This window comes from Salmo salar, chromosome ssa16 (assembly GCF_905237065.1).
Source record: "Salmo salar chromosome ssa16, Ssal_v3.1, whole genome shotgun sequence".
Lineage (NCBI taxonomy): Eukaryota > Metazoa > Chordata > Actinopteri > Salmoniformes > Salmonidae > Salmo > Salmo salar.
Window position 1 is genome coordinate 3,803,422 of NC_059457.1, and position 72,089 is coordinate 3,875,510.

Consider the following 72,089-nt stretch of genomic DNA (forward strand, 5'->3'; position numbering starts at 1 on the left):
GACTGGTACTAATATATATATATATATTTTTTTTAATTGTATTTATTTATACTCCAGACATTTCTCTACCTAATATTTCTTGATTCCATTAATTTACTTTTTAGATGTGTATTGTTAAATATTACTGCACTGTTGGAGCTAGGAACACAAGCATTATGCTACACTCGCAATAACATCTGCGCCGAATACATTTGTATATTTTTTCAAGCAATCTGGTACCAATCACGCTCACTTTTTGTTCTGGCACCTCCCGATTTACAAATGAAGCACTGCCCTGGGCACATGTAGGCTACATTCAACACCAAGGCACATAGGCCGATTTCTCAGAAATGCACACATTCAGGTTACAGACTAGGCCTAAGATCGCTAGACTTAGCAAGTGCAACAATATTAGCAGGCTAGTTATTGGTTTCATAACAATGGCCTAAACGGATCTGGAACTAGGCTACAACTGAAGTAGTCATCAAAAAAGGTCACCCCATCATTGAAAAATTTGATTGATTATATAATACATTTCATTGACCATTGAAATGTCATTTTATTTTGAAATGACTTGACAATTGTTTTAGCAACTACATTTACATGTCAAAAAGCTGAAATTCTTGTAATAAGCAGCTTTTGTCCATGATAGCTTTTTCTTCACATATTTCTATATACATATTTACACATACATACATACATACATACATACATACATACATACATGATACTTTGAGTTCCAAGTTAGACAAGAGTTGACTCATGATACAAGCCTTTTCCTTCGGATTAGCAAACAAATAGCATAAAGGTTATAACCTTAACTGATCACATCATGGCAAACCAACTCACATTGACAAAAAGTTTCTCCAAAAAAACATTTGAAAATAATACAAGTGCATGTTGAAACCAGATGAGGCGGGCTCTCGAAAAAAAGCTCCTCTGTCCGTTCATCAAAATACAAATAAGATCAGAAGCACAAAATTAAGGGATATAAAGAACAGATGTAGGATCTTAATTTGAGCCAGTTTGCAACAGCAGGAAAATAATCCAACAGAAACAGGAAATGTGAATAATGTAGACTCAAATTTTTGTGTAGGGGTTGATAGAAAATGCTGTTAAGGCAAATCAAGTCTGACATTTTAAAGTGGAAAGTACAAACTTCAGAAGCCTTTTTAAACCCTGAATACACAAGTTTGCATTTCCTGTTGTGCAGGAAAATTCTCAGCAACAGAATGTATCAAATTAACATCCTACATATGTAATGTACTGTACATTACTAAAGAGCACAATTTACAAAGCTTGATTGACTCAAAGTTCATTTGTTGAAGCTGAGGATAACAGTAGGCGTGGTGGCTGTATGTGTGTGTGGACTACACAGTCTTCCTTCTTGAGCTATAATCAGGTTGTCAAAGAAGAGGATTGTTTCAGCATTGAAGGTCATCTGATTCCATTGAGAAAACCTTCAGTTTCTGTTGAGGGAGGTGGACACACAGCAATGCAGCCAACCTGGGTCGTGTTCAGTAGGTACGAAACGGAAAGAAAAATCGTCCAAAATGGAGTGAAAAAAATAAATAAAAAATACATGGAGGCACTATCTGAACTTCCCACAGATGTTTTTTTATTTCTTGCTAATGGTGTGCCCTAATGAACACGACCCTGCATTTTTACCTTGGAAGTTCCCCTACAGCCCTACAGGTGATGTTGCCATGGTGACCAGGCGATGCGTCTGGCTGCTGTGGCAACCAGGTCGGAGTGGGTCAGGTCAAAAGGTCAGACTCCAGTGGCCACCTGGCTGTTGTAGTCGGTGGACTCCATCTTGAGGATGTAAGGGATGATGCTGTCTATCTGCACATTGCCGATGAGGCCAGCGAAGAACAGCTCCTCTGTCACCGCTGCACTCATCAGCCGCAGGGCTGGGAGACGCAGCAGCAGCTTGGATATCCTGACGGGGAGAGACATTTTAGAATGTTATGGATCTTTGCTTTGGCAATAATATTAATGCTCAGCTTTCCCCATTGAGACCGTGTCTGTGCCTCGATCTAGGTTGGGCAAAATTAAAAATGGCGGTGTTCGCTTTAGCGATCTCACTAGTATAAAGACCTCCTCCATTCCTGCCATTATTGAAAGAGATTGTGATACCTCACATCTCAAAATTGGGTTACTTAATGTTAGATCCCTCACTTCCAAGGCAGTTATAGTCAATGAACTAATCACTGATAATAATCTTGATGTGATTGGCCTGACTGAAACATGGCTTAAGCCTGATGAATTTACTGTGTTAAATGAGGCCTCACCCCCTGGTTACACTAGTGACCATACCCCCGTGCATCCGGCAAAGGCGGAGGTGTTGCTAACATTTACGATAGCAAATTTCAATTTACAAAAAAAAAACAATGACGTTTTCGTCTTTTGAGCTTCTAGTCATGAAATCTATGCAGCCTACTCACTCACTTTTTATAGCTACTGTTTACAGGCCTCCTGGGCCATATGCAGTGTTCCTCACCGAGTTCCCTGAATTCCTATCGGATCTTGTAGTCATAGCAGATAATATTCTAATTTTTGGTGACTTTAACATTCACATGGAAAAGTCCACAGACCCACTCCAAAAGGCTTTCGGAGACATCATCGACTCAGTGGGTTTTGTCCAACATGTCTCTGGACCTACTCACTGCCACAGTCATACTCTGGACCTAGTTTTGTCCCATGGAATAAATGTTGTGGATCTAAATGTTTTTCCTCATAATCCTGGACTATCGGACCACCATTTTATTACGTTTGCAATTGCAACAAATAATCTGCTCAGACCCCAACCAAGGAGCATTAAAAGTCGTGCTATAAATTCTCAGACAACCCAAAGATTCCTTGATGCCCTTCCAGTCTGCCTCTGCCTACCCAAGGACGTCAGAGGACAAAAATCAGTTAACCACCTAACCGAGGAACTCAATTTAACCTTGCGCAATACCCTAGATGCAGTTGCACCCCTAAAAACTAAAAACATCTGTCATAAGAAACTAGCTCCCTGGTATACAGAAAATACACGAGCTCTGAAGCAAGCTTCCAGAAAATTGGAACGGAAATGGCGCCACACCAAACTGGAAGTCTTCCGACTAGCTTGGAAAGACAGTACCATGCAGTATCGAAGAGCCCTCACTGCTGCTCGATCATCCTATTTTTCCAACTTAATTGAGGAAAATAAGAACAATCCGAAATTTATTTTTGATACTGTCGCAAAGCTAACTAAAAAGCAGCCTTCGCAAATGGAGGATGGCTTTCACTTCAGCAGTAATACATTTATGAACTTCTTTGAGGAAAAGATCATGATCATTAGAAAGCAAATGACAGACTCCTCTTTAAATCTGGGTATTCCTCCAAAGCTCCATTGTCCTGAGTCTACACAACTCTGCCAGGACCTAGGATCAAGGGAGATACTAAAGTGTTTTAGTACTATATCTCTTGACGCAATGATGAAAATAATCATGGCCTCCAAACCCTCAAGCTGCATACTGGACCCTATTCCAACTAAACTACTGAAAGAGCTGCTTCCTGTGCTTGGCCCTCCTATGTTGAACGTAATAAACGGCTCTCTATCCACCGGATGTGTACCAAGCTCACTAAAAGTGGCAGTAATAAAGCCTCTCTTGAAAAAGCCGAATCTTGATCCAGAAATTATAAAAAACTATCGGCCTATATCGAATCTTCCATTCCTCTCAAAAAATTTCGAAAAAGCTGTTGCACAGCAACTCACTGCCTTCCTGAAGACAAACAATGTATACGAAACGCTTCAGTCTGGTTTTAGACCCCATCATAGCACTGAGACTGCACTTGTGAAGGTGGTAAATGACCTTTTAATGACGTCAGACCGAGGCTCTGCATCTGTCCTCGTGCTCCTAGATCTTAGTGCCGCTTTTGATACCATCGATCACCACATTCTTTTGGAGAGATTGGAAACCCAAATTGGTCTACATGGACAAGTTCTGGCCTGGTTTAGATCTTATCTGTCGGAAAGATATCAGTTTGTCTCTGTGAATGGTTTGTCCTCTGACAAATCAATTGTAAATTTCGGTGTTCCTCAAGGTTCCGTTTTAGGACCACTATTGTTTTCACTATATATTTTACCTCTTGGGGATGTCATTCGAAAACATAATGTTAAATTTCACTGCTATGCGGACGACACACAGCTGTACATTTCAATGAAACATGGTGAAGCCCCAAAATTGCCCTCGCTAGAAGCCTGTGTTTCAGACATAAAGAAGTGGATGGCTGCAAACTTTCTACTTTTAAACTCGGACAAAACAGAGATGCTTGTTCTAGGTCCCAAGAAACAAAGAGATCTTCTGTTGAATCTGACAATTAATCTGGATGGTTGTACAGTCGTCTCAAATAAAACTGTGAAGGACCTCGGCGTTACTCTGGACCCTGATCTCTCTTTTGAAGAACATATCAAGACTGTTTCAAGGACAGCTTTTTTCCATCTACGTAACATTGCAAAAATCAGAAATTTCTGTCCAAAAATGACGCAGAAAAATTAATCCATGCTTTTGTTACTTCTAGGCTGGACTACTGCAATGCTCTACTTTCCGGCTACCCGGATAAAGCACTAAATAAACTTCAGTTAGTGCTAAATACGGCTGCTAGAATCCTGACTTGATCATATTACTCCAGTGCTAGCCTCCCTACACTGGCTTCCTGTTAAGGCAAGGGCTGATTTCAAGGTTTTACTGCTAACCTACAAAGCATTACATGGGCTTGCTCCTACCTATCTTTCCGATTTGGTCCTGCCGTACATACCTACACGTACAAGACGCAGGCCTCCTAATTGTCCCTAGAATTTCTAAGCAAACGGCTGGAGGTAGGGCTTTCTCATATAGAGCTCCATTTTTATGGAATGGTCTGCCTACCAATGTGAGAGACGCAGACTCAGTCTCAACCTTTAAGTCTTTACTGAAGACTTATCTCTTCAGTAGGTCCTATGATTAAGTATAGTCTGGCCCAGGAGTGTGAAGGTGAACGGAAAGGCTGGAGCAACGAACCGCCCTTGCTGTCTCTGCCTTGCCGGTTCCCCTCTTTCCACTGGGATTCTCTGCCTCTAACCCTTTTACAGGGGCTGAGTCACTGGCCTACTGGTGTTCTTCCATGCCGTCCATGGGAGGGGTGCGTCACTTGAGTGGGTTTAGTCACTGACGTGGTCTTCCTGTCTGGGTTGGCGCCCCCCCCTTGGGTTGTGCCATGGCGGAGGTCGTTGTGGGCTATACTCGGCCTTGTCTTAGGACGGTAAGTTGGTGGTTGGAGACATCCCTCTAGTGGTGTGGGGGCTGTGCTTTGGCAAAGTGGGTGGGGTTATATCCTGCCTGTTTGGCCCTGTCCGGGGTATCATCGGATGGGGCCACAGTGTCTTCTGATCCCTCCTGTCTCAGCCTCCAGTATTTATGCTGCAGTAGTTTATCTGTCGGGGGCTAGGGTCAGTCTGTTACATCTGGAGTATTTCTCTTGTCTTATCCGGTGTCCTGTGTGAATTTAAATATGCTCTCTCTAATTCTCTCTTTCTCTCTTTCTGTCTTTCTCTCGGAGGACCTGAGCCCTAGGACCATGCCTCAGGACTACCTGGTATGATGACTCCTTGCTGTCCCCAGTCCACCTGGCCGTGCTGCTGCTCCAGTTTCAACTGTTCTGCCTGCGGCTATGGAACCCTGACCTGTTCACCGGACGTGCTTGTTGCACCCTCGACAACTACTATGATTATTATTATTTGACCATGCTGGTCATTTATGAACATTTTAACATCTTGACCATGTTCTGTTATAATATCCACCCTGCACAGCCAGAAGAGGACTGGCCACCCCTCATAGCCTGGTTCCTCTCTAGGTTTCTTCCTAGGTTTTTGGCCTTTCTAGGGAGTTTTTCCTAGGGAGTTTTTCCTAGCCACCGTGCTTCTTTCACATGCTTTGCTTGCTGTTTGGGGTTTTAGGCTGGGTTTCTGTACAGCACTTTGAGAATATCAGCTGATGTACGAAGGGCTATATAAAAATAAATTTGATTTGATTTGATTAATGTGAATGTCAATAAATCATTTATAATTGAAGACAGGAAAGCATTAGAATGTGACAATTTAATTGAGGGAGGCAAAGACAGTGGGAGAGAAACAGAATTGGAAGATGAATGAGAGAGGAAAATATGTTATAGTTGGATTTAGTGGTAGAATGTAGCGAGTTACTGACCGATAGGAGTCTTCTGGGTAGGTCCTGGTAACATAGTCCTGTAGCTCCATGTAAGCCTTCTCCTGGAACCGCTCGATCTGTAAGGTGTTGTCAATGCCTGGGTGGTCTGTAGCATGCACACACACACAGAGAACAAGCTCATTAAACTAAAGGAAAGGTACCGCATCAGAGACAATCGGGTAAATCACCATGGTACCAAACAACCGTCACTGACTGTCTACATGTTTCTATTTCCCTGCTGTCTTTTATACACTGAACAAAAATATAAAAACGCATGTAAAGTGTTGGTCCTATGTTTCCTGAACTGAAATAAATGCTCCCAGAAATTCTTTATACTCACAAAAAAACATTTCTCTCAAATGGTGTGCACAAATTTGTTTACATCCCTTTTTTGCCAAGATAATCCATCCACCTGACAGCTGTGGCATATCGGGAAGCTGATTAAACAGTATGATCATTACACAGGTGCACCTTGTGCTGGGAAAATAAAAGGCCAATCTAAAATGTGCAGCTGTGTCACAACACAATTCCACAGATGTCTCAAGCGTTGAGGGAGCATGCAATTGGCATGCTGACTGCAAGAACGTCCACCAGAGCTGTTGCCATAGAATTGAATGTTCATTTCTCTACCATAAGCCGCCTCCAACGTTGTTTTAGAGAATTTGGCAGTACGGCCAACCAGCCTCACAACTGCAGACCACGTGTATGGTGTCATGTGGGAGAGCGGTTTGCTGATGACAACATAGTGGCATTGGGGTTATGGTATAAACAGGCATAAACTACAGACAATGAACACAATTGCATTTTAAATCGATGGCAATTTGAATGCACAGAAATACCGTGATGAGATCCTGAAGCCAAATGTAAGGCACATTTCTTTCAAGGTATAGGTAACGGGATGCAAATGTTTATTCCCAGTCATGTGAAATCCATAGATAACGGCCTAATTATTTAAATTGACTGATTTAAATTGAGCATATGAACTCCATAAAATCATTGAAATTGTTGCGTTCATATTTTTGTTCAGTATAGTTCTTGGCAAAGACACAGAACAAGTAGATTATGCAAAAGGAAAGGGTGCAACTCCGCATTTATAATAACTCTCCCTTTTATGTACACAGCAAATCCATGGGAGTCATGTTCCAGTGTACTTCCTTTTGTTTAAATAGTTTGCTGAGGATCTGGGAACTGCTGTCTGAAGGGCAGCACCTAACTACACTAAGAAGGGCCGAGCAACAATTCGCCATCTTACTGCATGGGACAGATTCTCCAATGAACAAGCTTTATAGTAAAAAAATACATTTTTAAAATTCAAAATAAATAATTATATATATTAGGCATAATCTGTGCCCAGGAGGTTGGCCCAATGAGTGTAATCATGTGACAACATTTTTCACGGAAGTGAGTTGCGTCATGCAACAGTTTCTCATGTACGCTACATTGCTAAAAGTATGTAGACTCCTGCTCGTCGAACATCTCATTCCAAAATCCTGGGCATTAATTTGGGGTTGGTCCCCCCTTTGCTGCTATAATAGCCTCCACTCTTCTGGGAATGCTATACAATAGATGTTGGAACATTGCTGAGAGACTTCCTTCCATTCAGCCACAAGAGCATCAGTGAGGTTGGGCACTTAGGTTGGGCGATTAGGCCTGGCTTGCATTCCAATTCATCCCAAAGGTGTTAGATGAGGTTGAGGTCAGGGCTCTGTGCAGGCAGGTCAAGTTTTTCCACACCGATCTCAACAAACCATTTCTGAATGGACCTCGCTTTGCGCACAGGGGCATTGTCATGTCGATACAGGAAGCACAGAATCGTCTAGAATGTCATTGTATGCTGTAGCGTTAAGATACCTCTTCACTGGAACAAAGGGGCCTAGATCTAACTATTAAAAACAGCCCCAGGCCATTATTCCTCCTCCACCAAACCTTACAGTTGGCACTATGCAGTAGGACAGGTAGCGTTCTCCTGGCATCTGCCAGACCCAGATTTGTTCGTCGGACTGCCAAATGGTGAAGCAAGATTCATCACTCCTGAGAATGCGTCTCCACTGCTCTAGAGTCCAATGGCAGCAAGCTTTACGCCACTCCAGCAGGCGCTTGGTATTGCGCATGGTGATCTTGGGTTTACATGGCCAAGCAGCCGCACAAGCCCATTTCATGAAGCTCCTGACTAACAGTTCTTGTGCTGACGTTGCATCCAGAGGCAGTTTGGAACTCGGCAGTGAGTGATTTTTATGCACTATGCGCTTCAGCACTCAGTGTTCCCATTCTTCTCGGCTGTGCCGTTGTTGCTCCTAGACATTTCCACTTCACAATAACAGCACTTACAGTTGACCGGGGCAGCTCTAGCAGGCCAGAAATGTAACGAACTGACTTGTTGGAAAGGTTGCATCCTATGACGGTGCCATGTTGAAAGACACTGAGCTCTTCAGTACGGGCCATTCTACTGCCAATGTTTGTCTACGGAAATTGCATGGCTGTGTGCTCGATTTTATACACCTGTCAGCAACGCGTGTGGCTGAAATGGCCAAATCCACTAATTTGAAAGGGGTATCCATATACTTTTGGCCATATAGTGTATCAGCACTTCACAATCTAATTTCAAAACTAACACATATGGACTTTAGAGTTTTATCTTTTCCCCCTCTCTCCATGGATGCTTTGCACTGTCTGGAATGTGACCAATTACTCTTTGCAACACTGAGTTACATTATGCATCATTCCATGATATATACTGCTAAAAAAAATAAAGGGAACACTAAAATAACACATCCTAGATCTGAATGAATGAAATAATCTTATTAAATACTTTTTTCTTTACATAGTTGAATGTGCTGACAACAAAATCACACAAAAATAATCAATGGAAATCCAATTTATCAACCCATGGAGGTCTGGATTTGGAGTCACACTCAAAATTAAAGTGGAAAACCACACTAAAGGCTGATCCAACTTTGATGTAATGTCCTTAAAACAAGTCAAAATGAGGCTCAGTAGTGTGTGTGGCCTCCACATGCCTGTATGACCTCCCTACAACGCCTGGGCATGCTCCTGATGAGGTGACGGATGGTCTCCTGAGGGATCTCCTCCCAGACCTGGACTAAAGCATCCGCCAACTCCTGGACAGTCTGTGGTGCAACGTGGCGTTGGTGGATGGAGCGAGACATGATGTCCCAGATGTGCTCAAATGGATTCAGGTCTGGGGGGCGGGCCAGTCCATAGCATCAATGCCTTCATCTTGCAGGAACTGCTGACACACTCCAGCCACATGAGGTCTAGCATTGTCTTGCATTAGGAGGAACCCAGGGCCAACCGCACCAGTATATGGTCTCACAAGGGGTCTGAGGATCTCATCTCGGTACCTAATGGCAGTCAGGCTACCTCTGGCGAGCACATGGAGGGCTGTGCGGCCCCCCAAAGAAATGCCACCCCACACCATGACTGACCCACCGCCAAACCGGTCATGCTGGAGGATGTTGCAGGCAGCAGAACATTCTCCACGGCGTCTCCAGACTCTGTCACGTCTGTCACATGTGCTCAGTGTGAACCTGCTTTCATCTGTGAAGAGCACAGGGCGCCAGTGGCGAATTTGCCAATCTTGGTGTTCTCTGGCAAATGCCAAACGTCCTGCACGGTGTTGGGCTGTAAGCACAACCCCCACCACCCTCATGGAGTCTGTTTCTGACCGTTTGAGCAGACACATGCACATTTGTGGCCTGCTGGAGGTCATTTTGCAGGGCTCTGGCAGTGCTCCTCCTTGCACAAAGGCGGAGGTAGCGGTCCTGCTGCTGGGTTGTTGCCCTCCTACGGCCTCCTCCACGTCTCCTGATGTACTGGCCTGTCTCCTGGTACCACCTCCATGCTCTGGACACTACGCTGACAGACACAGCAAACCTTCTTGCCACAGCTCGCATTGATGTGCCATCCTGGATGAGCTGCACTACCTGAGCCACTTGTTTGGGTTGTAGACTCCGTCTCATGCTACCACTAGAGTGAAAGCACCGCCAGCATTCAAAAGTGACCAAAACATCAGCCAGGAAGCATAGGAACTGAGAAGTGGTCTGTGGTCCACCTGCAGAAATCCTCCTTTATTGGGGGTGTCTTGCTAATTGCCTATAATTTCCACCTGTTGTCTATTCCATTTGCACAACAGCATGTGAAATTTATTGTCAATCAGTGTTGCTTCCTAAGTGGACAGTTTGATTTCACAGAAGTGTGATTGACTTGGAGTTACATTGTGTTGTTTAAGTGTTCCCTTTATTTTTTTGAGCAGTGTATAATGAAATTCCGTATTCTCCTTCCCCTCCCTCTTTATCCCTCTCTCCAGCCACCACTCACCAGGGCTAAAGAGGACGATGGCTTTGAGGTAGGCGTATTCATACGAGTCAGGGGACAGTTTGGCCATGCTGTTACAGAACTCCTGCATCCTCCAGATGTGTTCCATCACCAGCTTCACTCGCTCTGGGGACAGCTTCTCTATAGGGGGAACGTAAATAATTTATAATACTATAAACGCCCCCATGTATTCCCACAACAAAAACCCTACTGTGGCTCTGACTCAGCAGATGCTTCTCTGCAGGGGGGAACGAACACAAGAGGAAGACTGGACAAGGACACTGGGGCTCTTTGTCTAAAATCCTTCATCTCCTTCATATGCACTGAGTTTTCAAAAACAATGACCAGGTGAAAGCTAGCCTAATGATGAGCTTCCCTTCCACCATATTGTTTTTCCCAGTCATGTCTTTTCGAATCAGTCCAGATTATGAAAAAGAGGAGACAACGAGGAGGACAGATTTTTATCAATTGAGATAGATCCTGGAAATATGTTTGCTGCATAAATCACACTCCCCATACTGGAAGGCGCTTTGGATAAAAATCTGCTGGCAATTATTGTAAATATTGTGATAAATATGTATTCATTTGTACAATCACCTCCTGTACCTTCTTGTAGGCTGGTTTGCAGGTGGTTGATGATGGCAGCCAGGATGGTGGCGACATTCATAACGTTGGCGCACTGAGCCAGGCCCAGAGCAAACAGCTCGTTCCAACAAGCCTTCATCAGGTTAATGTCATTATCGAGACCACTATGGTGAAAAGACAACATTCAAAACGTTGGAGCATCGAGCCAGGCACAGGGCAAACGGTTTGTTCCAACAGGACTTCACCGGGTTAATGTCATTATCACTGGGAAATATAGGATGCATTTCATTTAATTTATTAAAATGCATGCATGGAGAATATATTAATATACACTGCATTTAAATCATAGAGGATAACACACAAATACTTCCATTTTGGTGCTCTGGCCAGCAGGCAGAAAAAGGCTGACTGATACACACGACAGTTTGCATATACAGTGCCGTCGGAAAGTATTCAGACCCCTTTACTTTTTCCACATTTTGTTACGTCACAGCCTTATTCTAAAATGGATTAACTTGTCCCCCCCCCTCAATCCACACACACACACACACACACACACACACACCCCCCATAATGACAAAGCAAAAACAAGTTTTTAGAAATTGTTGCTAATTTGAAAACTTAAATATCACTGTGGCAAAGAAGGGGGTCGAGTGATAAATGGCAGATATGTGAGGGCAGAACTAATAAACGGGCTCTGCCCGATCACTAAAATGGCCACCCCGATCAGAACTACAGATCACAATTCCCAGAAGCAAGGGGAGCCCTCAGAAGGTGGAGCCGACCCACAGATAAAAGGTCAAGAAAAACCAGAAAGAGAGAGAGAGGGCGGGAAGGATCTATGAACCATAGAGAAAGAGACAATCTACATTGGCTGGATTTACCGTGTACGAGCTGGACTGTTTTGGACTTTCCTGTTGGCGTTTAGACCTGGACCTACCGAGAACCAGATTTGTGTACCGAACCCTGCTATCCTTGACCTTACCTGTGGCCTGGGTGGACCAGGACAGCGAAACAAACACACAGGTACTGTCATGTTCGAAAGATCTTTCATTCTGGGCTGACTTTGGTGACAGTTTCCCACTTAATTTGTGACAAACGCTCCTAACTTTGAAGAGGTTTGCCACAATCACATTTACATAACTATTCAGACCCTTTAAATCAGTACTTTGTTAAAGCATCTTTGGCAGTGATTACAGCCTCGAGTCTTCTTGGGCATGATGCTACAAGCTTGGCACACCTGTATTTGGGGAGTTTCTCCCATTCTTCTCTGCAAATCCTCTCAAGCTCTGTCAGGTTGGATGGGGAGCGTTGCTGCACAGCTATTTTCAGGTTTCTCCAGAGATGTTTGATTGAGGTGAAGTCTGGGCTCTAGCTGGGCCATTCAGAGACTTGTACCGAAGCCACTTCTGCGTTGACTTGGCCGTGTGGTTAGTGTCGTTGTCCTGTCGAGGTCCCGAGCGCTCTGGAGCAGGTTTTCAATGATTTCTCTGTACTTTGCTCTGTTCATATTTGCCTTGATCCTGACTAGTCTCCCAGTCTTTCCTGCCGAAAAACATCCTCACAGCATGACGCTGCCACCACCATGCTTCACCGTAGGGATGGTGCCAGGTTTCCTCCAGGCGTGACACTTGGCATTCAGGCCAAAGAGTTCAATCTTGGTTTCATCAGACCAGAGAATCTTGTTTCTCATGGTCTGAGAGTCCTTTAGATGCCTTTTGGCAAACTCCAAATGGGCTGTCATGTGCCTTTTACTGAGGAGTGGCTTCCATCTGGCCACTCTACCATAAAGGCCTGATTGGTGGAGTGCTGGTAGTCTTTAGGGAAGGTTCTCCCATCTCCACTGACGAACTCCAGAGCTTGACCATCATGAACACCTGACCATCAGGTTCTTGGTCAACTCCCTGACCAAGGCACTTCTCCCCCAATTGCTCAGTTCGGCCAGGCGGATAGCTCTAGGAAGAGGCTTGGTTGCTCCAAACATCTTCCATTTAAGAATGAATGATCGAGGCCACTGTGTTATTGGGGACCTTCAATGCTACAGAAATGTTTTGGTACCCTTATTCAGATCTGTGTCTCGACACAATCCTGTCTCGGAGCTCTACGGATAACTCCTTCGACCTCACGGCTTGCTTTTTGCTCTGGCATGCACTGTCAACTGTGGGACCTTATATAGACAGGTGTGTGCCTTTCCAAATCATGTCCAATCAATTGAATTTACCACAGGTGGACTCCAATCAAGTTGTAGAAACATTAAGGATGATCAATGAAAACAGGATGCACCCTGAGCTCAATTTCATAGCAAATGGTCTGAATACTTATGTAAATAAGGTATTTTGTTTTGATTTGCAAAGATATCTAAAATCCTGTTTTCGCTTTGTCATTATGGGGTATTGTGTGCAGATCCATTTTAGAATAAGGCTGTAATGTAACAAAATGTGAAAAAAGTAAAGGAGTCTGAAGAGAATTAGAGACACAGAATGAGAGCAGTAGGTAGGTAGGTAGCGACTCACCCCAAGGCTTGGAAGGCAGGTATGGAGCGCGCCCAGTGCATGGACAGGAAGAGGAGCCTTGAGGCCGACTCACAGATGTAGTTCACGTTTAGGTACTCAGGCATGGGCAAAGGCATCATCAACTAAAGAGTGAGCAAGAGAGACATCATGATTGAGAAAGAATGGGCCTAGGCATTAGATTTTCTTTTTGTTGATTGATTAATTATACTTTATTAATCCCAGCAGGGAAATGAAGTTGTCATAGCAAGTGAGTTCAGGGCCTCTTGACTCTTTAAGCACTATGACGTACTGAGAATAAATGTCCATTTTAAGATAACACCTGAATTAAAAATGGATTAAAGTTATGGTCAGCCCCTGGGCCTTTGTGTGGGGTAGCGTCCCAAGTGGCACCCCTTTTCCCCTTTATAGTGGACTACTTTTGAGCATGGCCCCTGGGCCTCACCTTGAAAGGGACATGGCTGTCTGAGAGAAGGGGCCCCTCCAGCTCCACTACAGGGCCCGACTGGTCCCCTGACATCAACTGCAACGTGGCCTCCAGAGAGTCTCCCGCTGAGCCATCACCAGGATTCAAGGCCTTAGCCAGGGTGTCAAATGCTCTGGGGAGGTGGGAGAGCGAGACAACAAAACAAGTCAATCAACAAATTAGTGCTCGATTCACACTGTAGTGCCGACTCAAACCAAACTCTTCTGGCTCTGATATTTTCTCATTGTCCTTTCCAGCACAGTTCCATCAATTATGGTGGATGCGTAAATCAGACCAGCTCAGTACATCTTTGTTTTGGCTCTGTAGTGTAGAAGCCCTTTACACACACACACACGAGAGCTCAAACTAGTACACTTAGTGCCTTCAGAAAGTACTCAAACCGCATGACTTATTCCACATTTTGTTGTGTTAGAGCCTGAATTCAAAATGGATTAAGTAGATGTTCTATATCACTCTCTACACACAATATCTCAACGACAAAGTGTAAACATGTTTAGACATTTATTAAAAATTAAATACAAACATCTAATTTACATAAAGTATTTCTACGTAAGTCTGAGAGCTTTCGACACCTGGATTATGCAACATTTCCCCATTATTCTTCAAAAAAAATGATTCAAGCTCTGTCGAATTGGTTGTTGATCATTGTTAGACAAGCATTTTCAGGTCTTGCCGTAGATTTGACTTAAACCTACCTCGGCTAATCAGGAACATTCACTGTCTTCTTGGTAAGCAACTCCAGTGTAGATTTGGCCTTGTGTTTTAGGTTATTGTCCTGCTGAAAGGTGAATTAATCTTCCAGTGTCTGGGTAAGCAGACAACCAGATTTTCCGCTAGGATAATGCATGTGCTTAGCTCCATTTTGTTTATTTTTAGTCCTGAAAAACTCCCCAGTCCTAAGTGATTACAAGCATAGCCATAACATGATGCAGACAACACTATGCTTGAAAATATGGAGAGTGGTACTCAGTAATGTCTTGTCTTGGATTTGCCCCAAACATAACACTGTATTCAGGACAAAAAGTTAATTGCTTTGCCACATTTTTTGCAGTATTACTTTAGTGCCTTATTGCAAACAGAATGCATGTTTTGGAAACAAAATTATTCTGTACAGGCTTCCTTATTTTCACTCTGTCAATTAAGTTTGTAGTTACTATGTTGATTCATCCTCAGTTTTTTCCTACCACAGCCATTAAATCCTAATTGTTTTACCATTGGCCTCATGGTGGAATCCCTGAGCAGTTTCCTGCCTCTCCGGCAACTGAGTTAGGAAGGACACCTGTATCTTTGTGGTGACTGGATTTATTGAGACACCATCCAAAGTGCAATTTACCCATCTACCAATAGATGCCCTTCTTCGCGAGGCATTGGAAAACCTCCTTTGTCTTTGTGGTTGAATCTGTTTGAAATTCACTGTTTGACTGAGGCACCCTACAGATATTGTATGAGTGGGGTATAGAGATGAGGTAGTCCTTCAAAAATCATGTTAAACACTATTATTGCACACAAAGTGAGTCCATGCAACTTACTATGCGACTTGTTAAGCACAGTTTTACTCCTGAAGTTATTTAAGCCTGCCATAAGAAAGGGGCTGAATACTTATGTCTCAAGACATTTCAGCTTTTCATTCAATTGTAAAAAAAAAAATGTTTTTAAACATAATTACACTTTGACATTATGGGGTATTGTGTGTAGGCCAGTGACCAATAAATCTCAATGTAATCAATTTTAAATTCAGTCTGTAACACAACAAAACGTGGAAAAAGTCAAGGGGTGTGAATACTTTCTGAAGGCACTGTATTCATCTCTAAAAGTACTTATACTGTCTTTACTTTCTTCGAGCTAAAAATGTCTATTAGTGTTGAGGTTCAGGAAATGATAGAGAAATAGACTGCAGAAAGGAAAACAAGCTTCAAGCTTGACAGACCTTGGGATAGGATATATCTAACCAGCACGTAACCTAATTAACCCGAGGCAGGAACACAGGAACCACATGGCCCTTGACTGGAAAAAAAATTCAATTTGAGCCCCATGATATACAGAAAACACAACCCCTAACTTCCTTCTGATACACTCAGAACATTTATCAGCTCTAAAATCAGTACTGCTGTTAGTCAATCCAAGCACATTACATTTTACCTATTAAAATTCTTTAAAGATGTTGGGGGAGGGGGGATGCTAAGCTGACATATGGAATTGTTTTAGGATGGTCATAATATGGATAATTTAGCTATTTGATTTTGAATTTTAGGTAGATTTTGGCCTTTACAACTGAAGCCCATAGAAACACATTGAATACCACATTCATAAATGGCAAAAAGGACAGTCAGAAAATAAATAAGAAACAAGGTTTTGAAGTGTCCGTCTTAAATCTAGGAGATGTAAAAACAAAATAAACAAAAAACATTTTGTATAATTTATTTTATTATACATATTGAACCCCTTTCTTGAGTAGGCACAAAACTACCTTCATACTTCCATTCGTTTTTTTAAAAACCAGTACCTTCAGACGAGTCCAGTAACACTTGTGGTGGTTCTAGAGCAAAACAGAGCACCATTGTGTTTGTGAGAATCTCCCCTTTCCACAGTGGGGTCCCATTAGTTTATAACCCAAACGGTTCAGACAGTACCAAACAGAAGTTGGCACATCAACGGTACCGACTTCGGACGAGTCTCCTCGTAGAGCAAAACGGAGAACACCATCGTGTTCGTGAGTCTCCCCCGTAGGGCAAACCATACAGACGCTGCAGACATTTACGTGAGAAGACCGATTTTAGGGATGTATCATGGTCTGACAAACACCACTCTAGCTCTGCCAACTTTCACTGCAGATGTGGAAGTGCGACACTGGTGGATACGATAGATTTGAGATGCAGCCAATTCAAAAAAACATCTTTAACGTAAACTGACTTTTTTTTGTTGTTATGTAACTTCGATTTAATCGACTCCAGGGGGTTAAAAATAGATACAATCTGGGATCTGAGAATTCGTTCAATGGTGAAATACATTTTGTCTAGCTACAAAAAGTTTTAAACTATCATGTGGGTATTATGGACTGTCAGTCTAAGTATGTAGAGAACTGTCTATGGATTTCAGAGGGGCTGTACGTCCCTAGCCCTATCCCTCAAATGTATACCAAAACAAGTGGCAGGGATGGCATTCTGCATAAAACAAATTCCAGAAAGTAGCTTTAAAATCCTGTATAAGAAATCTCCTCACCGCGTAATGTCACTGGCGGTCTGTTCGTCTCCTTGGAGATCCGTCATTGAGCCGTCTCCGTTGCTAAGGGTGTCATCCACACCCATTAGGTCATTGCCGTCTGTAATGTCGTTCATCTCCCGGGCCTTGTTCAGGTGAGCCAGTGATGTCACCACGTTGGCCAGCGTGCTCAGGTCACCCTGACATGGGTCATTCTATGGAGAGGCACAAGGGAGAATCAGCACCACTATTAATAATGGAAACCTCTACTTTTGGAGTCCCAATCGTTTCCCCATTTTAAATATTTGTGAATAGATATATTTCCTTCCTTAGATTAAAGCATTGCCTGAAACTTTAACAGGATGCTCAAATCGATTCAATCAGACCTCATCACAGACTAACATCCCAGTTTCTTTAAGCGGCAGAATATCTATTGTAAAAATGAATATATTGTGAAGGCTGAATTTCTGTAGTTCAATGCTTTGTTTCCTTTCTGGCTATCGGGAACAAATCCAGTGCGGTTTCAATAAAACTGCAGTTTCCCGGATAAAATTAACAATTAAAGAGGGAAAGATGTAGGAAGACTACCCATACCGAACTTTAAAATAGTATTTCTATGCACCAGCATTTTGTCCAATCCTAAATTGGTTTGGACATGATTCTTCCAGCCCTCGGCTGAGTATAAATACGGTGTCTGCTATTGCCCTGGAAGAGATGGTCTTCACTTATAGTGTGCCTCCAGAAAGTATTCATACCCCTTGACTTATTCCACATTTTGTTGTGTTACAGCCTGAATTCAAAATGGATTACATAGATATTTTATCTACACACAATACCCCATAATAACAAAGTGAAAATATGTTTTTAAACAGTTTAGCAAATTTATTGAAAATGAAATACAGAAATATCTCAAATCTATTTTACCCATTTAGAATTGAAGCTGTAACCCAACAAAATGTGGAATAAGTCAAGGGGTATGAATCATTTCTGAAGGCAATGGGGGGGGGGGTTACATACCACAGAGCCAAAAAGTTAAATGTAGTATGTATGCTTTGCATGTGTAATTAAAAAAATGATTTAAATTTTTTGCTTTTTTTTTAAACACTCAAAAAGATGATTTTAGCAGGTGAGCCAACTATGAAATTAAATTAATTTGTATATTGTGCCCCCCCATGTGTGCTGCAGTTACTAACCGATTCAGGGGATGTCGGGAGCAGGATGGTGTTCTCCAGCTTGGGGAACGGCTGCTGGATGTTGAGGAGCATGCTCGACTCCAGCAAACTAGTTGATCTGCAAACAACACTTCAATTCTACCTTCTAATCACAGAGAGATCTCGAAGGTTGCGTTTACACAGGCAGCCTTATTCTGATATTTTGCCCAATTAATGGCAAAAGAGCTGATCGGTCAAAAGACCAGTTAGTGGAAAAAGATCAGAATTGGGCTGCCTGTATAAACGCAGCCAAATGGCTATACAGTCATTCCGTTTACCCTAACCATCTTCTTCAATTACACTTATCTGGAAAAAAGGTTGAAAGCTAGCCTATATTGGATGCGTTTAGACAGGCACCAAGTCTTTTGACCAATCACATCAGATCTGTTCACATCAGATCTTTTTCAGAGCTCATCTGATTAGTCAAAAGACCAATTAATGAAAAAAAATATCAGAACTGGGCTGCCTGTAAACTCAGCCAATGTTGAGCTTCCACCATATTGTTTTCACCTGTGAAGTATTTTCCAATCAGTGCAGATGAATTGGCGGTCCAATTATAAACGATTGAGACTGCTGAAACAGTGGTTAGTCTTCTCAGATACTCAAGTGGCCACTCTAACAACAAAAATAAATGTCTTTAAAAAAAATGGAGGGTAGTCGGGAGGGCAGATACGCGTGAACAGGAACAACTCCGATATAAAGTGGCTTTTTCCCCCGAAGTTGCCAGGTTGTCACGTGTCCTACTTATATCAGTGCAACCTAAGCATTACAGAACTTCTATTTGATCAAATAAGCCACACGTAGCAAATAAGTAATTATATTTTTTGTTAACCAAATTCAACCCTCTTACTAACCTTCATACAAAACTCCCTGCTCGGTGAGTGGGAAAAAATTAAAAAGCCATCTGCTGGCGAAGACAGATTTTGGGACCAGTTATCCCTCTCGCTTCGCCTCTTTCTCTCTGAGTGGACTCTATGGACTGATTTCTACATGGGAACACAGGTGTGTCCACTCCAGCCAATCAGTAACATCAATTAATGAATTAGGGCTCACACACACTGGTAACGCATCCTACACAGAGCTTACGGTGGAGTATGTACCCTGTGCCTTTTGAGGCTGTGTTTGCAGGCGTTTGGTGTGACCTCATGCGCCTATATTCCACCACTCCAAACCAACTTCCCCAATGAAATACATAGAGTTGGTTTTATAATTTTATGTTGCGTTGCTCAATGTGATGGGGCCCTTAAGCCAGCTGCAGTACCTGGCTGTCTCCTTGTAGTACCTGGCGGTTTCCTTGTCGGTGACGAAGGTGGGCGTGGCAGCCAGAGGACTACACAGGTTCTTCCTGATGTAGATCTTCTCCGTAGACGCAGCACAATTGATAGACTTCTCTCTGGATACCTCCACCGGCTTCCTCTCACACTGAACGGCTGAGAGAGAAGAAGAGAACAGTTAACTTTAATCCGCCATGCTTATGTGCATTTTGTGATCGACTACATTGCAGTCGGACTACACAGAACCAGTGATTTACAAATCACCTTCCATCCCAAATAACTACTCATTATGGCTGTGTTTACACAGGCAGCTAAATTCAGATCTTTCGTCAATTCATTTGCATATTTGATATTTTCCTAATGTGTAAACAGCAAAAAACACATGGAATCTGATCTTTTGATTTACAATTCATACCACCTCCATATGGCTGCGTTTACACAGGCAGCTCAATTCTGATCTTTTGCCCAATTATTGGCAAAACATCTGATTGGTCAAAATTGGGCTGCCTGTGTAAAAATAGTCTAAAGCTTTGTTCACACTGCAGGCCATAATGCTCAAATAAGTTTTGTTTTTCAAATCAATTTTGGAATACTGACTGTCCAAACAGCAAGTTACAAGTGACCAAATAGGATGTGGGTGTGTTCAGACAGCAGTCATTTGCTGACATGTCTACGCTGGTTGTCATAGCAACAACGGATGTGTGCGCAGTGGTGTAGGCTGATTGGTGGTGGTGCTCGTGCTTCCTATCACTCAGAAGTTATGGATCAAGCTAAGGTGACAACAATGCCAGTCATGGACATTTCCCAGTTGCTTTGAATGTTAAAAATCATAGTGTAAGAACGCTTTTAAAGTTTCAAAGGATAAGATGATCCAACTTTCAAAACAAGTCCTTTTTGGCTAGCCACAGCAGTCAACTAGCTAGCTAGGTAGGCCCAGCTGTTTAGCTTTCTAGCACATTCACTAATTTGTTTGTAAACAATTAACACCCTAGTTAACTACCACATGTTTTTGTCAAAACTGTCAACAGCGTAGCTAGGAAGCAATGAGATATGCCAAATAAATCAGATTTCACTGTTCAGACAAGTCGCGTGGCCAGGAATCTGATTTGTATCCGATTTCAAACCACCTACAAATGTGGTTTGAAATGTGGCTTGAAATATCTAATTCTATGTGCTTTTTGGCTGTTCAGACCGCAGGAAAAATAACAGATTTTAATCAGATATAGAAAATAAATGTTTTGAGTCACTTCAAACTGCCAATGTGAACAAGGCTTTAGTAGATCTGAATCCTGATACAAAAGCGTTCCTCCATATGCGACCTCTGCCTGAACGCTCAGATCGAAATATAATTGCTCGGAAGTGTCTTTTTTGCACGACATGCCTTTATCATGACAACCATCCCAAAATCTAAAAGTGACAGGAATTTATCATTGCATCTGTGTGCTACTATGTTGACAGTCAAAAAGAAATATTGGAATATATAAATTAAATGATTCGGGTACTTAGAGTGGCTGTGTAAACAGCCTTTATGTGATCAATACCTCCACTTTGCTCAAACGGATCCCCTCAAACATACTGACTAGTAAGCAACACAGGGCATTGTGGAACATTGCAGATGCTGACAAACTGACACCATTTCTTAAATGACATGTTAGAGAAGCATGTTTGTTTAACATTATATACCTATGTGAACGTCAGTAAGTGATTGGGGCAGATACTCACAGTCCTGTTTCATTCCCAGGATCATGCAGCGCTGAAGTCTGCAGTACTGGCAGCGGTTCCTGTGGTGCTTGTTGATGACACACTCTCCGGACCCCCTGCATGTATAAACCAGGTTCTTCCTGATGCTGCGCTTGAAGAAACCCTTACAGCCCTCACAGCTCACTGCCCCATAGTGACGACCTGGGCAAGGAGAGGGGGGGGGGGGATGACGACGACGGGGTCAGTCACACAATGAGAAGAGAGGGTTCAAGAAGGGTCAGACCAGTTCAAGTGCATTTCATTCCTACCTGAGGCCTTGTCTCCACACACCACACAGTACTCCACCACGGGCTTGGAAAGGGCCTGGTCTGACCCTTCCGTCACAAACTGGAAATACAACGCACACAAAAAGCAAAAGAGGCATTCATAACAGATGTCAAAGATACAAAGATCTAGGGGCCTGTTTCCCTCACAGATTAAGCATAGTACTGGACTAAATGGACTGTCAATGCTTGCATATAGAGCGCTGTCTAATATGAATTTGAGAGGGGTTACATTTCCCTAACCCCATCCCTCAGCTGTATACCAAAACAAATGGCGGGCGGCTGTTTTGCTGAAAAACTCAGAGATCGTAGCTTTAATCTGTGCTAGGGGAACCAGAATTTTGTGGATAGCAATATTCTGAATAGAAGGTAGTAAGAGACTAGAATATTGGTGGTGCAGGCCGAGGCCTCTACCTGGATCTGCTGGCCAGCCAGGTCAGGGGAGGCAAACAGCAGCTGGTTGACCCCTGAACCGTCAGGGGCCGCCAGGATCACCTTGCCAGGGGACGAGGCCTCTTGTTTGGCTAGGATTACCTTGCCTGCCGTGGAGTAGTCTGCGTTAGCCAGGATAAACTGCTGCTTCCCACCAGAACCCTGCTCCAATGCAGTGACGATCTGGATCTTCTGGCCCGTGGACTGGTCTGTCACAATCTGGAAGGAAAGGAGAATAATCAAGTCAACTTAAATGAGAATAACAGAAATACTTCAGCCAAATTATGTTGGGTTAGTATACTGTCTGAAGCCAATATGCTCCATTTGGTGTAATCAAATGCTGACGAACAGTATTCTGTTAATAGTGTCCTGTCCCATACCTTTCCACTGGAATCTAACCCTGATGCTGTACGTTCTGCTATTGTCTAACCTTGAAGTCATATGAAGGTACTAGGTCATGCGGATGTTGACTAATAATAGCCTTGACCAATAGTTTAGGGGTAAGGGATAACCTGAGACGTGGAGGTCACAGCCATGTCTCAGGGCAGGAAATGGCCTGTCCGTTACATTACCTGGATACGGTGTCCCATCATGCCACCATCAGCTGACACCAGCTGAATCCTCTGAGTCTGTCCGTCCATGACGCTGATTCTGCTTCCTTCTGCTGCTGCTCACATCAAAGCCCCAGGAGGCACATCAAACTGTGTAGGAAGGAAGGAATGTTTCACAGTTACTGGGTATGCATTGAAAATCGATGATAAACATATTTGCAGCTGAACAAGTTCTCAGAGATGTGTAGCAAATGGGCTTATTAATATCATAGCAAAACATGAAAGAAAAACTTTTTTTCTCTGAAATAGACACAATATATTTAGTACTAGGCCATGAGGATTGGCCAGTAACAGGTCTATACAATGAGAGGACAAACATAGGCCTACATTCTTACATACCATAATTATGGACGTCAAATGTTCAGGCTGCTGCACAGACACTATGGAGGCTCTAGTTTAGAGCGCCCGGTAAAATATTGTTTGAGAGCATTTTTAAACTATCGAAATGGTTAAATTAGTGAGAAAAACATGTCATTGTTGCAATGGTTTGTGATTGGGCAACATATACTTTCATCTTAATTGACATGTTGAATTATTTTGCCCAAAAACGTATTTTAGATTGCGCTAATTTCCCTAATGTGGACAGTTTGTGTTACTACCTTACACAAACTTGCATTTTCACTCAATAAAATTTTGTGGAATGACATCCTATTTTACTTCAGATTGGTTAGAATAAAAGTTTAGTCATCAAGATAACGTAAGATCGATACTTAAAAAAATATCAATATCTTTGGTGTTGTACCGTTGATTTTGTCACACGCTGGGGTGCACAGGACTTACATGCTGACCAAACCGGCCACGTAGCGTACACGAATGTTGCAAAATAAATGTTATTCAATCATTTCATCCAAACTGCTCACGCGCGTAGGACTGTGACGGTCATGAAATTGTCAGCCTGTAATTGTCAAGCTAATAATAACTGCTGGTCTCACGGTGACTTACCTTTAATTAACAAACATGTTAAGCAGCTCTTGGCTTCCACACAAAAGCTACAAGCCACTGATGCAGACCTTTTGAACATCTACATTTTAAAAAGTCTAATAAATCCATGTAATATAGCCTATACCATCACAATAAATCCATTATTTATTTTAGACAGGTCTAAAGAAACATGATATGAAGAAAATGTAGTCCATTTCAGAAGAACAGAATAGCATACTGTGAGTTGCGCTTATGTTAGGCCCTGACCTGGCTATGCCATATGGCTGTGGGCTACAGTAGATACAAATCCCCTTTGTGTGGCCGTAATGCCCCCTAAAAAAAATCCATGCCTTTTGCAGTGAAAGTGGCCGTTGTGCCCTTGGGCTGAATATAATAATTATAATTCCCTTAGCCCGGCTGCCAATCACCGTGCTCCCAAGCACCTCTTAGATATCTCAATTTTGATTAGCCAATGCCCGTCACGTGATCGGGTCCTTCTCACAGGCATCTCAGTTCCAAAGTAGGCTACAAGTGAAGACAGACACATCAGGGACGCAACTGCGTGCGTCCTTCTTATCGAATTCCGAGGTGCATATTGAAGATGTTAGAACTGTCCACATTTACTTTGTCAGCCAACAAGACGAGTAGGCCTAACGAACAGCAAAAGCAGTAGCCTAGTGGTTAGAGCGTTGGACTTGTAACCGAAAGGTTGCAAGATTGAATCCCCGAAATCTGTTCTTCTGCCCCTGAACAAGGCAGTTAACCCACTGTTCCTAGGCCGTCATTGAAAATAAGAATTTGTTCTAAACTGACTTGCCACGGTTAAATAAAGGTACATTTAAAAAAAAAATCTACTGTCCCCCATAGTACAAAAGTTGACCTACTCTATTGGTCAACTTGTCTTTCTATGCAAGAAATAAATACTCCAAACATACTCTGGGACAGTTGTGGGATGCGATCGATCCCAAAATACAACCACTCGCATCAAAACAACTTTAAAAGCAATGAGGCTAACAAACAGATCAGAACGTTTAGCTTAATGTTGATAAACTATTAGGCCATTTCTTCACATTATAAGAGCAGCAATGCGCACACGGCAGTACACACTTTTCTTAAAAGTGACCGCAAATGCGATTATGCATGTAATGCTTTATTATAAAGGTGAATTTGCGGTAAAAATGATCTTCCCCAAATTGCATGCCAGTTAGGCTCTACACCAGTTGTAAAGCAAATAAAATGTGCTTAATTTTAAAGAAGTTATTTGGCCACTTTAGTTGTGACACAAACCTTATTAGCATATAGGTCTATGGGCTAGGCTACATGAGGTGTGCGACTATGATTGGGAAAAGTTGTAAAAAAAAAGGCATGCGCTGTTTCTTGCCTTTCTGCACACACTGGGCATCATTCACAACTGATAGGCTAATATTGTCACCCATCAGACTATTCTTAACTTCAAATCAAACTTTATTTGTCACATGCGCCGAATACAACAACTGTAGACTTTACCGTGAAAAATGCTTACTTACAAGCCCTTAAGCCCTTAACCAACAGTGCAGTTCAAGAAGAGTATTTATTTAATATTCAAGAAAAATACTTTCCAAGCAGACTAAAATAAAAAGTAATAACAATAACGAGGCTATATACCAGTATACCAGGGGCACCAGTACCGAGTCAATGTGCAGGGGTATTCAATGTAAATTGTCCGGTGGTGATTTCATTTATTGTTCAGCAGTCTTGTGGCTTGGGGGGTAGAAGCTGTTGAGGAGCCTTTTGGTCATAGACTTGGAGCTCCGGTACCGCTTGCTGTGCGGTAGCAGAGAAAACAGTCTATAACGTCGGTGACTGGAATCTCTGACAATTTTATGGGCCCCAGTGATGTGCTGGGCCGTTCGCACTACTCACTGTAGCGCCTTATGGGCAGATGCCGAGCAGTTGCCATACTAGGCGATGATGCAACCGGTCAGGATGCTCTCGATGGTGCAGCTGTAGAAACTTTTGAAGATCTGGGGACCCATGCCAAATCTTTTCAGTCTCTTGAGGGGGAAAAGTTTTTGTCATGCCCTCTTCATGACTGTTTTGTGATGTTTGGACCACGATAGTTCGTTGGTGGACACCAAGGAACTTTAAACTCTCGACCCGCTGCACTACAGTCCCGTCCTTATAAGTGGATTTTTGGGGCCTGTTCGGCCCGCCTTTTCCTGTAGTCTACGATCAGCTCCTTTGTCTTGATCACACTGAGGAAGAGGTTGTTGTCCTGGTACCACACTGCCAGTTCTCTGACCTCCTCCCTACAGGCCATCTCATCGTTGTCGGTGATCACTGACACTGTTGTGTCATTAGCAAACTTAATGATGGTGTTGGAGTCGAGTTTGGCCACACAGTCGTGGGTGAACAGGGAATACAGGAGGGGACTAAGTACACACCCCTGAGGGGCCCCTGTGTTAACCTGTTAGGGCTAGGGGGCAGTATTGACACGGCCGGATAAAAAAACGTACCCGATTTAATCTGGTTACTACTCCTGCCCAGTAACTAGAATATGCATATAATTATTGGCTTTGGATAGAAAACACCCTAAAGTTTCTAAAACTGTTTGAATGGTGTCTGTGAGTATAACAGAACTCAAATGGCAGGCCAAAACCTGAGAAGATTCCATGCAGGAAGTGGCCTGTCTGACAAGTTGTGTTTCATCTTGGTTCTTTTTATTGAAGACTGAGGATCTTTGCTCTAACGTGACACTTCCTACGGCTCCCATAGGCTCTCAGAGCCCGGGAAAAAGCTGAACGATATCGAGGCAGCCTCTGGCTGAAACACATTATCGCTTTTGGCAAGTGGACGATCAGAGTACTATGGGCTTAGGCGCGTGCCCGAGGCGACCCCATGCTTTATTTTCTTTCGTCTGTTTACCTAAACGCAGATTCCCGGTCGGAATATTATCGCTTTTTTGAGAAAAAATGGCATAAAAATGTATTTTAAACAGCGGTTGACATGCTTCGAAGTACGGTAATGGAATATTTAGATTTTTTTTGGTCACGAATTGCGCCATGCTCGTCACCCTTATGTACCCTTTCGGATAGTGTCTTGAACGCACGAACAAAATGCCGCTGTTTGGATATAACTATGGATTATTTTGAACCAAACCAACATTTGTTATTGAAGTAGAAGTCCTGGGAGTGCATTCTGATGAAGACAGCAAAGGTAATAACATTTTTCTTATAGTAAATCTGACTTTGGTGAGTGCTAAACTTGCTGGGTGTCTAAATAGCTAGCCCTGTGATGCCGGGCTATCTACTGAGAATATTGCAAAATGTGCTTTCACCGAAAAGCTATTTTAAAATCGGACATATCGAGTGCATAGAGGAGTTCTGTATCTATAATTCTTTAAATAATTGTTATGCTTTTTGTGAACGTTTATCGTGAGTAATTTAGTAAATTCACCGGCAGTGTTCGGTAGGAATGCTAGTCACATGCTAATGTAAAAAGCTGGTTTTTGATATAAATATGAACTTGATTGAACAAAACATGCATGTATTGTATAACATAATGTCCTAGGGTTGTCATCTGATGAAGATCATCAAAGGTTAGTGCTGCATTTAGCTGTGGTTTGGGTTTATGTGACATTATATGCTAGCTTGAAAAATGGGTGTCTGATTATTTCTGGCTGGGTACTCTGCTGACATAATCTAATGTTTTGTTTTCGTTGTAAAGCCTTTTTGAAATCGGACAGTGTGGTTAGATTAACGAGAGTCTTGTCTTTAAAATGGTGTAAAATAGTCATATGTTTGAAAAATTGAAGTTTTTGCATTTGAGGTTTTTGAATAACGCGCCACGGGATTACACTGGCTGTTACGTAGGTGGGACGATTTGGTGCCACCTACCCTTGAGAGGTTAAGGATCAGCGTGGCAGACGTGTTGTTGCCTACTCTTACCACCTGGGGCAGCCCGTCAGGAAGTCCAGGATCCAGTTGCAGAGGGAGGTGTTTAGTCCCAGAGTTCTTAGCTTAGTGATGAGCTTCATGGGCACTATGGTGTTGAACGCTGAGCTGTAATCAATGAACAGCATTCTCACATAGGTGTTCCTTTTGTCCAGGTGAGAAAGGGCAGTGTGGAGTGCGATTGAGATTGAGTCATCTGTGGATCTGTTGGGGCGGTATGCGAATTGGAGTGGGTCTAGGGTGTCCAGGAGAATGGTGTTGATCTGAGCCATGACCAGCCTTTCAAAGCACTTCATGGCTACCAACGTGAGTGCCACGGGGCTAGTAATCATTTAGACAGGTTACCTTCGCTTCCTTGGGCACAGGGACTATGGTGGTCTGCATGAAACATGTAGGTATTACAGACTCGGTCAGGGAGAGGTTGAAAATGTCAGTGAAGACACTTGCCAGTTGGTCCGCGCATGCTTTGAGTACACGTCCTGGTAATCCGTCTGGCCCAGCGGCTTTGTGAATGTTGACCTGTTTAAAGGTTTCGTTCACATCGTCTACCGAGGGCGTTATCACACAGTCATCCAGAACAGCTGGTGCTCTCGTTCATGCTTCAGTGTTGCTTGCCTCGAAGCGAGCATAAAAGGCATTTAGCTCGTCTGGTAGGCTCGCGTCACTGGGCAGCTTGCGTCTGGGCTTCCCTTTGTAGTCCGTAATAGTTTTCAAGCCCTGCCAGATGCAACAAGCATCAGAGCTTGTCTTTACATATACTAAATAATATATGTGTGAAATTAGTTAACATTTGCATTGCTTTCAGAGTGATTAGCGGGACAATAGAGTGCTGAGGACCAGGCAGTTAGCAAGTTTTGTAGGCTGCTAATGAGCATCAAAGCTTGAGCATGTGGAATTCGACTGCAGTCATGACTCTTGACCGCTAGTGTGGCGGTAATAGGGTCACTGTAACAGCCCTATACACGTGTGAACAGTCGCCTGAGTAGCCAGTCTCTATAGCCAGGTTCTATTTTAGACGCTTGATGTGCTGCAAGTCCTGCCTCTCCCATCGACTCATTGGTTTTTACAAGCATCCTAATGTCAAATTGAAAGATGGTGATTGAAAGATGAACAAGATCCACACACTACAGTTGGTGGCAGTAATGCACCTTAAAGTTGGTTGCCAACTTTGGTGCAGTGGGATAATGCCCAGTGAACTAGTGCGAAAGATGCTATTGGAGTGCGTACCAAGAGAGACCTGAAGGTTTTCCACCGTGACGGGAGTAAAACAGAGTTGAGTTTGGGGTTATTTTTCTGTATGGATATGTTCCATATGCACAAAAAGCTTATTTCTCTCAAATGTTGTGCACAAATTTGTTTCCGTCACGTTTAGTGAGCATTTCTCATTTGCCAAGATAATCAATCCACCTGAGAGGTGTAGCATTTTGAGAAGCTGATTAAACAGCATTATCATTACACAGGTGCACCTTGTGCTGGGGAAAATAAAGCCACTCTAAAATGTGTAGTTTTGTCACAACACAATGCCACAGATGTCTCAAGTTTTGAGGGACTGTGCAAGTGGCATGCTGACTGCAGGAATGTCCACCAAGAGCTGTTGCCAGAGAATTTAATATTCATTCCTTTACCATAAGCTGCCTCCAACATCGTTTTAGAGAATTTGGCAGTATGTCCAACCGGCCTCACAACCGCAGACCATGTGTATGGCATTGTGTGGGAGAGCAGTTTACTGATGCCAACATTTTGAACAGAGTGCCCCATGGTGGGGTTATGGAATGGGCAGGCATAAGCTACGGACAACAAACACAATTGCATTTTATCAATGACAATTGATATGAACAGAGATACTGTGACGAGATCCTGAGGCCTATTTTTGTGCAATTCATCCGCCTCCATCACCTCATGTTTCAGTATGATAATGTCGCAAGGATCTGTACACAATTCCTGGAAGCTGAAAATGTCCCAGTTCTTCCATGGCCTGCATACCATTGAGCCAGTTTGGTGCTCTGGATCGACGTGTACACCAGTGTGTTCCAGTTCTCGCCAATATCCAGCAACTTCGCACAGCCATTGAAGAGGAGTGGGACAACATTCTACAGGCCACAATCAACAGTCTGATGAACTCTAAGGGAAGAAAATGGGTCGCGCTGCATGAGGAAAATGGTGGTCAGATAGATACTGAGTGGTTTTCTGATCCACACCCCTACCTATTTTTTAAAGGTATCTCTGACCAACAGATGCATATCAGTCATGTGAAATCCATAGATGAGGGCCTAATGAATTTATTTCAATTGACTGATTTCCTTATATGAACTGTAACTCAGTAAAATCTTAATTGTTGCAGTAAAAATTTTGTTCAGTATAGATAAGCCTCCTAAAGGTCTCCTCTAAACAACCATGTAGATGTTATTCCAAGTTTCCGTGTGGCCTTTGAATAGTGTTAGTTTAAACTGTGCTACACCCCAAACATTTGCCCCCTGTCCTATTGATTTCAACCTCATATCAATGGATTAATATCGATGAATTAACAAAAGAAGTGTTGCGTTACACTTAGCCTACCGCGTTGGCGACCCACTTTAATAAAAAAAGCGAAATTACAAAATGTAGATGACTGTGTTCTGAAGGTTGTCCTCTAACCAGTTGATGTAAAAAAAAAAATCTCCAGTTTCCGTATGTTTTTTTAAAAGTTGTGGTAGTTTCAACAGCACATATCTGAGTGATTTATTGCCACTTGTCAAAACTGGGTTTTTGGTGTATGTGCAGTTAATAAGGTGCTCGTTTTAAATAAAACAAATACAAGTAATATTGTTACTATTGTGTCACATGTGTAGATTGATATTCTGAAAACTAATCATGAAATCTGTTTCTGTATATTGGTCATAGATTTGGACACAAACTGCGTTTTGACATTAGGATATTTATCAAAATGTCTTGTCAACTTAAATTTTAGATCTATACATTGAACTTTCAACATTCATTTCCAATGGCATTCTACTTAATCCGGTAAAACGAGTCCAAAAACCTGCTGCGATTTATTTTGATCATAACATAAATCACCAAATCGGGTTTGCCCTGCCAACAACAATAACGAACGTTACATTTGTTAGTGAATATGGGTCAGTTTTACCAGCTAGCAAGCAATATGTTTTTGAAATGCCTGCCCAGGTCCCACTGGCGGTTCTAGACCATTTCAACTGGGGGGGCCAAGCTGGGGCCAGTTGTACTATTAGAGGGGCCAGTTACATTAGACGTTATTGTTGTCATCGTTTTCTTCACTGCATTGCAGGTATTAGCAGGCAAAAGACCATGTTCATAATCATTAGTGTTCCGCGTTGCCACTCTCTAATAACGGATGAAAAAAAGAACGATAGCAAAAATGTGTTATGTAAAAATTATTTCATACTCCACATTTAGGGGGGCCACAAGGGAGTCCAAAATGTTTGTCACAGGGGAACTGCCCCCCCCCCCCCCTCCCCCTCCTGAACCGCCCCTGCCAGGTCGTTAATTGCTACTAACGTGAGAAAACAGGAGGGTTAGTCAATGTAGTACAGACTCATTTTGTTTTGACTTAACTTCGTGAGAGTAACGACGTTAGGGGTTGATCAACTCGGAATGTGCATGCTAGCTGACTAGCTAACTATGGGGCACACCGTGGTAGAATTGCACGGCCTAGCATGCTTGTTATCTGCAATTGTGGCCGTCTTCACCAAGCTGAGAAATATCACACAAAATGTAGTTAGTTAACTAGCCTTACATTAATATCGACGGTTGTAAGTACAACATAAACACGCACTGGTCTAGTAGCTAACTATTTCAAATCGATACGGAAGATAAAGGTATTTCTTTTCCTGTAGGTGAAAGGTCAACATTGAAGGGTTAAAGCACGCTAGGGTTCAAGGCCCATACAAAAACGCAGCCAGCGAGTGGCGGGACTTCGCGGTTGACAACAAGGAATAAGAACACACAAATGTAACGTTAGCTAGCAATTGAAAATCAATTTAGAACCGTTTCAAATTGTTGTTGGTCCAATACATACGAACATTTACCTAGGTGTTCATATTTAAACATCAGCTCCGGAAATCGAACCAATTTTCTTCGCGCTAGGTAATTTTAGTTAGCATTCTCGTACAGGATTCACATCTAGCCCGCTTGCTAGCATACACGTTTCATCTAATAACTGGCACACGAATATCGATTTGTTTGAGTTAGCTAACTACACTCTGTCGTTTAGTGCCAAATAACACCGAGTATCCGTATGGTTTTGATATCTCATTACTTGCCGGTTTTGGTGCACTCTTGGTCCGGAATCATTAGCAGAGTCTACGAACTAGCAACGTTAGCTAACGGCAGCTTCCCCTCGGGCTGCTGGCTTGGCAAATGTATTCTTCATTATGTGATGCATGACGTGTTTTTTCATGGCAGCTTTCGCGCACAATCCAGTTGTCTTACCTGCTCTGCTTGTTGTACGCTGTTGTATAGGTAATAATTTAATGTTATTTTTCTGTCTTTTGCTCCTGCTCCAGGCAGGGTCAGAGTTCGTGACCTTTTTCCTGAAAACACGTTGTGGTGCTTCTGCGCATTAGCTCAAACACCCGGGCATCGCGAGTCGGAAGGCGTGCAAAATGTAGCCTGTTCTCTTGAATATCACAACTGAAGGCTTTTAAAACAAAGTTGTGGCTTTTCCGTGATCCTCATGACTTTCTGTTTTGAGTCCTGGTGTATCCTCGGTTCAACCCTGTCATTCGAGTTTTGCAATTAATGACAATGTAGCTAATGCCGTAGTGTGTCCGCTGTTACACAATTACTTGTGATATTACTTCATCCCCTGCTGTTGGTCAACTGTGTTTAAAGTAACTGTCAAGTGTTTCCAGGTTTATGGCCAATAATTAACTACAATATGATTGATTTAGTTTTCCTGGAATTAAGTATATTTTAAAAAAACAAACAGCTTTTCTATGTTCGAATGGTGTGGGCGTATACCAGTCTTTAAAACGTTCACGCAAGTAGACCGCTGATTGGCCAGCTCCTCAGGAGGAAATGGCAATCATTTTTGAAACGGTTTGTTTGAGGTGGGTTTTGGAGAAGAAAAAAACGTTTCTCAAATGTGTTCTTTGGCCACAAATACGAGTATAGGATGAGACAACAATTATTTGGATATGAATATGAACTTTTAAACTTTATTTTATATATTTTATTTAACCTTTAACTAGGCAAGTCCGTTAAGAACAAATTCATATTTACAATGAGGGCCTAACCCGGACAACGCTGGGCCAATTGTGCGCCGTCTTATGGGACCCCCAATCACAGCTGGTTGTGACACAGCCTGGAATCGAACCAGGGTCTGTAGAAATGCAGTGCCTTAGACCGCTGTGCCACGTGGGAGCCCTCATAGTCTGTTTTCAAAATACCACTCTATATACCCCTCAAAAGAGGCAAAGTAAGTAATGTCAAACTGTGTAGAATTGCAGGAAATGAGTTTAAAATGTTAAATTCCAGGAGAGGACCCCCTGCCTACTCTTTTTCCCAGCCAATACCACAATTTTGCCCTTGGCTCAAAGTAATGGGCAATCAATCATAACATACATTATTCAGACCTGCAGACCTACTAATCACTTATTAGGGGTTCACAGAAAAGCTGTGAAAGCTATTTTTATTCTATGAATAATTTTTCCTTGACTTAATAAATAATTCAAGCATGGATTGGCAACTTTTCAGATTTGGCACACAGACTAGAGACCATGAGTAACTTGGTCAAAATAATGGCACAGATTGGCCTATAAGGGGTGCTGTTGTACGCGGTCTCACTTCAATCAAATCAAATTTATTTTTATATAGCCCTTTGTACATCAGCTGATATCTCAAAGTGCTGTACAGAAACCCAGCCTAAAACCCCAAACAGCAAGCAAAGCATGTGAAAGAAGCACGGTGGCTAGGAAAAACTCCCTAGGAAAAACTCCCTAGAAAGGCCAAAAACCTAGGAAGAAACCTAGAGAGGAACCAGGCTATGAGGGGTGGCCAGTCCTCTTCTGGCTGTGCAGGGTGGATATTATAACAGAACATGGTCAAGATGTTAAAATGTTCATAAATGACCAGCATGGTCAAATAATAATAATCATAGTAGTTGTCGAGGGTGCAACAAGCACGTCCGGTGAACAGGTCAGGGTTCCATAGCCGCAGGCAGAACAGTTGAAACTGGAGCAGCAGCACGGCCAGGTGGACTGGGGACAGCAAGGAGTCATCATACCAGGTAGTCCTGAGGCATGGTCCTAGGGCTCAGGTCCTCCGAGAGAAAGACAGAAAGAGAGAATTAGAGAGAGCATATTTAAATTCACACAGGACACCGGATAAGACAAGAGAAATACTCCAGATGTAACAGACTGACCCTAGCCCCCCGACACATAAACTACTGCAGCATAAATACTGGAGGCTGAGACAGGAGGGATCAGAAGACACTGTGGCCCCATCCGATGATACCCCCGGACAGGGCCAAACAGGCAGGATATAACCCCACCCACTTTGCCAAAGCACAGCCCCCACACCACTAGAGGGATGTCTCCAACCACCAACTTACCGTCCTAAGACAAGGCCGAGTATAGCCCACAACGATCTCCGCCATGGCACAACCCAAGGGGGGGCGCCAACCCTTCAATGATCATATCCGTCACCCCGTTTGACTTCGAGACTTAACTTTGTATGTACAGTGCATTCGGAAAGTATTCAGACCCCTTGACTTGTTCCACATTTTGTTACATTACAGCCTTATTCTAAAATGGATTCAATATCCCCCCCCCCCAATCTACACACAAAACAATGTAGGTCTACACACAATACAGGTTTAGACATTTTTGCACATTTATTAAAATGGAAAAATCACATTCACACAAAGCAAAAACATGTTTTTAGACATTTTTGAAAATGTATTAAAATAAAAACTGACAAATATAACATTTACATAAGTATTCAGACCCTTAACTCAGTACTTTGTTGAAGCACTTGGCAGCAGTTACAGCCTCAAGTCTTCTTGGGTATGACCTTGTGGCAACACCTGTATTTGGGGAGTGTCTCCCATTCTTCTCTGCTGATCCTCTCAAACTCCATCAGATTGGATGGGGAGTGTCTATGCACAGCTATTTTCAGGTCTCTCCAAAGATGTTCGATCGGGTTCAAGTCCGAGCTCTGGCTGGGCCACCCAAGGACATTCAAAGACTTGTCCTTAGGGTCATTGTCCTGTTGGAAGGTGAACCTTCGCCCCAGTCTAAGGCACCTAGCGCTCTGGAGCAGGTTTTCATCATGGATCTCACTTTGCTCCGTCCATCTTTCCTTCAATCCTGACGAGTCTCGCAGTCCCTGCCGCTCAAAAACATCCCCACAGCATGATGCTGCCGCCACCATGCTTCACCGTAGGGATGGTGCCAGGTTTCCTCCAGACGTGATGCTTGGCATTCAGGCCAGAGAGTTCAATCTTGGTTCCATCACACCAGAGAATCTTGTTTCTCATGGTCTGAGAGACCTTTAAGTGCCTTTTGGCAAACTCCAAGCGGGCTGTCTTGTGCCTTTTACTGAGGTGTGACTTCCGTCTGGCCACTCTACAATAAAGGCCTGATTGCTGGAGTGCTGCAGAGATAGTTGTCCTTTTGGAAGTTTCTCCCATCTCCACAGAGGAACTCTGGAGCTCTGTTAGAGTAACCAGTGGGTTCTTGGTCATCTCCCTGACCAAGGCCCTTCTCCCCTCTTTGCTCAACTCTAGGAAGAGTCTTGGTGGTTACAAACTTCTTCCATTTAAGAATGATGGAGGCCACTGTGTTCTTAGGGACTTTCAATGCTGCAGAAATGTTTTGGTACCCTTCTCCAGATCCGTACCTCGACACAATCCCGTCTCGGAGGTCTTACGGACAATTCCTTTATAGACAGGTGTGTGCCTTTCCAAATCATGTCCAATCAATTGAATTTATCACAGGTGGACTCCAATCAAGTTGTAGAAACGTCTCAAGGATGATCAATGGAAATAGGATGTACCTGAGCTCAATTTCGAGTCTCATAGCTAAAGGTCTGAATACTTACACTACTGTTCAAAAGTTTGGGGTCACTTAGAAATTTCCTTGTTTTTGAAAGAAAAGCACTTTTTTTTTTGTCCATTAAAATAACATCAAATTGATCATAAATGCAGTGTAGACATTGTTAATGTTGTAAATGACTATCGTAGCTGTAAACGGCAGATTTTTAATGGAATATCTACGTAGGCGTACAGAGGCCCATTATCAGCAACCATCACTCCTGTGTTCCAATGGCATGTTGTGTTAGCTAATAGAGTTTATCATTTTAAAAGGCTAATTGATCATTAGAAAACCCTTTTGCAATTATGTTAGCACAGCTAAAAACTGTTGTTCTGATTAAAGAAGCAATAAAACTGGCCTTCTTTAGACTAGTTGAGTATCTGGAGTATCAGCATTTGTGGGTTCAATTACAGGCTCAAAATGGCCAGAAACAAAGACTTTCTTCTGAAACTTGTCAGGCTATTCTTGTTCTGAGAAATGAAGGCTATTCCATGTGAGAAATTGCCAAGAAACTGAAGATCTCGTACAACGCTGTGTACTACTCCCTTCACAGAACAGCACAAACTGGCCCTAACCAGAATAGAAAGAGGAGTGGGAGGCTCCGGTGCACAACTGAGAAATAGGACAAGTACATTACAGTGTCTAGTTTGAGAAACAGATGCCTCACAAGTCCTCAACTGGTAGCTTCATTAAATAGTACCGGCAAAACACCAGTCTCAACGTCAACAGTGAAGAGGCGACTCCGGGATGCTGGCCTTCTGTCTCAGTATGTGTAAACATTGTAATCCTCAGCAATCTACACACAATACCCTATAATGACAAAGTGAAAACAGGTTTTTAGATTTTTTTGCAAATGTATTAAAAATAAAAAACAGATACCTTATTTTCATACAGTACCTGTCAAAAGTTTGGACACACCTAAACATTCAAGGGTTTTTCTGTATTTTTACTATTTTCTACATTGTTGAATAATAGAAAATATATAAACTATGAAATAACACATATGTAAACATGTAGGAACAATTTTTTTTTAAACAAATCAAAATAGATTTTAGATTCTTCAAAGTAGCCACCTTGACGACAGCTTTGCATATTCTTGGCATTCTCTCAACCAGCTTCACCTGGAATGCTTTTCCAACAGTCTTGAAGAAGTTCCCAGATATGCTGAGCACTTGTTGGCTGCTTTCCTTCACTCTGCGGTCCAACTCATCCCAAACCATCTCAATTGGGTTGAGGTCAGGTGATTGTGCAGGCCAGGTTATCTGATGCAGCACTCCATCACTCTCCTTCTTGGTCAAATAGCCCTTACACAGCCTAGAGGTGTGTTGGGTCATTGTCCTGTTAAAAAACAAATGATAGTCCCACTAAGCGCAAACCAGATGGGGTGGTGTATCGCTGCAGAATGCTGTGGTAGCCATGCTGGTTAAGTGTGCCTTGACTTCTAAATAAATCACTGACAGTGTTACCAGCAAAGCACTCCCACACAATTACACCTCCTCCATGCTTCACGGTGGGAACCACATATGCGGAGATCATCCGTTCAACTACTCTGTGTCTCACAAAGACATAGCGGTTGGAACCAAACATCTCAAATCTGGACTCATCAGACCAAAAGGACAGATTTCTACCGGTCTAATGTCCATCGCTCGTGTTTCTTGGCCCAAGCAAGTCTCTTCTTCTTATTGGTGTCCTTTAGTAGTGGTTCATTTGCAGCAATTCGACCATGAAGGCCTGATTCACTAGGTATCCTCTGAACAGTTGATCTTAAGATGTGTCTGTTACTTGAACTCTATGAAGAATTTATTTGGGCTGCAATTTCTGAGGCTGGTAACTCTAATGAACTTATCCTCTGCAGCAGAGGTAACTCTGGGTCTTCCTTTCCTGTGGCGGTCCTCATGAGATCCAGTTTCATTACAGCGCTTGATGGTTTTTGCGACTGCACTTGAAGCAACTTTCAAAGTTCTTGAAATGTTCCGTGTTGACTGACCTTCATGTCTTAAAGTAATGATGGACTGTCATTTCTCTTTGCTTAGTTGAGCTGTTCTTGCCATAATAGGGACTTGGTATTTTACCAAATAGGGCTATCTTCTGTATCAAATTGTATTCGTCACATGCACCGAATACAACAGGTCTAGGTAGACCTTACAGTGAAATGCTTCCTTACAAGGCCCTAACCAACAATGCAGTTTAAAAAATATGAATAAGAAATCAAATTAACAAGTAATTAAAGAGCAGCAGTAAAATAACAATAGCGAGACTATATACAGGGGGTACTGGTACAGAGTCAATGTGCTTGGGCACTGGTTAGTCAAAGTAATTAAGGTAATATGTACATGTAGGTAGAGTTATTATTAAAGTGACTATGCATAGATATTAACAGAGAGTAGCAGCGCCGTAAATGAGGGTTTGGGGGGGGCGGGGGCAATGAAAATAGTCTGGGTCTACATTTGATTAGAGGTTCAGGAGTCTTATGGCTTGGTTTAGAAGCCCCTTGGACCTAGACTCCGGTACCGCTTGCTGTGCGGTAGCAGAGAGAACAGTCTATGACTAGTGTGGCTGGAGTCTTTGACAATTTTTAGGGCCTTCCTCTTACACCACCTGGTATAGAGGTCCTGGATGGCAGGAAGCTTGTCCCCAGTGATTTACTGGGCTGTACGCACTACCCTCTGTAGTGCCTTGCGGTCGGAGGCCAAGCAGTTGCATCCAGTCAGGATGCTCTCGACAGTGCATCTGTAGAACGTTTTGAGGATCTGAGGACCCATGCCAAATCTTTTCAGTCTCCTGAGGGGGAATAGGTTTTGTCGTGCCCTCTTCACGACTGTCTTGGTGTGCTTGGACCATGTTAGTTTGTTGGTGATGTGGACACCAAGGAACTTGAAGCTCTCAACCTGCTCCACTACTGCCCCATCGATGAGAATGGGGGTGTGCTCAGTCCTCCTTTTCCTGTAGTTAATAATCATCTCCTTTGTCTTGGTTACATTGAGGGAGAGGTTGTTGTCCTGGCCCCACACGGCCATGTCTCTGACCTCCCTATATGCTGTCTCGTCATTGTCGGTGATCAGGCCCACCACTGTGGTGTCATCAGCAAGCTTAATGATGGTGTTGGAGTCATGAGGGAACAGGGAGTACAGGAGGGGACTGAGCACGCACCCCTGAGGGGCCCCTGTGTTGGGGGTCAGAGTGGCGGATGTGTTGTTACCTACCCTTACCACCTGGGGCGGCCCGTCAAGAAGTCCAGGATCCAGTTGCAGAGGGAGGTGTTTAGTCCCAGGGTCCTTAGCTTATTGATGAGCTTTGAGGGCACTATGGTGTTGAACACTGAGCTGTTGTCAATGAATAGCATTCTCAAATTTTATTTTTATTACATTTTTTTATTTAACCAGGTATGCCAGTTGAGAACAAGTTCTCATTTACAACTGCTACCTGGCCAAGGTAAAGCAAGCAGTGCGACACAAACAACACAGAGTTACACATGGGTAAACAAACATAGTCACAATAGAAAAATAGAATACATATAAAAAAAACACAATAGAAAAATCTATATACAGTGTTTGCAAATGTAGTGAGATTAGGGAGGTAAGGCAATAAATAGGCCATAGTGGTGAAATAATTACAATTTAGCAAATAAACACTGGAGTGATAGATGTGCAGAAGATGAATGTGCAAGTAGAGATACTGGGGTGCAAAGGAGTAAAAAAATAAATAACAATATGGGGATGAGGTAGTTGGGTGGGCTATTTACAGATGGGCTGTGTACAGGTGCAATGATCGGTAAGCTGCACTGACAGCTGATGTTTAAATTTAGTGAGGGAGATATAAGACTCCAGCTTCAGTCATTTTTGCAATTCGTTCCAGTCATTGACAGCAGAGAACTGTAAGGAAAGGCGGCCAAAGGAGGAGTTGGCTTTGGGGATGACCAGTGAAATATACAGTTGAAGTCGGAAGTTTACATACACCTAGGTTGGAGTCATTAAAACTAGTTTTTCAACCACTCCACAAATTTCTTGTTAACAAACTATAGTTTTGGCAAGTCGGTTAGGACATCTACTTTGTGCATGACACAAGTAATTTTAATAACAATTGTTTACAGATAGATTATTTCACTTATAATTCACTGTATCACAATTCTAGTGGGTCAGAAGTTTACATACACTAAGTTGACTGTGCCTTTAAAAAACGTGGAAATTTCCAGAAAATTGTCATGGCTTTAGAAGCTTCTGATAGGCTAATTGACATAATTTGAGTCAATTGGAGGTGTACCTGTGGATGTATTTCAAGGCCTACCTTCAAACTCAGTGCCTCTTTGCTTGACATCATGGGAAAATCAAAAGAAATCAGCCAAGACCTCAGAAAAACAATTGTAGACCTCCACAAGTCTGGTTCATCCTTGGGAGCAATTTCCAAATGCCTGAAGGTACCACGTTCATCTGTACAAATAATAGTACGCAAGTATAAACACCATAGGACCACGCAGCCGTCATACTGCTCAGGAAGGAGATGCGTTATGTCTCCTAGAGATGAACGTACTTTGGTGCGAAAAGTGCAAATCAATCCCAGAACAACAGCAAAGGACCTTGTGAAGATGCTGGAGGAAACAGGTACAAAAGTTTTTATATCCACAGTAAAAAGAGTCCTATATCGACATAACCTGAAAGGCCGCTCAGCAAGGAAGAAGCCACTGCTCCAAAACCGCCATAAAAAAAGCCAGACTACGGTTTGCAACTGCACATGGAGACAAAGATTGTACTTTTTGGAGAAATATCCTCTGGTCTGATATAACAAAAATAGAACTGTTTGGCCATAATTACCATTGTTATGTTTGGAGGAATAGGGGGGAGGCTTGCAAGCCGAAGAACACCAGCCCAACCATGAAGCACGGGGGTGGCAGCATCATGTTGTGGGGGTGCTTTGCTGCAGGAGGGACTGGTGCACTTATGGATCTTCCAAATGGACAATGACCTCAAGCATACTTCCAAAGTTGTGGCAAAATGGCTTAAGGACAGCAAAGTCAAGGTATCGGAGTGGCCATCACAAAGCCCTGACCTCAATCCTATAGAAAATTTGTGGGCAGAACTGAAAAAGCGTGTGCGAGCAAGGAGGCCTACAAACCTGACTCAGTTACACCAGCTCGGTCAGGAGGAATGGGCCAAAATTCACCCAACTTATTGTGGGAAGCTTGTGGAAGGCTACCCGAAACGTTTGACCCAAGTTAAACAATTTAAATGCAATGACACCAAATACTAATTGAGTGTATGTAAACTTCTGACCCACTGGGGATGTGATGAAAGAAATAAAAGCTGAAATAAATCATTCTACTATTATTCTGACATTTCACGTTCTTAAAATAAAGTGGTGATCCTAACTGACCTAAAATAGGGAATTTTTACCAGGATTAAATGTCAGGAATTGTGAAAAACTGAATTTAAATGTATTTGGCTAAGGTGTATGTAAACTTCAGACTTCAAATGTAAGTGTATGTAATCTTCCGACTTCAACTGTACCTAGTAAAGACTTATAGATGACCTGGAGCCAGTGGCTTTGGCAACGAATTTGAATTGAGGGCCAGCCAACAAGAGCATACAGGTCGCATTGGTGGGTAGTATATGGGGCTTTGGTGACAAAATGGATGCCACTGTGATAGACTACGTCCAATTTGCTGAGTCGAGTGTTGGAGGCTATTTTGTAAATGACATCGCCGAAGTCAAGGATCAGTAGTATAGTCAGTTTTACGAAGGTATGTTTGGCAGCATAAGTGAAGGATGCTTTGTTGTGAAATAGCCTCTTCAGCATCTGATCCCGTTAGCGGGATCAAAATCCAGCGAAAAATCATATCGCCAATTAGCATTAAAAAAATATCATAATTTAAAAAAAAATTTTTTTATAGATACACCTCTCCTGAATCGACCCACGTCGTCCGATTTCAAAAAGGTTTTACAGGAAAAGAAAATCATTAGATTATATTAGATGAGTCCATCGTAAAAAGCAGCTTCATAGCCATTTTCCGACCAACCACTTGCATCACATATAATCAATAAACAGCTAAATGCAGCACTAACCTTTTACAAACTTCATCAGATGGCACCCCTAGGACATCATGTTATACAATGCATGCATTCTTTTGTTCAATAAAGGTCATATTTATATATAAAAACAGCATTTTACATCTCTGTCTGACGTTGACTACCTAATTTCCCCTCAAAAGCGTCCCGGTAAACAATGCTACATTTCAATAAATTGCTATACTATAACGATTTTTTAAATGTATATTGTCAATCTAACATTTATAGATGAATATCTCTTGAGAACACCCGTCATACCAGATTTTAAATTAACTTTACTGGGTAATCACACTTTGCGATAAAAGGAGATGCGATACTCAGAAAATGAGCTAATATACAGAGCTCGGCGCCATCTTGGACGCAACAGCATGAACCATCTCATCTTCTATAATATTGTCAATAATCGCCTACCTTTAGTTGTCTTCATCAGAAAGCATCCCAGGTCCACAACAGATGTATTTTCGGTCAAAAAGTCCATACTTCACGTTCCATTAGCCTGATGTTGGTAGCGCGTCCTATGGCTCTCTCCAAGCGCAGCTCTGAAGTTCATAATAAAAGCAATCCTCGCGCATGTAGGTTCGTTCAAACATGTCAAACGTTGTATAAAATAAATCTTCAGGGCCTCTAACACCAAGAGAGCCAATAAGATTCGAGGGGATGATGTCATGGCCTTTAAAACCGTTTCCAAAGGTGGGGGCAGACATGGCCGCCGGCGTCATAATGGTGATGGCCCATCCCCTGTGACCAATTTCAAACTCGTGTCATTCACTGAGTTTTGACTCTATAAGGCTCAAACCACTGTGAAAGGACTGGCGACATCTAGTGGAAGCAATAGGAAGTGCTCACTGAACCATGGTTAACGGTGTGATTAATAAGGAAAGATGAGAAGTCAAGTCCACAATTCAGAATTCCACTTCTTGTTTCAATCGGTCTCGGGGTTTTGACTGCCATTTGAGTTCTGTTATACTCACAGACACCATTCAAACAGTTTTAGAAACTTTAGAGTGTTTTCTATCCATATATAATAAGTATATGCATGCCCTATCTTCTGAGTTTGATTAGTAGGCCGTTGAAAATGGGAACGATTTTTTTTCAAAATGCGCTGTGGCGCCCCCTATCCTAGGGTATCCTCAAGAGGATAGGAAGCCGATTCTAGATTTAATTTAGGATTGGAGATGCTTAATGTGAGTCTGGAAGTAGAGTTTACAGTCTAACCAGACACCTAGGTCTTTGTAGTTGTCCAGATATTCTAAGTCAGAACCATCCAGAGTAGTGATGTTAAAAAACTTCTTAAGGCTAGGCTAGCGGGACAACTTCCAGTGAATCTGGAGGGCGCGCAATTCAAATACATAATCATAAAAATTATGGATATTAAACATTTATGTACATACAAGTGTCTTATATCGGTTAACCTGTTATGGCTAGGGGGCAGTATTTTCACGGCCGGATAAAAAACGTACCCGATTTAATCTGATTATTACTCCTGCCCAGAAACTAGAATATGCATATAATTATTAGCTTTGGATAGAAAACACTCCAAAGTTTCTAAAACTGTTTGAATGGTGTCTGTGAGTATAACAGAACTCATTTGGCAGGCCAAAACCTGAGAAGATTCTGTACAGGAAGTACCCTGTCTGACCATTTCTTGGCCTTCTTGATTATCTCTATCCAATACAGGGGATCTCTGCTGTTACGTGACACTTCCTACGGCTCCCATGGGCTCTCAGAAGGCGGCAAAAAGCTGAATCGTGGCTTTGCAGGCTCTGGCTGAAAAACAGTAGCGCGTTTGGATAGTGGCCGGTCACAGTACTATGAGACTCAGGCTCGTGCACGAGTCGACTCCATGTTTTTATTCTTTCGTCTTTGAATGAAAACCACCACTCCCGGTCGGAATATTATCGCTTTTTTTACGAGAAAAATGACATAAAAATTGATTTTAAACAGCGGTTGACATGCTTCGAAGTACGGTAATGGAATATTTAGAATTTTTTTGTCACGAAATGCGTCGTGCGCATGACCCTTCGTCACCCTTGGATAGTGTCTTGAACGCACGAACAAAACGCTGCTATTTGGATATAACTATGGATTATTTTGAACCAAACCAACATTTGTTATTAAAGTAGAAGTCCTGGGAGTGCATTCTGACGAAGAACACCAAAGGTAATCAAACTTTTCTAATAGTAAATCGGAGTTTGGTCAGGGCTAAACTTGCTGGGTGTCTAAATAGCTAGCCCTGTGATGCCGGGCTATCTACTTAGAATATTGCAAAATGTGCTTTCACCGAAAAGCTATTTTAAAATCGGACATATCGAGTGCATAGAGGAGTTCTGTATCTATAATTCTTAAAATAATTGTTACGCTTTTTGTGAACGTTTATCGTGAGTAATTTAGTAAATTCACCGGAAGTTTGCGGGGGGTATGATAGTTCTGAACGTCACATGCTAATGTAAAAAGCTGGTTTTTGATATAAATATGAACTTGATTGAACAAAACATGCATGTATTGTATAACATAATGTCCTAGGTGTGTCATCTGATGAAGATCATCAAAGGTTAGTGCTGCATTTAGCTGTCTTCTGGGTTTTTGTGACATTATATGCTAGCTTGAAAAATGGGTGTCTGATTATTTCTGACTGGGTACTCTGCTGACATAATCTAATGTTTTGCTTTCGTTGTAAAGCCTTTTTGAAATCGGACAGTGTGGTTAGATTAACGAGAGTCTTGTCTTTAAAATGGTGTAAAATAGTCATATGTTTGAGAAATTGAAGTAATAGCATTTGTAAGGTATTTGAATAACGCGCCACAGGATTCCACTGGCTGTTACGTAGGTGGGACGATTTCGTCCCGCCGGCCCTAGAGAAGTTAAAATGCTGTAAAATAGTCATATGTTTGAAAAATTTAAGTTTTTGTATTTTTGAGGAATTTGTAATTCGCGCCACGCCTATCATTGGATATTGGAGCAGGTGTTCCGCTAGCGGAACGTCTAGATGTAAGAGGTTAAAAGCTTAAATTCTTGTTAATCTAACTGCACTGTCCGATTTACAGTAGGCTTTACAGCGAAAGCATGCCATTCGATTGTTTGAGGACGGCGCCCCACATCAAAATATTTTCACTCACAGGTTTCATAAATTCACAAATAGCGATTAAATATTCACTTACTTTTTGAAAATCTTCCTCTGATTTGTCATCCAAAGGGTCCCAGCTACTAGATGTAGTGTCGTTTCGTTAGATAAATTCCTGCTTTATATCCCAAAAAGTCTGTTTAGTTGGCGCCATAGATTTTAGTAATCCACTTGTTCAACATGCAGAGAAAGGAATCCAAAAAGCTACCTCTAAACTTTGTTAAAACAAGTCAAAATACGTTTCTATTTAATCCTCAGATACCCTAAAATGTAATTAAACTATAATATTTCATACAGAATGAAGTATGTTCAATAGGAAAACGATATTAGCAGGTACGTGTCCTCTTCATTGCGCGCGCATACACTGATTTCCAATTCTGTGTCCCTGTATCAAAACTCATTATTCTTTCTCGTTTGGGAAGAAACAAGCCTGAAACCTTGAACAAAGACTACTGACATCCAGTGGAAGCCAAAGAATTGCATACTGGGAGCGAGATTAAATTCTTTACCTATACGTTCCATTGGAAAACAATTCCGGTTGGTTTTTCTTTGGATTGTGTCCTACCATATCTATTGTGTTATAGTATCCTACATTATTTTAACATTTCTACAAACTTAGGAGTGTTTTCTTTCCAATGGTACCAATTATATGCATATCCTGGCTTCAGGGCCTGAGCAACAGGCAGTTTACTTTGGGCACGTCAGTCAGGCTCAAATGGAGAAAAATAGACCCTATCCTGAAGAAGTGTCCATAGAAGGGCCAGATGTATACAGAATGGTGTCGTCTGCATAGAGGTGGATCAGAGAATCACCAGCAGCAAGAGCGACATCATTGATATATACAGAGAAAAGAGTCGGCCCGAGAATTGAACCCTGTGGCACCCCCATAGAGACTGCCAGAGGTCCGGACAACAGGCCCTCCGATTTCACACACTGAACTCTATCTGAGAAGTAGTTGGTGAACCAGGCGAGGCAGTCATTTGAGAATCCAAGCCTGTTGAGTCTGCCGATAAGAATGCGGTGATTCACAGAGTTGAAAGGCTTGGCCAGGTCGATGAAGACGGCTGCACAGTATTGTCTTTTATCGATGGCAGTTATGATATCGTTTAGGACCTTGAGCGGGGCTAAGGTGCACCCATGACCAGATTGCATAGCGGAGAAGGTACGGTGGGATTCGAAAGAGTTAGTGATCTGTTTGTTAACTTGGCTTTCGAAGACTTTAGAAAGGCAGGGTAGCATAGATATAGGTCTGTAACTGTAACAGTTTGGGTCTAGAGTGTCTGACCGCGGCAACTTTCCAATCTTTAGGGATCTCAGACGATACGAGAGGTTGAACAGGCTAGTAATAGGGGTTGCAACAATTGCGTCGGATAATTTTAGAAAGATAGTGTCTAGATTGTCTAGCCCAGCTGATTTGTAGGGGTCCAGATTTTGCAGCTCTTTCAGAACATCAGCTATCTGAATTTTGGTGAAGGAGAAATGGGGAGGATTGGGCAAGTAGCTGTGGGGGGGTGCAGAGCTGTTGATCGGGGTAGGGGTAGCCAGGTGGAAAGCATGGCCAGCCGTAGAAAAATGCTTATTGAAATTCTCAATTATAGTAGATTTATTGGTGGTGACAGAGTTTCCTATCCTCAGTGCAATGGGCAGCAGGGAGGAGGTGCTCTTATTCTCCATGGACTTTACAGTGTCCCAGAAATCTTTTGAGTTTGTGTTGCAGGAAGCAAATTTCTGCTTGAAAAAGCTAGCCTTGGCTTTCCTAACTGCCTGTTAGGAATGAGGGCATAGCAGGAATGAGGAAAGTAGTGTACAGTCCAGAAACCCAATGTATGTCCCTCATGGTGGACTGTGCCCCAGTGGTTAGCATAATCAAAACATAAATGGAGAAGTCTCACTTACAGTACATACTGGAGTTCTCACTACATATTTCATGAACAGTAAAACACAAGCCACAGTTCTGTAGAGTATAAGTCTGTCAACATGTTTTTTGTATCAAATGTAGAACAAAGATGGCAAAATGCCAGAATGCTTACAATATGGAGAAGCTTCAGGACGTTGACAATACATACTCGGAGCTCATGATCTCCCTTGCAATGTGGACTACCTTGCTCTCCTTGGCACCACTGTCAGCCTAGCGCAGACACAGGTACAAACATTAAGTCAATCACTACATTTTCACCAAGATCGTGGGTTCAATTCTCACAGGGATCAGATACTAGAAATGCATGCACTCACTGTACTGTAAGTAACCTTACATAAAATCATCTGCTAAGTGGCATATTTTCTTTCTATTTTCTAGCAGCTCACCTCCCTCTCCCCATGCTGCTCAGGTTCCCCTTTGTTGGAGGAGGAAGTGTCATCGTCCTCGTCCAAGCTGTGAACCATGATGTCCTTTTCCTCAGACTGTCCATCATCCATCTGGCCAACATCCTCATCTATAGAGCTCCTGTTGGGAGGACAGTAGATTAGTCAGTAATGCACGTACACTAAAACACACACTAACCACTCACCTAGGAGAGAGAAAGGGTGGAGGAGAGTGTGATATAAAAGTAGGATGGTGAAAGAGGGAGAGAGGAAGGAGAGGTTTGTTGGTATAAAACGCCTGAGTAAGCATATCACATCAGGGAGGTGTCTTTCTTACAGAAGAAAAATCATCAGTCCACCAGTATTCCAACATTTCCTGGAGTGACCACAGAGAACACAAAGGAAATAGGTGTTTGACAGACAGAGAAAAGAAATATTGCCTTGGGTCAGAGTTGTTTGGCTGGAAATCCACACTATTGCCAACCCAAACATTACGGAGGGCTCAGCTCCAAACTGGTCACTCCTCTCTACTTCTATCTGCTTGTTGACTTGATCTTGAGGAAATTAAAGGTTTGAATAAGTGTCACAGGCCAACCCTGTGACACTTATTCAATAAGAAAGGCCTGGTTCCAAACCCGCTAACTCTACCCTAAACCTAGGCCCTTTACTCCAACCAGCTATAATATGACAAAAACACCACCTAGCCAAGCAGAAGGCTTAGCAGAACTATTGTTGTTAAGTATTGGTTTAGAACTGGACCATGGTGAGTGGCTACCTCAAGCAGTCTCCTTCTCTGTGCATTCTGAGGCCATGCCCTGTTTACAATATAGATTCTATGGTATGGCTGTATTTGTGAGAGGCTCAATGTGTGTTAGATGAATCTGATTGTTTCACTCTGAAACAAAGAGGCCTGACTAACACACTAAGCTGTTGGTTCAAGGCACAGAACACTGAACAGTTTTTTTTATTTAACCTTTATTTAACTAGGCAAGTCAGTTAAGAGCAAATTCTTATTTACAATGATGGTCTACCAAAAGGCCTCCTGCGGGGACATGGGCTGGGATTAAAAAAATTAATTAAAAGGTAAATATAGGACAAAACACACATCACAACAAGAAAGACAAAACTACATAAAGAGAGACCTAAGACAACAACATAGCAAGGCAGCAACACATGACAACACAGCATAGTAGCAACACAACATGACAACAACATGGTAGCAGCACAAAACATGGTACAAACATTATTGGGCACAGACAACAGCACAAAGGGCAAGAAGGTAGAGACGACAATACATCACGCAAAGCAGCCACAGGGATGTGTGTGCTTTGGGGACCTTTAACAGAATGTGACTGGCAGAACGGGTGTTGTATGTGGAGGATGAGGGCTGCAGTAGATATCTCAGATCAGGGGGGAGTGAGGCCTAAGAGGGTTTTATAAATAAGCATCAACCAGTGGGTCTTGAGACGGGTATACAGAGATGACCAGCTTACAGAGGAGTATAGAGTGCAGTGATGTGTCCTGTAAGGAGCATTGGTGGCAAATCTGATGGCCGAATGGTAAAGAACATCTAGCCGCTCGAGAGCACCCTTACCTGCCGATCTATAAATTATGTCTCCGTAATCTTGCACGGGTAGGATGGTCATCTGAATCAGGGTTAGTTTGGCTGCTGGGTGAAAGAGGTGCGATTACGATAGAGGAAACCAAGTCTAGATGTAACTTTAACCTGCAGCTTTGATATGTGCTGAGAGAAGGACAGTGTACCGTCTAGCCATACTCCCAAGTACTTGTATGAGGTGACTATCTCAAGCTCTAAACCCTCAGAGGTAGTAATCACACCTGTGGGGAGAGGGGCATTTTTCTTATCAAACCACGGTAGCCTAGTGGTTAGAGCATTGGGACAGTAACTGAAAGGTTGAATCCCCGAGCTGACAAGGTAAAAGTCTGTCATTCTGCCCTTGAACAAGGCAGGTAACCCACTGTTCCCAAAACAGTGAAGTGGAATATGGATTTAAAGGGAACTCCCTCTGATAGTGATTTGCTGAATGTGCAATCCTAAAGGAAGGCTGTGATTGGTTAATGACCTATAATGTCAATTTCTATGTATGAAATGGGTCATATTTTCAAAAGTACTGGAGAGCCCACTCTGGAAATGTGATGTACAATATGTTTAAAAATGAACAAAATCAAAAAGGGTAGTTTTGAGAATCATAATAATATTTTTGCCAAAATAATCTGAGATACCGGAAACATTTCCCGTCCACACTTGCGTGGAATAGCTCAAATAGAATAGTTTGAATCAGACCCACTGCCTTTGTGACACTTTCGCTCTCCATCTATCTTTCCCACTACAGTGTCTCTCCTCTCTCCAATGAAACACACAAATATCTTTAATCCTTTAAATATATATATTTTGTAAGTGTATGGGTCCCTTTACCTAGAAGAAAAAAGAAAATGACAAAAAATGACAAAAAGAGCAAGAATACCTCTCACTATGCTTCTGTTGTTGATGTTCAGTGTGTTTCTCCAGGGGATGGTACAGCTCCTGTTCCTCGTATATATTATCATAATACAGGTGGTTGTGCCAGTCCGACTGATCCGGAGGTGTACCCACCGTTCCCCCACTCCCCAGTCCCAGAGGCAGGATGACATACTCTGGTATCTCCTCGCAATACCACACATTCTCATACTCCATCTCCGGAGCCTGTGCCGCTCCGAGGTAACGGAACTCATCCATGCTCTGCTCCACCCCCACCTCAATCACCCCAAGCTGGGGGCAGGAGAACTTGCGTGCCCCCGACATGCCCAGGTGATCTTGAAAATTTATATCTTGGCCGCCACCATTCACACACTGCTCAGCCTCTGCGTCAGCTGCAGTGCAGTCTAAAGACTGGCCTCCCTTGGCTAGCAGCTTGGGCAGCGTCTTGACAGAGAGCTTCAGCTCCAGGAGCCTCCGGAAGGAATTAAGTTTCTGTCCGTCGGAGCGGGTGAAGTCGGCAGAGGAGAAGGACTTGGTTCTCCGTTTCCCCAGGGTGGAGCGAGGCGGCTTGGACAACATCAGTGTTTCACCAATGCTGTTCTTACTGGAGATAGGTGATACCAGCATCTGAAGGATGCTCCTTCCTGGTCGCTCCCCTGGGGTTGCAGCTAGCGCTCTCATAGCTTTCATATTTACAGCCCTGCCATCTTGGCTGCCCTTAGCGAGTACACGTCCATCATCATCACTATCTGAGGTCTTTCCTTTCTCCCCTTTTCCCTCTTCTGACAGTTCCTTCTTCAGTACCAATGCTGCCGGGGAGCTGTGCCCCTGTGGTTTCTTGGGGACGTCGGGCTTCTTGCTGGTTGCCACGGTGAAAGGCGAGTGGCAGTTAGAGTTGAGCTCCAGCTGGTTGGGCAGACTGGTTGAGAAAGGATGACAAGTAATCTCACCATGGATCACCTCCTTGTCTACTGAACACTCCTTTTCATAGACACAGTCATCCACCCATCCCTTATTCTCCTCTACATCCTGAGGGTGGTGTGTATGGGAGGAGGTGGCAGAGGTCTGTGCTGCTTTCTCAGGTTCAGACAGAAAGGCTTTCTTTCTGGAAGGGGATGCAGGTGGAAGGCAGGGTGTACTGGATGATGGAAGACCCTCACAGCTTTCACTGGTACTGGCAGGAATGTTGTGTGCATGAGCAGCAGGTGCGTTGACAGACAGAGACGGGCTGCTCTTCCTCTCCACTGACACCTTCACCTTTCTGACCATTGTTATCCTCCCCTCCTCTGGGTCTTCCCGTCTAACGGCAGCGTAGCCTAGTGGTTAGAGCGTCGGACTAGTAACCGCAAGGTTGCAAGATCAAATCCCCGTGCTGACAAGGTACAAATCTGTCGTTCTGCCCCTGAACAAGGCAGTTAACCCACTGTTCCTAGGCCGTCATTGAAAATAAGAATTTGTTCTTAACTGACTTGCCTAGTAAAATAATTAATAAAAAACCAGGGCAGACTTCCTGGGTTTCCATGGGAGGGGGAGAGGCTTCCTAGGGACAGCTGGGTTTTGATTGGGCTTGCAAGTGTCTCTACCAATAGAACAAGAGGAGGGGATGGTGTCACCACCACCATTGCTTCATTGCTCTGGGTGCTCTCCTGAGGAAGAGGGCACTATGTCAGGGTGTGATGATGTCACAATGTCTGATTTGACGTTCGTTTGTGTTTAAGAGGTGGTTATTAGCGGACAGCAACACAGCCTGTACACAAACATCTGGTAAAGTGTTGTTTACTTCTTGACTCTTGTTGTTGTCTCCTTTGTTCTTTCGAGATCGAGATTTGGGAACAAGCTTTATTCTGGATTCCTCCATTTTGCTATTGTTATGCAACGTTTTCAAGTCTTTTTCAATTTTGTCAACCTCTACATCCGGTGTGTTACCGTTCCCCACACACAGACTGTTCTTCTGGCTACACTTACAAATTGGAATAATATAATCACAATCTGGTTTCTTGTTCTCTAGATGCTGTATTCCATTTCTGCAGTTCAGAAGACCTATACTTCTGGACATTTCCCGATGGTCTCTGACCATCGTTCACTGTGGTCTGATTGTGACTTACAGTCTTTGATGAGAGTGGTTTGGACTCCAACGCTGTGGTGAGGCATGGTTTGGGGAAACATGGTGGTTTGGGGGCTACAGCTGGTTTAACCCTCTTTGGTGTACCGAGGGGAGCCTGGGAGAGGCCATCTCGTTAGGGAGCCGAGGATGGAGAGGGCCCTGGCTTCTGGGGCTGAGTGATCTTTGATTTGGCGGCCACCGGTGGCTTCTACATGCCTGGAGAGAGAGAACAGGCATTAAAAACATAGGAAAAGTGACACCATCACCCTCATACATGTCTAACAGTCCTAACTGAAAGTAAAAGTTAGAGTTCTAAAGATTACATTTTTATTGATCATTCTAGTGTAAGAAAATCCTGGAACTCTAGAATACAAATTACAGTTAAATGCTCTGTAAAAGCTAACAGATGCTGGGCTAACAAGGAGAAAGGGGTGTGTGTGCGTGCCTCCACTCAGAGGGTTGACATATGGGTAAATCCATTTCAATTCAATCCCTTTTTGAGAGGATCCCATTGATTTAAAACAAAACTTTTCATACATTTGGCTGTGAAAGAAGTGTTCAAAAAGTGACTTTCTGGACCTGAATGCCAAAACACTCTGGAGATAAAGGTGCTCAAAGTGAACCCATTTTGCATACCCCACCATACCATGAGACATCCATGTCTTCAACACTGGAAAATATAAACAATTGACTTTGCTTACAGTGTTTGTAAATTGTCATTTTTCATCCTTTAACATCAGTTATCTAAAAGCACACATACTCCATGTTTTTATATGTTGTAGCTTAGATGCTGTTTTACATCTTCTGAGTTTTTTGTGTTGTCCCTGCCATTGGTTGAGACACAACATGCTCTTGACTACAGGGTGGGTGTCATTTCAATCATAGAAATATAATTAATAGAATGAACCCATCCCTTCAGACCACTGCAATTTACCTGGTACACCATTGACATTTAAATTGAACATTTTTACTTATAATAACTACCACGAAGATGACCGCTGGTCCACCCACCGTCGAATGTCAACTTCAAAATGTCATGTGTATTCTATTATCTATATTTCAATAGGTTTCTATGGAGGGTTTCTGTGGGGGTACTGAGAAGCTGGCTCCCAAGTGGGTGGGCCTATGTCCTCCAAGGCCCAGTCATGTGAAATCCATAGATTAGGGCCTAATTTATTTCCTTATATGAACTGTAACTAAGTAAAAACGTTTACATTGTTGCATTTCTATTTTTGTTCAGTATAGAACTGAACTGCTGACAGGAATAGAGATAGGCATACAAAGGGAGAGAGGCAGTGGTTTGGCTTGTCCTTGAGCAAATCAGTACTGTCTGAAAACCAAACTGTTATTGTGTAATATTTAATCCCTCTCAGTTTGGCCTGATCGGTGTGCCACTTTTCTAAACAAAACAATGCAATGTTATACAGCCAACTGAAAGCAAAGAGAACAGTTTACTTTTCTTAATGCAACGCCCCAAAACAAAGAGTATGCTGTGATTGATGGACATTATATTAAGAATCTCTTGGTTGATTCATTTTTACTCATTACAGGCATTTGGGAGTTAACCCCTAAACTACCTGCTCTGTAGTTGTTTGAACTCAACTTTGTCGTTGTGCCTGGACTATTGGGACAATCAAAACTAGCCTAAACTGTAGTGTAGGCCTATGCACTAGGACCACCAAATCGCTCCAACAATGTGGCGATTCATATTTTTACCTTTAAAAAAATAAAAAATAAATATATATATATATATATATATATATATATATAATCCCAAATGTATCATTGTTTAAATCAATAGGCGACTATTATAAGGTTTGTGTGATGTCTAATCTCCACACAGGTACATTAAGCTTCCTTTTCAAATCCTCTAACCCAATCGAAATCCATTAATACTTCTCATACTACAACCTGTCAATTCACCTGCGCTCATGATGATGATTAATGTCGCACACACACATTCATCCGGCTGGCTTTTCAAATATTTTCTTCTAATGGAAACCGCCCGCTTTCTTCTTTCAGATGCATTGTCAAGACTCGAGTGTGGTTCCAAAACTTTGTAAGTCATCTTGCTATCCACCCGTTAGATTTTGTAACGTTTCTTCTTTTGATCCTGAACAGGCAACGGTTGCGCTGCACTGATCCGCTCTGATGTTATCAACTCTGCCTGTGAAGTCTGTATAAATGAGTTTATTCACAACATATCCACTAGGTGGCTCACAACTCCACAAATCAAATACACATCTGTAGGGTAGATTGAGTGCTATGATTTGGGGCAAGCTCAAGAACCTCACATACAAACATTGAATTAACATTTTACAAAACGTTACAAGCTACTATTTCATTGAAGAACTATGTATACAGGAACTTCACAGGGACTTTAAGGATGTGCTCTCCTCAGGCCGTGGACATTTATTATTGATATGGTCAGAGAGTTGCTGTGGATGCCTTGCTTATTTTTTTACATGTCTTTTTTATTTATTTTTGTTTTATTTGTATGCAATCGCTGTCAGTGTTTACATTTCCAACAGGATGTCTGTAAAGCCTATTGTATTTATCAATCCCAGTATTTATTTATATGTTTAATAAAAAATGCTTCACAAACAAATTGCCTGTGATCACTAATGGTAATAATAGGCCTACATATTTGTTTGCTGAATATTTTATGTACCATCACATATTGTGTGCTGAAGTTGAATATAATTCTCCGTCACCAGCGCTAATAACAGCAACTAAGCAACTGAGTTTTGTGGGAAAAATGAATACGCTGGAGTTCAGTATGCAAGTTAAGAGATTTGTGTCAGGAAGTATGTAAGGAACTAAAGTCTTCATTCATATCTTCGGTATCTTTATCACTGTGAACATTCCACAGAATAGGCTATTCTAAAACCATTATTGCTCTACACACTGACACTACATAGTCACTATATCAATCAGTGAATCACTCAGTGAGGAAGTAACTCTCTCCATCCCTCTCTCTCAATTCAATTTCAATTTAAGGGCTTTATTGGCATGGGAAACATATGTTAACATTGCCAAAGCAAGTGAAATAGATAATAAAGAAAAGTGAATTAAACAATACCAAATGAACAGTGAACATTACACTCACAAAAGTTCCAAAAGAATAAAGACATTTCAAGTGTCATATTATGTCTATATACAGTGTTGTAATGCTGTGCAAATATTTAAAGTACAAAAGGGAAAATAAACATAAAATATAGGATGTATTTACAATAGTGTTTGTTCTTCACTGGTTGACCTTTTCTTGTGGCAAAGGGTCACAAAGGGTCACTTGCTGCTATGATTGCACACTGGTATTTCACCCAATAGATATGGGAGTTTATCAAAATTGGATTTGTTTTTTCAAATTCTTTGTGGATCTGTGTAATCTGAGGGAAATATGTGTGTCTAATATGGCCATATATTTGGCAGGAGGTTAGGAAGTGCAGCTCAGTTTCCACCTCATTTTGTGGGCAGTGTGCACATAGCCTGGCTTCTCTTGAGAGCCAGGTCTGCCTTAGGCGGCCTTTCTCAATAGCAAGGCTAAGTTCACTGAGTCTGTACATAGTCGAAGATTTCCTTAATTTTGGGTCAGTCACAGTGGTCAGGAATTCTGCCACTGTATACTCTCTGTTTACGGCCAAATAGCATTCTAGTTTGCTCTGTTTTTTTGTAAATTCTTTCCAATGTGTCAAGTAATTATCTTTTTGTTTTCTCATGATTTGGTTGGGTCTAATTTTGTTGATGTCCTGGGGCTCTGTGGGGTCTGTTTGTGTTCGTGAACAAAGCCCCAGGACCACCTTGCTTAGGGGACTCTTCTCCAGGTTCATTTCTCTGTAGGTGATGGCTTTGTTATGGAAGGTTTGGGAATTGTTTCCTTTAAGGTGGTTGTAGAATTTAACAGCTCTTTTCTGGATTTTTATCATTAGCAGGTATCGGCCTAATTCTACTCTGCATGCATTATTTGGTGTTTTACATTGTACACAGAGGATATTTTTGCAGAGTCTCAATTAGGTGTTTGTCCCATTTTGTGAATTCTTGGTTGGTGAGCGGACCCCAGACCTCACAACCATAAAGGGCAATGGGTTCTATGACTGGATCAAGTATTTTTAGCCAGATCCTAACTGGTATGTCGAATTTTATGCTCCTTTTGATGGCATAGAAGGCCCTTCTTTCCAAGTCTCTCAGATCATTCACAGCTTTGTGGAAGTTACCTGTGGAGCTGATGTTTAGGCCGAGGTATGTATAGTTTTTTGTGTGCTCTAGGGCAACGGTGTCTATATGGAATTTGTATTTGTGGTCCTGGCAACTGGACCTTTTTTGGAACACCATTATTTTTGTCTTACTGAGTTTTACTGTCAGAGCCCAGGTCTGACAGAATCTGTGCAGAAGATCTAGGTGCTGCTGTATACCCTCCTTGGTTGGGGACAGAAGCACCATATCATCAGCAAACAGTAGACATTTGACTTCAGATTCTAGTAGGGTGAGGCCAGGTGCTGCAGACTGTTCTTGTGCCCTCGCCAATTCGTTGATATATATGTTGAATAGGGTGGGGCTTAATCTGCATCCCTGTCTCACCCCCCGGCCCTGTGGAAAGAAAGGTCTGTGTTTTTGTCAATTTTAACCGCACAATGGTTGTTTGCGTTATAATGTCGTATGTTTTCCCCAAACACCACTTTCCATCAATTTGTATAGCAGGCCCTCATGCCAAATTGGGTTGAAAGCTTTTTTGAAATAAACAAAGCATGAGAAGACTGCCTTTGTTTTGGTTTGTTTGTCAATTAGGGTGAATGGTGAATATGTGGTCTGTCAACGGTAATTTGGTAAAAAGCCAATTTGACATTTGCTCAGTACATTGTTTTCACAGAGGAAATGTATGAGTCTGCTGTCAATGATAATGCAGAGGATTTTCCCAAGGTTGCTGTTGACGCATATCCCCTGGTAGTTATTGGGGTCAAATTTGTCTCCACTTTTGTGGATTGGGGTGATCAGTCCTTGGTTCCTTGGAGCTGAGGATTATGATAAAGAGTTTAAGTATAGCCAATTGAAATTGTGGTCTGTATATTTTTTTATTTAATTTAGGATACTATCAACCCCACAGGCCTTTTTGGGTTGGATTCAATGTAATTGGAGAAACCAGTGGGTTCTGGTAGTCTTTAATAGTTGATACTAAGATTTGTATTTGATCATGTATATGTTTTTGCTGTTTATCCTTTATTAAAGAGCCAAAAAGATAACTCTTCGTGTTGTTGTTTGTTTAGAGTTTTCCAAGTTTCCCAGAAGTGGTTAGATTCTATGGATTCTTCAATTACATTGAGCTGATTTCTGACGAGCTGTTCCGTCTTTTTCTGTAGTGTATTTCTGTATTGTTTTAGTGATTCACCATAGTGAAGGCGCAGGCTCAGGTTTTCTGGGTCTCTATGTTTTTGGTTGGATAGGTTTCTCAATTTCTTTCTTAGGTTTTTTCATTCTTCATCAAACCATTTGTCATTGTTGTTAATTTTCTTAGGTTGTCTGCTTTACAGTTTTTAGATTTGATAGGGAAGCTGAGAGGTCAAATATACTGTTTAGGTTTTCTACTGCTAAGTTTACACCTTCACTATTACAGTGAAACATTTTGTCCAGGAAATTGTCTAGAAGGGACTGAATTTGTTGTTGCCTAATTGTTTTTTAGTAAATTTCCACGCTACTTTCCTTCCATCTATAGCATTTCTTAATATTATTCAGTTCCTTTTGCTTTGATGCCTCATGATTGAGCATAGCCCTGTTCAAGTAGAGTGTGATTTTTCTGTGATCTGATGGGGGTGTCAGTGGACTGACTGTGAACACGCTAAGAGACTCTGGGTTGAGGTCAGTGATAAAGTAGTCTAAAGTACTACTGCCAAGAGATAAGCTACTGTAGGAGTCCCCTCGAAGCCTACCATTGACTATGTACATACCCAGCGTCCAACAGAGCTGCAGGAGTTGTGACCCATTTTTATTGGTTATGTTGTCGTAGTTGTGTCTAGGGGGGCATATGGGGGAGGAAATTCTGTCACCTCCAGGTAGGTGTTTGTCCCCCTGTGTGCTGAGGGTGTCAGGTTATTGTCCAGTTCTGGCATTTAGATTGCCACAGACTAGTACATGTCCCTGGGCCTGGAAATTGTTGATCTCCCCTATAGTATAGAGAAGCCGTCATCGTTAAAGTATGGGGATTCTATTGGGGGGGTATAGGTAGCACACATGAGGACATTTTTCTTTGTTTAGATCCTTTCCTTATTAATTTCTAGACAGATGTAAAATGTTCATGTTTTGACTAATTTAATTAATAGAGTGGGTTAGGTCTGCTCTATTTCAAATTAGCATACCCCCTGAGTCTCTTCTCTGTTTCACACCTGGTAGTTTGGTGGATGGGACTACCAGCTCTCTGTAACCTAAAGGGAAATCAGTGGGTCCGTCTCCTCTATACCATGTTTCTTGTAGGATGACAATGTCTGTATTTCTAAATTATTTGATGAAGTCTGGGTTCCTGCTCTTTAGGTTGAAGTCAGATGACCTCAGACCTTGTATATTCCAGGATGAGATAGTAAAAGCTTTGTGTTCCATAGTGTCTAGTTTTTTTTGTGTGGTTTAGGCCTGGATATGTCGCAGGATGGGGCTTGGGCAGGTGTAATAGTGGGGGTTGGGCCTGTTGCTCTGCTCACGGCCTGGCATATGTCCTGCTGTCATGTTGAGGTCCTTGCCGTAGGGGCGGGGGCATGGGGTGGGCAGAAGGAGCATAGGTCTGATATGGGGGGACCTATATAGGGTGTGGCCAGGGTTTGCTTTGGGTGTGGCTGGTGATGCTGTGGTCTGGGTGTAGGTCCTTTTGACGTGGGTTCTCTCGGTGCAGGTCCTTTAGGAGGTGGTTTTGCAGGTCTGGGAGGGTGTCTCGCTGGTCTGGGCAGGGTGTACATTGCTCTGTTGCTCCTATGTAAGGTGCTGGGGCTACGGTTGAGGGTGATGTCCTTCAGGGTCCTGGCAAAAATTGGGATTGCTGCCTTGTAGAGGTGGACCAGGTAGACATTAGGTTTTGAGGCACAGTCTCGCGAAATGCTTGCTTTCACCCGCTGTATGGTGGCAGGGTGGAAGTATTTTCGTGGTAGCAGGGTAGAGATAACCACTTGTGCATTGGAGAAAGTGGAAGAAGCTTTTTCAATCACTCCCTTGAGTGCTGTGGCCACCCTTTCCTGCTGGGCCCTCAGGTCATTTGTGCCCATGTGAATTATGATGTGGCTGGGGGACCTTAGTCTGTCCTCTGACAACAGCTCCAGGGCATGCCTAGTGTTTGTGCACCAGAGTTTAGCCACTTTGTGTTTGGGAAAAAGTTTATCCTCTTGAATGTATTTGCCATTTGAGTCAATGAGGAGCACAATCTCTGGATTTTGTGTGTCCTCAGTGGATGTGGGGGAGTTGTCAAGAGAGCTAACAGGGGAGCTGACACGGGGGCTGTTAGGAGAGGGTGGGGTCTGTTGGGTTGGTGGGTCCTGTGTTGTCTGTCACGTTGTGGTCCGGGTCTGAGGTGGGCTGTTCTGCTGGCTTCTCTGAGGGAAGTGTCCTGCTCTCTGTCACACCTCAGCTTTCTGACCTCGTCCTTCAGTGACATGTGTGCCTCTTTAAGTTCTCTCACCTCAGTCCGTAGAGCAGCCAGCTCTCTCAGACAGCCGTCCATCTCCACCTTCTGCCCTCCTGGCCTTGTTGGGGGGGGGGGGGGATGTTGTTATGCTGGTCTGTTTGTGGGTTTGTTCTGTCTGGATTGTGTGGACTAGCTCTCTGAGCTCCACCATGTCTCTTTCCAGTTTTGTGAATTTATCCCTCTCAATGATGGAGGAGCAGTGCAGTTGTGGGACCTGCGTGTGTTCAGGCCATAGCTCACTTAGTCAGAATCAGGAAGTTTCTCTCTCAGCTGATGTTTCACAAAAGGATGAGAGGAGAAGGGCAGGGTTGATACTATCAAATATTTTACAAGTAAACCGAGATAGACCACCGCCTGCCATTTCCAATGAGAACAAATGAATCATAGTGGGCAAAACAAGCAAGGAGGTGGGCAGAGCCAAGCAGAAGCTAGCACCTTCAAAACAACGCAATTTTTTCAAACTTTTGCAAAGGGAAAAGTCTACAAAGCTTAGTCCACTCTTTTCGTAATTGATTTTAGTTTTGGGAACAGAAAACTGTATGGAGATCAAATGTTTAATTGATTATAAAATTTGCAGAATGTCGGCTAAAATCCATCTCGTTCCATCTACTCCCATTGCCCGCCATCGGGCTTCCTCTCACTAGCATATTTGGTAGTGAGTGGAAACGCCAAGCGGATGCTTCACATTAATACCTCTAGTGAAATATCTGTCTCATTGTTCTATCTATGATACTATTATCTACTCCAATTTGAGCAGCAGCAGCTGAAAAATGAGCTCCTACAAATATTGAAATTTACATGGTTTTTAGAGTGAAGTACATCGGAAAAAAGCAAAAGAAAACTGCAAGACTGAATAGGAGAAAAAACAAGCAACAAACAAAGAAGATAGGCTTTTGAAAAATAACTATTTTTCATAAAATTGTAGTTATCTTAGCAAGCTGAATTGTTTACCAGTTGCTAAGCAGTTGCTAGGGACTCTTTTGGAAGAAGCTAGCTAGCTAACGAAGAACAACAAAGAATATCTAGTTAACAGAAGAAAAGAAAGAGAAAATCAGGACAGAAGAAAAAGGATATCAAAGTGAAACAGTTCTCTAAAGACACAGGAGACAATAATACAAGAAACAACACTTCTGTAGCTTGTCAACTATGTGTCTGTCTATCCCTGTTCTCTCCTCTCTGCACAGGCCATACAAACGCTTCACACCGCGTGGCCGCTGCCACTCTAACCTGGTGGTCCCAGCGCGCACGACCCACGTGGAGTTCCAGGTCTCCGGCAGCCTCTGGAACTGCCGGTCTGCAGCCAACAAGGCTGAGTTCATCTCAGCCTATGCTACCCTCCAGTCCCTAGACTTCCTGGCGCTGACGGAAACATGGATTACCACAGATAACACTGCTACTCCTACTGCTCTCTCTTCGTCTGCCCACGTGTTCTCGCATACCCCTAGAGCATCGAGCCAGTGGGGTGGTGGCACTGGAATCCTCATCTCTCCCAAGTGGACATTCTCTCTTTCTCCCCTGACCCATCTGTCTATCTCCTCATTTGAATTCCATGCTGTCACAGTTACCAGCCCTTTCAAGCTTAACATCCTTATCATTTATCGCCCTCCAGGTTCCCTTGGAGAGTTCATCAATGAGCTTGACGCCTTGATAAGTTCCTTTCCTGAGGATGGCTCACCTCTCACAGTTCTGGGTGACTTTAACCTCCCCACGTCTACCTTTGACTCATTCCTCTCTGCCTCCTTCTTTCCACTCCTCTCCTCTTTTGACCTCACCCTCTCACCTTCCCCCCTACTCACAAGGCAGGCAATACGCTTGACCTCATCTTTACTAGATGCTGTTCTTCCACTAATCTCATTGCAACTCCCCTCCAAATCTCCGACAACTACCTTGTATCCTTTTCCCTCTTGCTCTCATCCAACACTTCTCACTCTGCCCCTACTCGGATGGTATTGCGCCGTCCCATCCTTCGCTCTCTCTCTCCCGCTACTCTCTCCTCTTCCATCCTATCATCTCTTCCCTCTGCTCAAACCTTCTCCAACCTATCTCCTGATTCTGCCTCCTCAACCCTCCTCTCCTCCCTTTCTGCATCCTTTGATTTTCTCTGTCCCCTATCCTCCAGGCCGGCTCGGTCCTCCCCTCCTGCTCCGTGGCTCGACGACTCACTACGAGCTCACAGAACAAGGCTCCGGGCAGCCGAGCGGAAATGGAGGAAAACTCGCCTCCCTGCGGACCTGGCATCCTTTCACTCACTCCTCTCTACATTCTCCTCTTCTGTCTCTGCTGCTAAAGCCACTTTCTACCACTCTAAATTCCAAGCATCTGCCTCTAACCCTAGGAAGCTCTTTGCTACCTTCTCCTCCCTCCTGAATCCTCCTCCCCCTCCCCACCCCCTCCTCCCTCTCTGCGGATGACTTCGTCAACCATTTTGAAAAGAAGGTTGACGATATCCGATCCTCGTTTGCTAAGTCAAACGACACCGCTGGTCCTGCTCACACTGCCCTACCCTGTGCTTTGACCTCTTTCTCCCCTCTCTCTCCAGATGAAATCTCGCGTCTTGTGACGGCCGGCCGCCCAACAACCTGCCCACTTGACCCTATCCCCTCCTCTCTTCTCCAGACCATTTCCGGAGACCTTCTCCCCTTCCTCACCTCGCTCATCAACTCATCCTTGACCGCTGGCTACGTCCCTTCCGTCTTCAAGAGAGCGAGAGTTGCACCCCTTCTGAAAAAACCTACACTCGATCCCTCCGATGTCAACAACTACAGACCAGTATCCCTTCTTTCTTTTCTCTCCAAAACTCTTGAACGTGCCGTCCTTGGCCAGCTCTCCTGCTATCTCTCTCAGAATGACCTTCTTGATCCTAATCAGTCAGGTTTCAAGACTGGGCATTCAACTGAGACTGCTCTTCTCTGTGTCACGGAGGCTCTCCGCACTGCTAAAGCTAACTCTCTCTCCTCTGCTCTCATCCTTCTAGACCTATCTGCTGCCTTTGATACTGTGAACCATCAGATCCTCCTCTCCACCCTCTCCGAGTTGGGCATCTCCGGCGCGGCCCACGCTTGGATTGCGTCCTACCTGACAGGTCGCTCCTACCAGGTGGCGTGGCGAGAATCTGTCTCCGCACCATGCGCTCTCACCACTGGTGTCCCCCAGGGCTCTGTTCTAGGCCCTCTCCTATTCTCGCTATACACTAAGTCACTTGGCTCTGTCATATCCTCACATGGTCTCTCCTATCATTGCTATGCAGACGACACACAATTAATCTTCTCCTTTCCCCCTTCTGATAACCAGGGGGCGAATCGCATCGCTGCATGTCTGTCAGACATATCAGTGTGGATGACGGATCACCAGCTCAAGCTGAACCTCGGCAAGACGGAGCTGCTCTTCCTCCCGGGGAAGGACTGCCCGTTCCATGATCTCGCCATCACGGTTGACAACTCCCTTGTGTCCTCCTCCCAGAGTGCTAAGAACCTTGGCGTGATCCTGGACAACACCCTGTCGTTCTCCACTAACATCAAGGCGGTGACCCGATCCTGTAGGTTCATGCTCTACAACATTCGCAGAGTACGACCCTGCCTCACACAGGAAGCGGCGCAGGTCCTAATCCAGGCACTTGTCATCTCCCGTCTGGATTACTGCAACTCGCTGTTGGCTGGGCTCCCTGCCTGTGCCATTAAACCCCTACAACTCATCCAGAACGCCGCAGCCCGTCTGGTGTTCAACCTTCCCAAGTTCTCTCACGTCACCCCGCTCCTCCGCTCTCTCCACTGGCTTCCAGTTGAAGCTCGCATCCGCTACAAGACCATGGTGATTGCCTACGGAGCTGTGAAGGGAACGGCACCTCCATACCTTCAGGCTCTGATCAGGCCCTACACCCAAACAAGGGCACTGCGTTCATCCACCACTGGCCTGCTGGCCCCCCTACCTCTGAGGAAGCACAGTTCCCGCTCAGCCCAGTCAAAACTGTTCGCTGCTCTGGCACCCCAATGGTGGAACAAGCTCCCTCACGACGCCAGGACAGCGGAGTCAATCACCACCTTCCGGAGACACCTGAAACCCCACCTCTTTAAGGAATACCTAGGATAGGATAAAGTAATCCTTCTAACCCCCCCCTTAAAAGATGTAGATGCACTATTGTAAAGTGGTTGTTCCACTGGATATCATAAGGTGAATGCACCATTTTGTAAGTCGCTCTGGATAAGAGCGTCTGCTAAATGACTTAAATGTAAATGTAAATGTAAATCTTTGGAATACACGGATACAGTAAAATAACAAGGAGATTACAGACAAATGATCCCTCTTGGTTCTTTCCCTTTTGAACATTGACGCCATCTTTATTTGCAAATAGAAAAATAATAACATCTACTGAGTTATGTACATGAATAAAGTGCAAAAGTTCAGTAAGAATACATCATTGTGATTTTTAAAAACTCGCCAGTGGTGTGATTACTTTTTGGTTTCAGCTTGGTCGACTTCATCAATGAACCAGCTCTGTCTCCACTGGCACATTACCTTGATGCCTTGTGAACACAGAGGGAGTCAGGCCTGACATTGCAGCACCTCAAAGTTTCTACTGCTTGAACCTGTAGTCTGAGGGCAGGCTCTGGCCCTGTCTGTAGTCTCCTCTGGTTTTAGAGATTTTAGCAGCATCTGGAGAAAAAAATCTGCCTTTTAAAAAGGTCATTTACATGACAAAATACATTAATTTAATATTTTTTAACACCACACAAATTACTTAAATGAGTGGCACTGACAAACTGAGCTCAATCTGGTCTTGAATTCAAACAAATAATAGCCCATGCCAATAAAGCGACACACAGATTGCACAATATTAGGAGTAAATATATATATACAGTACCAGTCAAAAGTTTGGACACACTTACTCATTCCAGGGTTTTTCTTTATTTTAACTATTTTCTACATTGTAGAATAACTGCAGAAGAAAGGGGAATATATTATGAATAAATATGGAGTGGGGGATTGCGCAAGCCTTCTGGAAGATCTGGTGAAGGAGAAGATGGTTGACAAGGAAAAATAAGAAAAGTGGAATATTTTTTGTGTGAATATGGAATGGAGGAAGAGTTTGACTAGGAAATTTAACGTGACGAGAGTGAGGATTAATTGACTGTGGTGGCAGGTGCAGTGATGACTGCTGAGAAGAAGTTTAGTGTAGAGGGAAGCGGTTTGCTGAGGAAGGTTGGCGTTAAGATCAAAAAGAGGGATATGTGCTCCAGTAGTTCAGAGATGGAACCTAACGAGAGTGAGGATGAAGTACCTGCGGTTTGGGAATGCAACACAATGTGCTTTACAGGAAAAACAAATAAATAACAGTGAAAATATATACTGCACAACAAACATAAGATAAAAAACAAAAGAATGACCCAAACTGAAGAACTAAAAAGCACCCTAAGGAAAAGCAAAGCTAAAAAGGTAAGTTTAAATATGTCCACAGATTCGGCCCCCCTCAAGTTCTCTGACAGGCTATTCCAGAGGCTGGGAGCATAATAACTAAAGGCTGCCTCTCCATGCCTCTTGGTCCTAGTCTTTGGGATAGTTAACCCTTGTGTAGTCTTAACATTCTGTATACTCCCCTTATTCTAAGGGTAAAAAATGACCTGCCTTCACTAAACCCCTAAAATAAAGCAGCTTAATTTAATTTTAAACCCCAACATCTATTTTGCATGAAGAAACAACCGGTCATTCATCACAAACTTTGTGAATATCTGGGTTTTCCCCCTTCACAATGCAGAAAGACTGCATTTAATCAGTGGACACCACTCGTTTTTATTACAACACACCTGTCATAATTGTTTTCTTCACTAAAGGTTTATTATTATTATTATTATTATTATTGCTAAAGGTACTTTATAGGTGTAAACATATTTTTTTAGCAAGAGATAGCACTTGTATAGCCTAAGAAAGTAGCAGAAATGTGCAGAAAGTAGTTTGAATGCATTTTATTGAAGGGGAACAATAACAGTCTTGAACTTTATTGGCAACATAGTGATATATTCTTATATACTGTACAATGAGGAATTCAACCTCAAAATACTAGGTCTTCTCCCATTTGTTTAACCATTGCCCCCACCCACAATGTGTATAAACAACAACAATAAATAAGAATAAAATAAGCTAATAGATACAGAACAAAAATGTGAAGAACCTATATCAATCAACTCTAATTAGCAAATGTACGACAGTATGCAAGTGTGTGTGCATGGACTTTGCAGATGTATTTCTCACATGTGCAGCACATAGTATTTGTTTTACAGTCCTTTGGGGGGCAGAATTGGCATCTCCTCCTCTTTCCTGCCCCAGTTGCAGCTTCAGGTGGATCAGGACAAGATTCAGCCCCCTGAACAGCTTTCACAAGTGCTGCAGAGGCTGCTGTGCGGGGGAGGTGCTCCCTTCTTTGAATGTGTGGGGTTACAAGTGTCATTCCCATCTGCTTCAGGAACACCCTCCTCTTGTTCTGCTTATCAGGCATCCAGGTAGGGTTGATCTTGAGGACACATCAATGAGGCTATGGAAGATGACCAGGGGCAGCAGGCAGTCATCCTCCAGCAGCTGTAAGTTCCAATCACCTTGTCCAGGTTGTCCACACCTCCTTCTTGTGGTTGTAGTCCAGGATGATGGCTGGCTTCCTGTCCTGACGATCACTGATCTCAGCCATTTTGTGCAGTGTGCTCAGGAGGAACACATTCTTGTTCCTCTTTGGGAGGTAAGGAGCTAGAGTGGTGGTGGGGGTGAAGGCAAACTGATGAGAAGGCCTCTCTCCCCCTTGTTGCGAGGAGTGCAGGGGGGAGCTCGGGCTTGTTCTTTCTAATTGTGCCAACGATGGTGATCTTCTTCTTCAGGAGCTGCTGGCTGTGTTCAATCAGTAGCACACATAATCTGAATTTCTCATTGTGTGTGTGTGTGTGTGTGTGTGTGTGTGTGTGTGTGTGTGTGTGTGTGTGTGTGTGTGTGTGTGTGTGTGTGTGTGTGTGTGTGTGTGTGTGTGTGTGTGTGTGTCTTTGCGATTTTTGTGGTGTGTAAATGATTTTATAACTGCCGGGTCAAAAATGACCCTAAGACAATCTTTGTACCCTGGTGGTGTACAGCGTTCATGGAAATATGAATAAAGGCGATGTGTCACTTTTTCTAATGTTGGGGTCACTAGGAAAAGTCATCAAATTTCAAGTTGAGAAATATAATTTAGGGGTTTTCTCTGCTGTTAAATATAGTGGCAGGTCATTTTTTACCCTTAAGACAACACAAGGGTTAAAAGGCCAGTACCAGAGGACCTGGGGCACCCACTGGGTACATAACTTAAAAGCATGTCTGACATGTATAGCGGTTCAAAATCATAGATTGATTTAAAAACCAATAGAAGAATCATAAAATGAATTCTAAAACTCACAGGTTGCCAGTGCAGATACCTTAAAACTGGTGTAATGTGTGCTCTCTGTCTGGTCTTGGTCAGTATCCGTGCTTCAGCATTCTGTATGTTTTGCAGTTGACCAATGGCTTTCTTGGGTAGACCAGACAGGAGAGCATTATCTTAAATGTTGTCCATTAAGTAATGGTTTTAAAACAATGATGATCATATTTAAAAAACTATGGCGCTTATATACCAAGTCCTAGACTGTTTTCTAATGAGAATCATGAACGTCGAGTTGATAAACGAGATCCTTCCCAGTGGTTTCAGTCTGCCTTCTTGAAGAGTTGCCTGGCGACCACATCTCCAACTCTCATCTCCAGGTGTAACTTGTCTCCCTCCAGCCAGTGTGTCCTGCTTGTAATAAAAGTATCGCTGAGTCTCTCTGTATCAGCCTGAGAGAGAAACGGCCGCACCTTGTCAATGTTCCTCAGGTAGTAAAAAGCTATTTTGATCACATTCCTAATGTGTGATAAACATTTTTTTTTATTCTTCAGAATTTCAAATGACATCTAGGATTTTTACCTGGTGTTTTATCTTTATTGCATGTGAATTAAAATGTGTGGCTAGATTCTCACTCTGTTCTTTGGCTCCAACAATAAGTACCTCGTTCTTGTCTTGATTTAGCTGGAGGAAGTTGTGAGCCAACCAAGTAGTTAAATCAATTAATCTAATTTATTTATATAGCCCTTCTTACATCAGCTGATATCTCAAAGTGCTGTACAGAAACCCAGCCTAAAACCCCAAACAGCAAGCAATGCAGGTGTGTCACGACTTCTACCGAAGTCGATGCCCCTCCTTGTTCGGGTGGTGCTCGGCGGTCGACGTTACTGGTCTTCTAGCCATCATTGATCCATTTTTCATTTTCCATTGGTTTTGTCTTGTCTTCCTACACACCTGGTTCCTATCCCATTAATTACATGCTGTGTATTTAACCCTCTGTTTCCCCTCATGTCCTTGTCGGAGATTGTTTGTGGTTATGTGTTCGTGTATTTTGTATAGGTGTGCGACGGGTTAATTTACCCATGTTTAATTTTTATGTATGTTGGTTTCTTGGCGTTTGTTTTATATATATTAAACTACTCCAGTTACACCAAGTTGGTTTCTCCTGCGCCTGACGTCCCTGCCACCTACACACACGACAATGACAGAATCTCCGACCAAAATTATAAAGTCAGCAGGAAAGGATGGAGGTGGAGGAACGCGTCCAGGAGCATGCGAAAAAGCTTCACCATCTGTGCGCCGCCATGGATCGCGTTGTCCGGAATATGGACCGCTGGAAGAGACAGGGAGTTCTTCCAGCACCTCCACCAGCCCAACCGGGGTCTATACTGAGCGCCCCTTCTCAAACTGAACCTGGTGGAATCCGTATATCCATGCCTCAGGGGTACGACGGAAATACTGCCGGCTGCCAGGGTTTCCTCCTCCAATTAGATCTTTATCTGGCCACGGTCCACCCAGTTCCATCAGACCGTGAGAAGAGTTTCACCCTCGTCTCGTGCCTCAACAGGAGAGCCCTGGAATGGGCCAGCGCTGTGTGTGGAAGAGGAGATTGCGGCGTTGGACCGTTATGAGGAGTTCACCCGCCGTTTTCGGGCAGTCTTCGACCACCCACCCAAGGGCAGAGCGGCGGGTGAGCGCCTCTACCATCTGAGGCAGGAGACGAGGAGTGTCCAGGATTTTGCCCTGGAGTTCAGGACCCTGGCAGCCGATGCGGGATGGAATCATGGGGCCCTGATCGACAATTACCGCTGCAGTCTGCGTGAGGACGTCCGTCGGGAGCTGGCCTGCAGAGACACCACCCTCACCTTCGACCAGCTGGTGGATCTGTCCATCCGGCTGGACAACTTGCTAGCTGCTCGCGGACGTCCAGATAGGGGTCTGGTGGTTCCATCCTCCCGCATCCCCTCTCCTATACCCATAGAGCTGGGAGAGAGGGTGCACAGGGAGACCGGAGGGGGTTCCCGCTCGTGCACCATCTGTGACCGCAGAGGTCACACTGCTGGTCGGTGCCGGGTAGGTTCTTCTGGGAATCGAGGTAGCAGGCAGGGCGCTCTGGCTCCACCCCAGGTGAGTAGGCACCATTCTCATCCAGAGCCCTCTGTTGCCCATATATTTGTGTCTGTCACTTTTCCAGATTTTTCGCCGCGTTCCCAGTATAAGGCGCTAGTAGATTCAGGCGCGGCTGGGAATTTTATTGATCAAGCGTTTGCTCATAGTTTAGGGATCCCCATTGTACCCGTGGATCTGCCTTTCCCCGTTCACACATTAGATAGTCGACCATTAGGGTCAAGGTTTATCAGGGAGGCCACAGCTCCTTTGAGTATGGTGACGCGGGGGGTCACAAGGAAAAAATTAGTATTTTCCTTATTGACACTCCTGCGTATCCCGTGGTGCTGGGTCTACCTTGGTTAATTTGTCATAACCCCACTTTTTCTTGGCCACAGAGGGCTCTCATGGGGTGGTCGCGAGAGTGCTCAGGTAGGTGTGTAGGGGTTTCTGTTGGTGCTACTACGGTGGAAAGTCCAGACCAGGTCTCCACTGTGCACATTCCCCCCGAATATGCCGATTTGGCTCTCGCCTTCTGTAAAAAGAAGGCGACTCAATTACCACCCCATCGACAGGGGGATTGTACGATAAATCTCATGGTAGACGCTGCACTTCCCAAGAGTCACGTGTATCCCCTGTCGCAAGTGGAGACGTTGGCCATGGAGACATATGTCTCCGAATCCCTGCGTCAGGGGTACATTCGGTCCTCCATTTCACCCGTCTCCTCGAGTTTTTTTTGTGAAGAAGAATGATGGAGGTCTGCGCCCTTGCATTGATTATCGAGGTCTCAATAAAATCACGGTGGGGTACATTTACCCACTACCTCTGATCGCCACGGCGATTGAGTTAATGCACGGGGTGCGCTTTTCACCAAACTGGATCTCAGGAGTGCGTACAACCTGGTGCGCATCTGAGAGGGAGACGAGTGGAAGACTGCATTTAGTACCACCTCAGGGCATTATGAGTACCTCGTCATGCCGTACGGGTTGAAGAATGCCCCATCAGTCTTCCAATCTTTTGTAGACGAGATTTTCAGGCACCTGCACGGGCAGTGTGTAGTGGTGTAAATCGATGACATTCTGATATACTCCGCTACACGCGCCGAGCATGTGTCCCTGGTGCGCAGAGTGCTTGGTCGCCTGTTGGAGCATGACCTGTATGTCAAGGCTGAGAAATGCCTGTTCTTTCAACAGTCCGTCTCCTTCTTAGGGTATCGCCTATCCACGTCAGGAGTGGAGATGGAAAGTGACCGCATTGCAGCCGTGCGTAATTGGCCGACTCCCACCACGGTGAAGGAGGTGCAGCGATTTTTAGGGTTTGCCAATTACTACCGGAGGTTTAACTGTGGTTTTGGTCAGGTAACTGCTCCCATTACCTCACTGCTGAAGGGGTGTCCGGTGCGCTTGCAGTGGTCGGCTGAGGCGGACAGGGCTTTTAGGCAACTGAAGGCTCTGTTTACCTCGGTTCCTGTTTTGGCTCATCCGGATCCCTCTTTGCAATTCATAGTGGAGGTGGACACGTCTGAGGCTGGGATAGGAGCTGTGCTCTCTCAGCGTTGGGGTACGCCACCTAAGCTCCGCCCCTGTGCCTTCTTCTCTAAGAAGCTCAGCCGGCGGAGCGAAACTATGATGTGGGGGACCTGGAGCTGTTGGCTGTCGTCAAGGCTTTGAAGGTGTGGAGACATTGGCTTGAGGGGGCTAAACACCCTTTTCTTATCTGGACTGACCACCACAATCTGGAGTACATCCGGGAGGCGAGGAGACTGAATCCTCGCCAGGCAAGGTGGGCCATGTTTTTCACCCGTTTTGTGTTTACTCTCTCTTACAGACCAGGCTCCCAGAATGTTAAGGTAGACGCACTGTCCCGGCTGTATGACACAGAGGAGCGGTCCATAGATCCTACTCCCATAATCCCAGCCTCTTGTTTGGTGGCACCGGTAGTGTGGGAGCTGGACGTGGACATTGAGCGGGCGTCACGTGCAGAGCCCGTTACCCCTCAGTGTCCAGCTGGGCGTCTGTACGTTCCGTCTGCTGTCCGCAACCGATTGATCTATTGGGCTCACACGTCACCCTCCTCTGGTCATCCTGGGATTAGTCGGACAATGCGCTGTCTTAGTGAGCAATACTGGTGGCCCACTTTAGCTAAGGACGTGAGGGTTTATGTTTCCTCCTGCTCAGTGTGCGCCCAGTGCAAGGCTCCTAGACACCTACCCAGAGGTAAGTTACAACCCTTACCCATTCCACAACAGCCGTGGTCGCACTTGTCGGTGGATTTCCTAACCGATCTTCCACCTTCACAAGGTAACACCACGATCCTGGTCGTTGTGGATCGTTTTTCTAAGTCCTGTCATCTCCTCCCTTTGCCCGGTCTCCCTACAGCCCTACAGACTGCGGAGGCTCTGTTTACACATGTCTTCCGGCACTACGGGGTGCCTGAGGATATAGTGTCTGATCGGGGCCCCCGGTTTACGTCAAGGGTCTGGAAGGCATTCATGGAATGTCTGGGGGTCTCAGTCAGCCTTACCTCAGGTTTTCACCCTGAGAGTAACGGGCAGGTGGAGAGAGTTAACCAGGATGTGGGTAGGTTTCTGAAGTCTTATTTCCAGGACCGGCCGTGGGAGTGGTCGGCGTTCGTGCCCTGGGCAGAGATGACCCAGAACTCGCTCCGTCACTCCTCCAGTAACCTTTCTCCTTTTCAGTGTGTGTTGGGGTATCAGCCGGTTCTGGCCCCTTGGCATCAGAATCAGACCGAGGCTCCTGCGGTGGACGACTGGTTCCGGCGCACGGAGGAAACCTGGGACATCGTTCATGTCCAACTTCAGCGCGCCGTACGGTGCCAGAAAGTTGGCGCAGACCGTCACCGCAGTGAAGCCCCGGTGTTCGCACCGGGGGACAGGGTCTGGCTCTCAACCCGAAACCTGCCCCTCTGCCTGCCCTGCCGGAAGCTGGGTCCGTGGTTTGTGGGGCCGTTTAAAGTCCTGAGGAGAGTGAACGTGGTATGTTATAGGTTAAAGCTTCCCCCCCATTACCACATTAACCCCTCGTTCCATGTGTCTCTCCTCAGGCTGGTGGTGGCTGGTCCGCTTCAGGAGGCAGAGTTGCAGGAGGTTCCTCTGCCCCCTCTGGACATTGAGGGGG

At 43.6% G+C, this 72,089-nt stretch overlaps 2 protein-coding genes across 8 annotated transcripts; both read right to left on the bottom strand.

Moving 5' to 3' along the window:
* Positions 1 to 492: 492 nt before the first annotated feature.
* On the bottom strand, positions 493 to 32,636 carry LOC106573053 (nuclear receptor subfamily 2 group C member 1-A). Of its 7 annotated transcripts, none has more exons than XM_014147696.2 (14): positions 32,161 to 32,636; positions 22,823 to 22,951; positions 22,233 to 22,469; positions 21,804 to 21,882; positions 21,517 to 21,696; positions 19,803 to 19,950; positions 18,503 to 18,599; positions 17,331 to 17,524; positions 14,070 to 14,223; positions 13,628 to 13,749; positions 11,127 to 11,278; positions 10,533 to 10,670; positions 6,195 to 6,300; positions 493 to 1,921 (listed from the first exon to the last, which is right to left on the bottom strand). In XM_014147696.2, exons 2-14 carry the CDS (start codon positions 22,889 to 22,891, stop codon positions 1,750 to 1,752), a joined length of 1,848 nt encoding a protein of 615 aa, XP_014003171.1. In that variant the 5' UTR covers positions 22,892 to 22,951; positions 32,161 to 32,636; the 3' UTR covers positions 493 to 1,749. The 7 variants fall into 7 exon arrangements, with proteins under 7 accessions (XP_014003171.1, XP_014003168.1, XP_014003172.1 ...); XM_014147693.2 differs by having other exon boundaries at positions 19,782 to 19,950; positions 32,161 to 32,634; XM_014147697.2 differs by having other exon boundaries at positions 11,136 to 11,278; positions 32,161 to 32,633.
* Positions 32,637 to 46,663: 14,027 nt separating this feature from the next.
* LOC106573134 (FYVE, RhoGEF and PH domain-containing protein 6) lies at positions 46,664 to 50,994 on the bottom strand. The gene is made up of 3 exons (XM_014147854.2): positions 49,733 to 50,994; positions 47,250 to 47,388; positions 46,664 to 47,073 (listed from the first exon to the last, which is right to left on the bottom strand). Exons 1-3 carry the CDS (start codon positions 50,992 to 50,994, stop codon positions 46,990 to 46,992), a joined length of 1,485 nt encoding a protein of 494 aa, XP_014003329.2. The 3' UTR covers positions 46,664 to 46,989.
* Between the last annotated feature and the right edge of the window lie 21,095 nt (positions 50,995 to 72,089).

Bases quoted from the DNA above. Each gene is read 5' to 3' on its own strand.
- LOC106573053 (XM_014147693.2), bottom strand. From the start codon at position 22,891: ATGGACGGACAGACTCAGAGGATTCAGCTGGTGTCAGCTGATGGTGGC. The intron at 18,600-19,781 runs GTACTGCAGCTG...TGTTGTTTGCAG, and splicing joins TACTACAAGGAGACAGCCAG to ATCAACTAGTTTGCTGGAGT. The intron at 13,750-14,069 runs GTGAGGCCCAGG...CTCACTCTTTAG, and splicing joins ACAGCCATGTCCCTTTCAAG to TTGATGATGCCTTTGCCCAT.
- LOC106573134 (XM_014147854.2), bottom strand. From the start codon at position 50,994: ATGGTCAGAAAGGTGAAGGTGTCAGTGGAGAGGAAGAGCAGCCCGTCT. The intron at 47,389-49,732 runs GTATTCTTGCTC...TCCTCCCAACAG, and splicing joins CAACAGAAGCATAGTGAGAG to GAGCTCTATAGATGAGGATG. The intron at 47,074-47,249 runs GTGAGCTGCTAG...TGTCTGCGCTAG, and splicing joins AGCAGCATGGGGAGAGGGAG to GCTGACAGTGGTGCCAAGGA.